Raw genomic sequence first — 54,209 nt, forward strand, 5'->3', positions numbered from 1 at the left:
GGTATGAGATAACTACCCGGAATAGACAACGATGGGATAGACAACCGATCACACGTGATTATAAATTTGAATCACTTAAAAAACTTGATCTTGGTTCCGATCATTCGACAAAGTATCTTAAAGTTTAAAGTACCAAGCATGTTCAAGTGTCAGGCAATTAGGGAGAATGATCTCTCTGGGAACGATTTTCATATATTATTTCCCTTACACAAATTAGCAGGAATAGATTTCCAATAGGTATAAAGAGATACACGTAGTTCTACGGCGTACAGCTTTAAAGCACTGATAAATTTTAAATTTCTATAATTCCTTCAAGATATCTTTATCTTGCGCTCTGAACAGCAACAGCCACAACGCATTGAACCTTTCCAGAGAATGAAGTTTGAGTACTTTTATATCCGGTTGGAGGTATCTAGGCAATGAATCAAATCTCAGTGTGTGATTTTGTTGGTTGTCATGGTAACAATGTCAGGGGCACTCAGTTCAAACATAACAGTTTCTTTTTAATTCGTTACCTTTATTAGTTTATTAGTGTACGATCTAGATAAAATTATTCTTCCTCAAGTTTGCACTGTTCTTGATTTGATTCCTGTTATCAGACCATGTTTACAGTGTTCTCGTTAAAGTCAAGGATACTTTATATTTTAAAGCTTAATAGGACATTTATTTATCGATACTAATTGTTGTGTTTCTTAGTTTTGCAAAATAGTATACGTTGATTTTTTCCATATGTCAACGAAGGATACTGATAAACCTCAAGATAGCTAGCGTATTATAAATCATTGAAGATCCTGCTGTATCATAGTCGGAATAACTGTAAACACCGTAAAGGTCACCTTAATTCTTCATAGTCATCCAAGTTGCTGTCTGTTTAAATTCTCGTTGCTGCACGCTTCCAGTTACAGCTGTTTATGTATCCAATTTTTGGCTTCACTACCACTCTGCATGCTGTCCGTACGTAGGTCCACCAATCGGTTAGTAACCTGTTATTACTTCTGGCATAAGTGGGAAGGTCATTATGCGGTTTACGATCGTTTCGGTTAATCGGTGCGATCAGAATCAATTCGTCAACACGATCAGCATGCAGAACGGGGACAAAAAAGTCAGTGCCTATGGGTGCTGTAAAAAGTACCTATGGGTGAACAGTAATTTTCAAACATGTTTTAGTGGGACTTTTTTTTTGCTTGCTGTGGTTGCTAGTAAGAATAGCAGTGCTATGAATGTACCAACTGTGGATGAACGGAGTTTTAAAACTAGTTTCACAATTAAGTGATAACGTTTATGATGAAGTATTTACGATCTGTTAAAGTCTTAATTTAGCTAGGTTTTTCCCAGACTTTCTCAAGCCAGTGCACAATGGGAACAAAAATCATTCATTAATCTAGCCTAATCCTTACCCAAGTGCAGAAAAACGTCGTTCTGCATAATAAAAGAGCAAGTTGTAAATTATCACACCGAGCGCAATACGTCAAATGCAGGCGGCCGAACCATTACTGAACCAATGAGCGCGCGGAAGGATACACACATTAATCGCATCGCCATTATCGCCAAAATTCAGCACTTTTACGTCAATAAAGCCAACGTTTGCACACGCTGTTCATTGATAGACCGCGTTCAGTGCAATATCTTACCGATTGTCAAGGTTCCCCGTAGACTAAGAGGCCGTACAGTTTATATGACTTTTTAATCAAGACGATAATGAGTCCCACGAAGTGTTTCCAGATGATTTCAACATTTCCCACCACCATTTCCCATTTCTCACCAAAACATGTTAAGACCAATGTGTGATAGTTATCTGTTGCCCAAATTGCTCACCAATCACAACAAAGCGTACCAATAAAACGTTTATTGTGTTTTATAATGGTAAAAGCATTATGAATTCCCATCGCAGCACGATTGGTCAAGTTATCTGGGATGATTAGTTTTAAAAAATATGAAAATGTGGAAAGAATGAATTACTGAATGAAATAATATTATTAGGAGTGTTTTTTGGAGCAGCAAAAGATCGCTAAGATCATGAAATGTCGAGTAAGTAAGTAAGTCACTTAAATGGAAATTTGTATCATGCTTTGTAATTTAGGTAAGACAGTTACTAAACACTTGCTTATCGAAATAAGAATACGAATAAAGTAGCAAGTGAACCAATCGATCGATCATTCCCACCACAATTATTACGCTAAATACGCTTCACACCAAATGTATTACACATTGCATACTCTTTAGGCGTTACACAACTTTATATTGATGTATATTCAAATTAATGATAATTTATTGATCCAAATTGTACGACAACTGTAAACAATAGTATTGATGATCAGTCCAAATAACAAAAGAAAATCGTGTATCAAATATTGTTTAAATTATCGGGAAATATCACAAACAGAGCTTGATCTGAATGATATTGATATCTCGTAATAATACTCTTCGTTAAGGTCGGTGTATGGCTTGAATGGTACGTAAATTTCACTTGGTAAACGAACAGCAATTGGATATAGAAATGCTTTATTAAAACAAACCTCCTGCAGAGGTCCGAAAAAACAGGGGGTCAACCAGAGGTCACTTCGTCTGATGTGTATTCAATTATTTATTATTTAATTTATTATTATTTATGTCAATTGTATTTTATATCATATCAAATTTCTAATTACTTACTTATTACTTTTACTTATACTTGTTAAAATACTTATTATAGTACTGCAAAAAAAGCCCCAAAATTTGTCAACTTAATTAAAATTTCCATTAGTTAAAATGTCCTCATTGTTCCACATGTGGTGAAAAAATTAAGCGTATTGCATGCATACCTTTAGGCGCAATTCGCTCGATGCGCAACAATGTTTCACGTGGGAAAAATCAGCACAAAAGCACAATTTACTGCCCATGGTGATTTTAATGATTTCGATTAATTGCTTTCTATTCTTTTCACTTCATTTTATTACATTCTTCGAATTACATTTGTCATTAGTATAATAGTTTATCGGTTATTATTGCTAGTCTTATCCGTACATCGCTACATCGCTACCCCAATTATCACAATGCGTGGCTTACACACTTAAATGCACGGTAATAGCACCCACCGCACTACAGATCCAGATACTGGACCTGGGTGGCACATATCGACGCCAGGAGACTGCATACGCTGGCCGTGTAAATGACCGATGCCGTCGTTCCGGTTAGTGTTACCAGTGGACCCATCGTAAGGGAGAGAATAATTTGCGCTACAAACAGCATGCTGCCGATGATTGAAATGTCCGATGCCAACCCACGCCGTGGTTGCATTGGGTTCGTTTCATTGCACGAATCGAGCTGAGGTGGGTAATGGTAAAGGAATGTATATGTTATCCGATATTACAAAGCCATAAACTGATTTAATAATCTAAACATGCGCTTGTACTGCATTTCAAACAACTTACCAATCCTTTTGCATGATACTTCGCTAATATGATGTACGGCATTGTGAAGAGCAATGCGCCAACAATGCCACCAGTAACGCTGAACACATACACCGTCACTTTGTTTGGAAACATGGCCATACATAGCATGCCGACAAAATCAATCAACAAGCCACCACTGTATACGGTCCGCGCTCGAAACAGCCTTATCATACGTTCGATCGTGCACGAGTACGTGGAGCATGCAATCGAGTAAATGGCCATTCCGAAGCACCCGTACCGTACGCCTTCAATGTACAGTGCGTACTCATCCGAGTCAGAATGTGCCATCGGATCACCGCCGAATACGTTCTCGCCAACGAAATCCGTAAAGTACAGCGAATAGCTGATGTGGCTCATCCAGCAGAACAGATTTGTCACACACAGCACGCCAAGGGTGGACGGTATTCGAAACGTAGTCTTCAGGAACTCTTTTGCCGAACGTTGTTTGCTGCTTTGTTGCTCTTCCTCGAGAAATTCATTCAGCAGTGGTTTTTTATCTTCTGAAGAAAAAGAAACATCTTCATCCGGAGGCTCGTGTTCGCTGTCGAGCTGAAGTAACAGCGTGTCTGCAATGTCTTTCATCGGAAGCAGCTTCTTTTCGGTGGTGAAGCGCTCTCGCTCGCTAGCAATGATGCGCTCCGTTAATGGTTGCAGTAGCTCATTACGCTCCATCAGTGGAAGTGGAATTTCTCGAAAACTTGATACGGTTACACCAAGACAGAGGGCAAATACCACCGTAACCAGGATGAAGACCGTGTTTATATTACCTCCAAGGAACTCTCCCAGAACTGTACCATCCCAATCGATGGCCCCGATTAGGTAGCCAATGCATCCACCGACACCGGACAGCAGTGAGTACGTGCTGCAGGCTTGTCCGTGGTCCTCTAGAAAAGGAGGAAAAGTGTATATTAATAGGTTTACAGTTGTTCAAACGACTATAATACTATAACATACCTGGAAGACTCACATCCAGCAGATAGGCCATGGATGGTGCTTGTGAAGAATCTGCGCAAAAGTCTAACAGAATCGTACCGAGTATAGTCACTACTATGGCCCATTTGTAATGGTCCGTGGTGGCTGCGGATGCTGACGATGACTGGTATGGGTTGAAGTTTCGGTCGATCGTAACTGTGTTATTTATCACAGGCTCGCCGGACTCCCCTATGTCACCTAGCCAGTGCCCGATCGTTTCTCCAAACGGCAACAACAGACATCCTGCAGGATAGTTATTGAAAAATGAGGAATTTGTTACTAAATCGATGAGCAATAGTTTTGTAAAAGAGATTTTATTTTGATTTAAACTTTTCAAATTTATTGCTACATTTTTAAGATATTTATTGCATCGTAAAACCAAAAGCCGTGTCCGCGATTTGAAATGTGACGTGATATACATTTTACAACTTTCTACCACATATCCTCCTGCTTTAGCTAAATTAATTTACTAATAATATTTCTCCTTCGTAAGGAAGTGCAACATTGTTACACATGCAACGAACTGTATAAGATTAACTCGATATCGTACAAAGAATTATACTTTTCACAGGATCCAGTGGATTGGGTTTTCGACTTTTGGGTTTCGACGATTCATGCCCTTTTCAATCAGTATTATTTTTGTAAGATAGTGAGGGAATCATTTTAGGGTACTACCATTTTCAGTTAATTTTCATTTCGTCATTCATTAAAGATTTATTACATATTTAAAACATATTAATGCAATGCGCAAAAGGATCTGTTCAAATAAAGAAGCACATGCTTTACTCTGACTTGACACCAAATAGCATAAACCAGATATGCCAATATTTTCAACAGTGAACAGTAATCGAATGTGTACAGGACCATCCCCATCCCTCGCTCCCCATTATTCTAAGACAACTGTGGGGCAAGCAACCACGCTTTTTGCTGCGTCTCATTTGCGGGGACTCGCAGCTCTCCCTAACCCTCCACATTGGTGCAAATTTGCAAAATTTTGTTTTGCCTTTGCCCTTTTTTGCCAAAACAAGTTATCGAACTTTGTTAATTCTTGAAACTTTGTGGGGTTTCGGACAGCGATGAGCATACTCTTAAATACGGTTTTCATCGGTATATTGAATTGAAATGTTTACCAGTGGTCCGTGAAACCACAAGCTGTGCAAAAATGCATTTTTTTCAAAGTTTTCAGCATACTGGTTGTATGTACTGTGCGCTCATATATAATGTTGTATTATATCAAACTATCTTTATCTTTCGTACGGAAAAAGTTTGAAAAATAAACTTCAATTTAATAAATCAAATCATCTCTAATCAGCTCTAATCATTTCATCTACAAAATTAAGAAAAATAGTATTTTAATCATATTAGAAACAATTTCAATAGAGAATATTGATGTTAGTTGTGCAGTCTAAAAGTTAATTGAAATTTCTAATAGTACAAAGTACTAAGCATAAAACTGAACATCACTTTATGGTATTACAGCATCAGGGTTTCGAGCTTGTTATTTCTAGCATTGCTTGCCAATTATTTATCAATTTATATAAAGTTATGAAAAGATTTGGTCGTATTTATCTTAATAACGAACAAACAATTTAATTAAAATTGTTAAAAGGAAAGTAAAGTAAACAGCGCTTCACAAATAAAATGGATTACAAAGATATCGATATGGTAATACGAGTTAAATTCAAATCAGCTTTTATTTTATTCATTTATGAAACTGATTGTTAATGTAACCGAAAGAGATGAAATGATAATTGGCGAGTTTGGGTGATATGCTGCAAACTGTTACAAAATTTGATATTGCTGTTTTTTTTAAATAAGTGAATGGAGAATATAACCACATTTAATAATGGGTTGGATTAAAGCAGGAGATATATACGCCTGGTTGTATTTTGCCAATAAAAACCATATGTTAATAGGTTGTTTTTCCCATAAAATAAAACATACGCGAATTCGTACACGAGTTACTTAACAAAAAGCACACATTTCATAAGAAATGTATGATGACTGCCATTTCTTAACACATATTACTGATTCATGTGTTTCCTTACGTTTATGTTTGTGAAACCTAAAAAACAAACAAAAACGAAACGACTCCCATCTTCCCGCACCAAAGCAACGTTTGCTCACATAAGGTCAACAAAGAGAACACGTTTCTAGCGCAAAATTGTTTTACAGTCCTTATAGATTAAAGATTATCAGCGCACATGCATTATGCACCGCTCATTAACTGAATGAGCAACAAAAGTCATCCTGCATCGATGTAAATACAGCAAACCGCACTTGTCATCGCGCAGTGGGAGCAACCCGAAAGAATACCAAAAACACTCACATGCGATCGGTAATCGAATGGTAAAAAATTAAATTAAATCAAAGTACACTGTGTGATAACTCAGGCAATCATATTAGCGTGCCGGTGTGAGCTGAACGAAGTAATAAACTGTAAAGCATGATAAGCTTATTGAGTCATCGAATAATCGATCGCCCGAGTAATTCAAGCTCGAGTTCGGTCAAGTAGTAGCGCACAAAGGGCGGTTTTTTAGCGATATCGGCGATATAAAGCCGGCCGATAAGTGGCTGGTAATTCGTTTTACTACCGCCCAAAACGATTATATTTGGCAAGTAGACTTTATGTTTGGATTGTATCTCAACGCAATGATTGATGCTTAACTCCTGGTTTGCTTGTAAAACGAACGCTCCATGCATGTGAACACAGGCAGCTGGTGATGGGGAGCGATAAACAAATAGCTGCGAGCTCGTGATGAATGAGCAACATACAAAGCACACAGGGGAATGATATTTTACAACCACTGCTGCGTGATTAAATACGACGCCATTCACAGTTGTGGTTGTATCTAGTGCCCATATGTATTAAGCAAAGTATCTAAACGTTATGTCTGGCATTACATGGAATAAGTGCACTGGTTCCATCATACGGTATCTTTATTTTCTCCTACCCTTTGTGCAATAACCCAACATCAAAACAACTGCCGTACATGCATCTCATCTACCTCACTCTCTCGCTGCCATTAAACACACAGCAGAATCACAGCGTACTGCAAACGGGTTTCCGACACGTGCCGGAGTTTAAGGGCCACTCACCTAGTACGAGTCCCATCCCGAGCACCAGCAGCAGAGGCCGGCGTCGACCTAGTCGGGACCGGCACCGATCGCTGAACGTGCCAAGAAACGGTGACACGATGAAGCCGATGAGCGGTGAAATTCCCCAGACGATCGTCATCAGCTGATGTTCGATGCCGATGCCCAGCAGAATCGGTGTCACGAAGGCCGTCTCGGCTGAGTAGACAATCTCGATGCCCATGATAACGAACGACAGCCGGACAAAGTCGAGCAGCGATTTTTTCCTGCCAAACAAGTACGCAAAACGAAGAATGAAAAACTGTTTTCCACTGTGCAGTGCTGTTTGGGCACGAGCATAAAAGTCCCAACGCTGGATGTGGCGATCCGTAAAATGGTATCTTTACAGCTCTACGTGTGGATGTTTTTTTTTATGCCGGTCATTCTCATCGCAAAAAAAAACTTCTACGATTTCTACGCTTGTACCTTCTATTTCTTTTAAATGTTTGGAGCAATTTACTTTATTAAATATGCTTTATCACAACACATTATCACTAGAGCCTCACATTAATATACTTTGTCGGAACATTTGTAAGGTTCCTGCAGAGCTGTCAGTAAACGGTAGTAATGGTGAAGTTTCAAGGTATCGTATTTTGTATCATGATTAATTTAATCTGTGATTAATCTTATCGTAAAGAACTCTAGTCTAGGAGACTTCCCACTGGTCACTAAATCAACTCCACTACTGTCACTGTCAAGTACACTGGCAGCACTGATTTTCTCACGAGATCAACGATCGCCGATATCATTGCACGTCCTTGCATTCATTCGTAAAAAAAATCACTGTTCAATAATGCACACTGCACACACGATGTCCTACATAATGCGTTTTATAAGCATAAGTTAAACACGCACACGTAGGTGCCATTAGCGTACACACTCCACTCAAGCACCGCGCCTCATGCCTACCTGAACACGTGCGAATAGTCGTACTGTTGGTGGCGTGCGTTTTCCTCCCGTACACGCCGCAGCTCCTCCACCACCGGATCGATCCCGATGTGGGACTTTCGGCCTAGCACCACCCGCCCGGAAGCGGCCGATGAACCACCACCCGAGCCCGTCTTTACCATTGTCGCGTCTACCCCGGAAACGGAACAGGTCCGGTACCGTCTGGTGCACTGTAACGCCCGTATCGGTCTGGAAGCGCTCAGCGCCCGCGTGCCACTGATCGCAAACGACGCGAGCCAATTGTAGATGCCCTTTATCTCCCGGTACATGATAGGCGGAGGCTGTGCCTGAGCAAGGCGCGTGTGAACTGCACTCCGCGCTACACCAGCGCCAAGGGGCGCACGGTCACGTCACCTTTCCGAAGAGAAGCAACACACTCGGTTGCGTCACCTGCGTCACACACCGCACCGTCACAATCACCCGTACCCGATGGACGGTGTCACTATTCTAGATGCGCGGTAGATTGCCGTACCTGATAAAAACAGCCGGCTCAAGCGCCACCGATAAGGAATGTTTGGGATTTGGTAATGGGCGTCCCTAGACGGTGTACGCGGTTACCGAAATCATCGCCAAACAAAATCTGTTCTCCCGTCCGGCAAGCTAATCGATCGGGTGGCAAGTCACTACTGAAACGTTCGGCAGGTATCGCACCCGTACGTCGATTACAGCGTTGAATCATTCACATCTAATGCCCATTTGACATGACGTTGCGCACCGAACGATGTTAATCCGACCACCGGGAGGCACGTTCATGGCTTACAGTTACAGTTGGGACGGATGCAAGCGGCATCTGCCGACGGCAGGTGAAATGGTAGCAGGCTGCTCTAGCTGCCACTGAAAGCTTATCGGCATCAGATCTGGAGCTGCTAAATGGGAGGGAACACAAATATGCTGACTAGCATCAGATCAGCGCAGCTACCAGTGGTCGTGGATGCGCTGGTTGTGACGTGGCTTATTAGTGCCATTTTTAATTGAAGTCACTGAGAAACACTATTCACGTTGATTCGCTTATAAAAAATCTCTAATTAGGTAAATTACATTCATATAGTTCATTCGGAGATCCTTCAGTAACACGATGCTTTGACATGAATTCAATGATGGTGACAACATTTCTTTTAGTATAGTACACAACCATTGCTTATATTGTCCATTTGATTTTCTGTGGAATGAAGGTCAGCAATCTATTTCCTTCATAATATCCGGGATATTAAGATAACTCAGATCACGTCTGTGGCTCTATTTACTCGTGTTTTTAGATCGTATCATACTAGCACTATGATAAGGATTAATCACAGTTAATGGTATGGTAGTACTTTTCCTACACTTAAGCTCTCTAGTAAGATGATCGTTAACAATATTTACACTCACACAATAAAAGCCACATCTTTGTGTTTCAATAAAGTAACACAGTCTACCGTTTGATGGCTTTGTAATTGTTCTATTTTCGTCTTCAGTGTTTATCACTACCTGTGCAGATGTCAGCATTATCGCGCGTTTTGTAGCATACTCCTTATCAGTAGCTTTGAAACGTGGCTGTTACTTAAAGCCTACATTTAGGCGCATTTAGGCGCTGTGTTGTTTACATTAAAGGGTTAAAATAAACTTGAATCACGTTTAATATTCAAGAAGTTCGGCCAAGCCGTATTGCTTATAGTACTTTGATAACTTAATCTATGGTCAAATTCACATTAATTTGGAGACATTTTTTTCTCCAAAACACTGAAAGTGCAGCTTATTCCAGGTATACTCGACCAAGTCAAAACATCTCATGCCAGGCAATCGGCGAATTAACCACATGTCATTGAAAGACCTGGTTAACAGTGATTATATAGATTCGATCAATGATGGCCCTAGGCATAGCCAGAACGAACAAGTACGCCCTTGGCAAAAATATAATTGAGCGCCGAAGCCGAGTTAAAATATATTCACTTATCATCAAAATCATCTTCACGCCTTTAATTCGCCGTTGGCCGTTTTAGTCCCTGATTCATCTACCATATGGGTCCGGCTGTGATATGTTCCTGCAACACTCGATGTACTGAATTTATTGCTGACATGATTCTACTTCGCTGTTAAAAAGAACAACTAGTTTGATATTTATTTGCTTCATGGTGAAGATCATTGATCCGAAGACAGTTGTCCTCATTCGCGTAACATTTGCTCGTAGACAATTCACTAAGTTGAGACTATGTGCAGAATACCGTAAAAATAATAATAGCTTGTTAATTCCCAAAACCACGTCAACTCAGCTGTGTTTTCTAGCTTTTCTAGTTTCTAGTTATCGCTTCGGTTTTTGATCACAATTTCCGTTCGTCTCTGTCTTTTAGCTTGTACGCATAGAAGCGGCTATATGTACATCAACTTCACGAGTTTATCCGTAACTTCCACAAATCGGTTTATTTACTCCTTTTGATAATTGAAACTTTTACCGGAAGAATGAACAGACCGTTGAACTAACTGAAGATGTTAGTTCCAAAAACAATCTAATCAACAAACCACAAATATTTTACGAATCTAGATCAAGACGACAATGAAGGTGTGTGAGGTGTACATCAGACTCAAACGCGAAGCAGCAAGAATTGGATTGAGAATCAATGCGACGAAGTCGAAATACCTGATTGCCGGAGGATCAGCCCATGATAGGGCCCATTTGGGAGACAGCGTATCAGTCGACGGCGACAACCTCAAGGTGGTAAAGGAATTCTGCCATCTTGGGACGGTAGTTACTTCCGGCAACATCACCAGCGAAATCCGAAGATGCATTGTACAGGGGAAAGTCTTCACCATCTGCTGAGATCCAGAAGGCTTCGAGACCGCACGAAGTGTGAGATATATCGCACATTGATTCGCTTGGATCCTCTATGGACATAAGTCTTGGACCATCTGAGCGGAGGGTGTGTTCTTTGGCGGTGTGTTCGAGCATGAAGTGTGGAGTAGGAGAATGAGCCACCATGAACCGCTTGCTGAGCTGTACGACGAACCGGACATCTTGACGGTGGCGAATGCCGGCATCGGCGGACTAACGACCCACCAAGAAGGTGTTCGTTAGCGACCTCCAGTTCGGCATGAGACGCAGGGGGGCGTAACGTGCTCGTTGGCTGAATCAGGTGAAGCAGAACCTGTCGGAATTCGGGAGTCTCCATTGATGACAAGCTGCACCCAAGTATCCTAGAGAATAATTATTGACCGGGTCATGTCACGACGACATGCTTCATCGTGAGCTGTCCTACGCACGAGAGGGAGAGAGAGAGAGATCAAGCACTAAACATGAAAAATGAATTTCAAACTTGCTCCTTTTTAACAATTCTATTACTTAGTTTATAAATCCAATTTATAATTTTTGCCGTACAACATCCGACTTGCCACTAAAAGATACCCAAATAGGTTCTTTCAACTTGTGATAAAATTATTACTTACTCTCAATTTGGTCTCCCAAAAGCCTCCTCTGGCAATATCTATCGGGACAATTCCTCCCTACAGCTTCGGAACTGAACTGGGTTAAATGACCAGAATGCATACAGGGAAATTCATCATAGTGTGCCAGATAAGAATTAAAAAACCCATCATACCTTTCAAAAATTCATTCAAATTTATATTGGTTACTGAACAAATCTAAAGAAATCGGAGTAAATGCATTTAATCAATGTGACTTTATTGTACATATTTAAATATATATATATATATATATATATATATATATATATATATATAAATCATTCATCCTGGCCAGGAACAACATGTAAGCGTAAGCATCGAAGATGTTTATTGTGTCAAATTAAAACAAAACAATACACTAAAAAGTATCGGTCGCATTCGTCCGCAACATGTACACGATTTAAATAAGCTGCTAGTAGTAACGCTTTCGGCACAAAGTAGTAGAAGCAACACTGCTTAAGGTTGGTTGGTATCACAATGGTCCCCACCATACCACGGTGCGTGGGGTTCGTGCTGTCCGTCTGTATCCGACATGCGGTTCTGACAACCATCAATTACAAATCCATGTAGACTACTTGAGATGCACACACCGAGGCTAGCAGACTGCAAAGGCTCGCACTGAACACGACGACGGAGGTCGTGCCGAAGACAGAGATAAGCGACCCCATACCGAGGGCAACGATGATTTGTGCGACGAAGATCATTCCACCGACGACGGCAATGTCCGTGGCCAGACCACGCTTCCGTTCCTGGGTCGGTTCGGCACCCGGTTTCGTTACTTTAAACTGTGGAACAGGAGAGCAGTTGCTTAAATGTGACCAACTAAAGAAAATATTATGGTGTACCTACCGTTCCCTTCGCATGATACTGTCCGATCAGTAAGAATGGCATGGTGAAGAGCAGCGCGTAAACGATTCCACCGGTTGCACTGAGCACATATACGGTCACCTTGTTCGGGAAGAACGCCATACAGGCCATACCGATAGCGTCTATGATCAAGCCGCCACAGTACACCGTGCGGGCACGCAACACCTTGATCAGTTTCTCGATCGTGAACGAACAGGTAGAGCATGAGATGGAGTAGATGGCCATACCGAAGCAGGCATACCGGACGCCCTCCAGGAACAGTTTATACTCGTCCGAATAGGACGGTGCGGCCGGATTACCCTTAAATACTTCCTCGCCCACAAAGTCCGTAAAGTACAGCGCGTAACTGAGATGGCTCATCCAGCAGAACAGATTCGTCAGGCAGAGGATCGCGATCGATTTCGGCATCATGACAATGCTCTTGATGAAATCCATCGGACCCATCGGAACATGCTCGTCCTCTTCCTCCAGCTCGGCATCAGCTTTCGCCTGCGGTGCCCTCTCCACATCGACCAGTGCGTTGTTAATCTTCTGCGGTACGGCATCCTCCGGTGATTGGATCGACTGCAGTTGAGCCGTGAGCGCCTTGCTTACATCCTTAACCACGAAAATTTGGTTCTGTCGACGGGCTTTCTCCTTCTTGATCACTGTTTCCGTCAGTGGACGTAACAGCTCGTCCGATTCGAGCAGTGGAAGCGGTATCTCACGGAAGCTGGTTAGGCTGATCGTTAGGCAAATGGTGAAGATGATCACCACCAATGTGAAGACGGTTTTGATACTACCACCCAGAAACTCGCCAAATGACGTCTCGTCCCAGTTGATGCCGCCCATCGCGTAACCCACCGACCCACCGAGCCCGGCCAGTATCGAGAATGTACTGCAAGCACGGGCATGATCCTCTGGAATAAGAATAAGAACATTACTTCGCGTTACAGAACCTACACTCAGCAACAGCAAAATATCTGTCTGTTCCCACCTGGTAGCGAAACATCCAACAGGAATGCACGGGACGGTGTCATGCAGTTGTCCGCGTTAAAGTCGGTGAGGATCGTACCGATGATGGTGATGACGATCGCCCACCGATAGTCCGTCCGATGTTCGGCAATTTGCTCATCAACCCGGTAGAAGTTGTACGAGTGGAACGCATCGGACACGATCGTCCCGTTGAGATCTATCAGCGCGGCTGCACCGCCGAATGTGTTTGCCGGATCGTCTACGATTTCGCCCAAGTCCCCGAACCAGGCACCGATATTCTTGCCAAACGGTACCAGTATGCAACCGATTATGAGACCTACGCCCAGGGCGAACAGCACCGGTCGTCTTCGACCGAACCGCGAGCGACACCGATCGCTGATGGAACCGATAACGGGCGATAGGAAAAATCCTATCAGTGGCGAGATGCCCCAAACCATCGTCATTAGCTGATGTTCGATGCCAATGCTGAGCAAGATCGGTGATACGAAGGCCGTCTCGGCTGAGTACACGAACTCCATGCCCATTATTACCGCTGAGATTCTAATGAAATCGAACCTGGATTTATTTCTGCGGAGCGAAAAAAAAAAAACAAATGAAAAACACAGTTACAAATGATTGCTGACGTCATGGCGTGCAAGGTGAAGTACAAACCTAAACACGTGTGAGTAGTCGTGTTTTTGACGGCGTGCATTTTCTTCCCGGATTTGTCTCATCTCCTTCATCACCGGATCGTTGCGGAACTCCGAGTGGAAATTGGTACCGCTGCCCGCGACCATTGTGAAGCTGCTCTGTAGAGAGGCGCTGAGATGTGCTCTTCTTGTTGCTGTAGGCTTGTTGCTGCTTGTACCCGGCTGCAATTGTCCTGACGTGCCTACGCTACCACCCTTGTTTGGATCCGCGTTTGTGTCTACGGTGAGAAACATTAAGTGTAATTAGAGTTTAATGGAAATAATTGGAAAATGTACATTTCAACACGATCACAACCATTCATGCTCAAACTTTCAACAGCCAAGGAGAGTTGTAAAATGGGGCTGCCTATCTGCTCTGCCTAGAACGTATGCTAACTGGTCAAAACGGCGCTCAGCAACAACTGAACCAACAAACCATTAATCCATCTTGGGTAACGAACGCTAACTAAACACGACATTCCGTTCCGATGACCCATTGGGCATAAACGGTTCACCGTCGGAGTGGCATCACTGTCCAATCGTGGAGTCTTGGTTCACTTTTTTGTTTACACCCTCCGCGCATACGACATGGTTTCACATCGACGAAAAAACGCATCGCTGTGTGATACGTTATCAACAATTTCATTCTCTGTGAAATGATTTTCGGCTTGTTGTTACTCCTTCCGTTCGATTATACGGTTAGTTTTATGCTGCATCAACAACCAGCCAGAGCGATGGCGATAGAGGACTGTATCTCCATTTTCGTGCCCACTATTTGTTCCCGTTGATTTACTCACTTGTCATGGTGGCTTCAGGAATGGGAAATAAATCCAACCATTAAAACCGTAAAGTTTAGAACATTTCTTTAAGCAACAACACCCTCACACACAACAGCACCCTCACAAGCGCTACTCATTGTGAGCAACCAAAGCCTACTAGGTGTTTTGCAATTTGTGGATGTTTCTTGGTGATAAGGGTGCTCAGAGAGGTAAGTCATTGAACTGTTTTTCTTTGTTTTTTTTTTTAATGTAAAGCACTTACTAAATAAAACCCTTCTTTCCTAGAGGAGAAAGCCTTGAGTTAAGAAAAAATTAATAGACGAAAGAAAGACTTGAGGGAGTCGACATTACTGCGTCCTTACACCCCAATAACCATCATGAGTTTTTTTTTAATTGAAATCCTTTTGCACTATTAAAAAGATATAATTTTATGAAGATTTATTTATTTACGATTATGTAGTAGATTACAAATTTATTTATTGGACTTGTTATGTATTTCCTGCTTTATCTACTATAAAATGTAACGACAATGGTTGCCTCTCATAGTTTCACGGCTTTAGGTTGATTGTTTCCATAGTTACCGCGCAAACCGGCACTTCAAATACCCGAGCATTATCAACGTAATCATTTTATTGTGATCCCTATTATCTGCTCTAGTTCAAACCATTCAAACCATCAAACCATAAATTAATTGCCATTTTTGTCATTCCAGCAGTGCATTTAACATTCCAGTGGTCCATTGGTGTATTGGTAGCGGAGCCGGTCTTCACATGACAGAACCGAGACAATATCCCATCCAATATCCTTTCCCCCAGAACTAGATAGCCAGAACTGATTATCCGGCTAAATGGTAGAAAAATTCAATACCTGGCCTGACCGTTCTAACGAAAATAAACTTGTTTACTTGTTTAAGACGTCTAAACTAATGTTAAAAAATAGGCTTTGACATATTTTTGCTTTTTTCACCCCGATATTTTGCGTGTTTAGACTTTATGTATTTATTTTTTCGCATCAATTGGTTCCATTTCATTTTGTTTTTACAATGCTCGCGAGCAATAATGTTTTCCAATTATGCCTAAACATCGCTGATACAAGACCTTAAAATTAAAAGTGATATAAAAGGTATTCGGTATACGATGTGCTTCAAATGTGTCTAGAGCAGCCGAGAATAAGCCGAAATCAAAACATTTTTCGCATCTGTTTTGATTGCTTTATCATTTTTCCACATTCAACATAGAGCATGAGGGAAGCAAGTTAAACCGCTTTGAAATCAATAGATCTTTGCGCTCGCCGTAGTGAAACGACTAGATTTTCACTCACACATGAAGAAAACATGGTTAGAACGTAAGATGTTACGTTCGTAGCCCGGCAACAGAAAGCATCATTTACCTTTTCCACCTCTCCACAAACCCTTTGCGAACAAAATCCAACCGCATTATCAATGGAGTTATGTTAGGTCATGGCTTTACTTCTTCCTTTGACGCTTGGCAAGTACCAGTACTACATGTTTGTTTTCGTCTAATTAATGAATAAACACAACCGAAAAGTCGCAAAACTAATCACATTGCTAGACTATTATGTCATCGATCCTAAGAAAGCGCTTTCTGCTTTCAACTTCTCATTAAGATCATTAATCCAACTTTGCTTTGATGAAACAAGATGTCTAGTGTAAAAGATTGAAAGCTTCCAATTAATACTGGAGCGGTCTGTTTGTTAACACATTTGCAAAGTGATTTGAGGTACAAACAGGAGAGACCATGCAAAAAATCTCACAGCGTAAAATAACCGACACTGATAAGCGGTCTTATGCTTCTGTCTACAGGAAGAAACTACCATCATCAAACATCCACAACCATCTTGAGAGTTTGAGACAATTTGTAACGCGTTGAAGAAATTTATTCAACCTCGTTGAACGACTAAATCGGGCATGGTTGAAGTGGTGTACTGCCTGAGGTACACGGAGAAAAAGAATTTGTCCCCAACCAATCTCAAGTGCATACTTGATGCTCTACATATCGGAACAGGTATTTTGTAGGGGTTTGTTAAAAGCAAAGCTCATCCACACATTACTACTGCTGAACTGTACAAGTGATCAGATGATAGTGAAATTACACATCAAAAGTAAACAAATGATGTTCACACCCAGTGCTTCAAATGCTATTTTCCCACACAGTTCAAGTTCACCACGGTGCATTCATTCCGCATGTTTGCACGCCTCCAGCAAGCATAATGCTTTCCAGCGCTCTTTTGTTGGCATAACTGAACGCATGTAAATTAATGCTGCGCATATAGGAACGTGCTGCGGCAATCTAAACGGACGAATGTTGATTAGCCTTTTTGCCCGTCTGTGAATGAAAAACATTTGTGTCAATGGCAGTGATAATAATGGAGCTCAAAATTGAAACGGTTCGAATTACAGTAAATAGAAGGACTTGTATTATTCGTATGAAATTTAAATGCAAACTTTGGAAAAATGCAAAATGCGAAAGAAAAACAATGCAGCCATGTCTACCAATGAATCTAACCAAATTAATCTTTTAAATATTATTAGATCATGCAGTAAGTTTCAACTATTACAAAATGGAAATTATTCAACATAGTTTCTTTCAGTACAGCTTCTACGTGAAATATGAGCAGTATTGCTATAGAATTAGCATAATTGTGTTTGATTAATCTGAAAATAATTTACATACTTCTGACTTTAACTTCAAACAATGAAAAGTTTCAAAGGAACTGAAAAAATGGGTAAAAATGTAAAAAAATGCAACAAACCTCAAAAAGTGCAGTATTGTTTTTACGTACAAGGAATTGAATAATGTCATTCGTTTAAATTTTAAAATACTGTTTTTATAATATTTTAATGTCACATAATTAAGTGGCGCCCTGAAAACAATTAGCAAACACCAGTTCACGTAAAAGAAAAGACAATATTTAGTCGTACTTTGTTTGAAGATTAACGTTCACATTTAAACGACAGCTGAAACAATGGTATCACAATGATGGAAAATTGTCTAAAAACCAAATTTATCACCATCATTAACTTGAATCCATAGTAGTCATTAAAATTAATGCAAAAATTCAAACTACGATCGTAAATTGTACCTGTGTAAAGTATCATAAAAGCAAGCTTCAAACTATTGTAACGCCACATTTAATATGATGTCAGCTGCAACAACCAACAATGTCACATTAACAATAGGGTATAAAAATAATTTCCTTCGTGACAGTACAAAGTGAGCGAACAATATAATTTGCACCCTGTACAACACAACCTGTTAAATGTAGTATATTGTTTGATGATGTTGTTATATTTGTTAAACTGTTGTGAGTAGCTGTGTACGTTAATGAAAATGTCAAACTGCAACAATGCAACTACCCATCATTTATTAAATCGTATTACTCCCTTATTAGACTGAGTACAGTTCAGTTCAAACGAATCCAAGTTGGCTAATCCTTAACCTCAACAGCTTTTTTATTCCGCATCATAATTGTTATACGTACTAGGTCTGCAATCGAGTTAAAGCTTAAGCTCCGATGCTAAGCTACATGATAAATTCCTAAGAAATATGGATTGCAAGTGCAAAAGCTAACAATGGCAACTGCAGAATAAGTATCCTTCCCTTAATCAGAATCACAACCAGGCAGTTCTTGGATTATGCGATTGTGCTAAGTTTTAAGGATACTGGCGATACGGATACGATTCAACGAACAAAATCGATGCCAGTTAGATAAAAAGCTACAGATTGATTGTACAATTAAATTCCGAAAAATTTACTCAACAATTGTGAAATGCATCGCATGGTATTAAACAACAGTATATCACACCTTCCAATCGGTACAATCGCCTTGAAATGCTATCGCATCTCACACATCATCAATCAAACTGAAAGCTTGGCATCGGCTTGCCTGCCTCTCCATAGCAACGACTTTCTTGCACATCCTCGTGACCGGATTATAATAGGCCATCCGTCCATATATTTTTCCACTTACACTCAAACCCTCAAGTACTCACCCAACTAATCTGCAGGAGAGATCGGATTTTCTTCACTCAACACCGCACAGAACGAACCCAATTCACAGTTCACGAGTGTAAAACTATTAATGTTCTACTTTGCTGACGACCTAATGCCTTCAGACGTCGTGTCTTGTAGTCGATGAATGTGTACGGCTTGCACATAACTTTCACTCACTAACAAGGGGCTCACACTTGCTCGGTGTTTCACCTTTGATGCGGTAAGTCCCACTACGTCACGAGTCCTTAACTGGTGTCGCTCGGCCTGGGAACACTTGTCCCATTCAGGAATTTATACAATCTATCACCAACACACTGTTTGTTGCACAGCACAAAAGAGACACGCTCGCTTTTCAATGTACTAATGACACTTTTTCACGCTAGAAACTATTCCGCGATAGGTAGATTCTCGACACGAGATGAATGTTTCTAGACAGATCGATCACACACATACGCGTTCACCCATTCGGACAATTCGACAAGAATCCGAGAACCCGTGCTACACCAGCCGGTTATCTACCGCACACTGAACGTTCCGACGGTGGTTGCAGATTAATTTATACAAAGCTTCTCACTATCGCCCGCCGGCCGCCTATTTGAAAGACGCTGCACTTCAGCCCATCGTCACGCAGTGAACCACCAATCTTGTAGAGATAATGGAATGGTGGGTATGAATCTGATCAACCGCCTCCACATTCGAATTCTCTCCCGAAGCTTATCGATGATAATGCGTATCACTGAAGGTGCATCTCATTGGGGTAACACTTTACGAGCACGCGATGCTGTTCCATCGTACGGTACAGTTCCTGGTATTTCTATGTTGTTGCTTTTTTTTAACTCATTTCTTCACACCCAACTGGACGATTGGCGACATTTTTCTCAACCGTGCTAATGAGGGTGGTTTCGCAGCTGCAGAAAACAATCGACATCCTTGGCTGTCAATTTTCTCCCCTGTCAGTAGCGCACCATTATCTTTCACTCATGCCAGTTCCGGGATATAGCAACGGTTGGAGATGGTGATTTCTTTCGGTTGAGAAAAATGTAGCGAATCATCCAAGAGTAAAATTTGGAGGTCAAATTGGGTGGACTACTTCTTGCAGCACATTGACATAATGTACAAGACGAATAAAAAAGATTTGCCCTGCAAAGATAACTTTAAGATAGGTGCCAAAGAAGAGAGATTGTTTTTAAATGGAGTTACACACAGTATCTCAAATCAGGAAGTCAACTGCAAGTAATACCCTCATTTGGCATACTTAATTTAAAGGAGAAAACTAGTACCAGACAGGCGGGTGCGTCTGAGACGTCTTTAAAAATCATGCATCTTTCTTACAGACATTATTTTAACCCCTGAAGACATATTAGTTTTGAAGTTAATTTAAAAAATCAGCATCTCAGGAGTCTTAATTGTGTTTCCTTACAGTACATGGTATGTAATATCAATTCTATGATCATTTCATACCAATGAAACCCGTTTTAAAATTAACATTAAGCTTGATTTATTAAAGCATATTGGAATATCTGAATCCAGGATTTTGGTCAAACATACGGGAACATATGTGTTTCCTTCCCAGGAAACTTCACCTGATTCAAAATTAACTCATTCCTAATATAGGACTCGCCAATGAGTAATAATTACGAATCTTTCCATCATCCCTTCTGGAACATTCTTTCCCACGCAATCCCGGTCGTGTCTCTCGTCGTGTCTATTTGCCATTCTATGTACACCCTGGAATTTCTCTGCCAAGTTCATAATCAGTCAGTAAACATTAACCCAAACCTACGACAAAGCTTTCCGGCATGCCGCCTGGTGCGTTCGTTGCCTATGTCCGCAACGGTTGGTTATCCAGTAAAAAAGACACATAGAAACACGATCAGAAAACGGTTGAAACATTCATTACACCGATTGACAATCGTTCGGAATCAGTTACGACCGGTTTCTTATCAACTGTTCGATAATGAACAATTCGGTATTCTTTGCACCGACCACAAACCAGAAACCGAACAGACAAGATGCTGCAACCAACCACGCACTGAGCACCAGTTATTATCCGTGTCTATACTGCGCGTCAGCGTTTGAGCGCTTTTTGGAAGATTTTGGCAATTGCTTCGATGGGATAAAAGATGCACCTGTATCCTCTAGCTTATACCGGCCAGCATGTAATGAACTGTCAATGGCGCTTCACATCATCCATCACGGAGGCTGACTGTTGGAGATCAGTGCGAAGTACACCGCTCGGTGGGTGGATCGTTGTCGTATGTGTTATCTGTGCCGGTTCGGACTATTAAATTGAGATAGGAATTTTCCTTTAGCCCCCTTTCGCTGCTGCCGCATGTCGTGTGGCGGTTTATCAGTGCCATCGCTCAGTCAACATCTCTCTCTATGACACCTTTCTAGAAATTGGTCATTTAATAACGTCTAGTGCAGCACGATCGTGTGGTGAAGCTACTACCGGGTAGCTGTAAGAAACTGAGAGCAAATATAGAAAATCCACAGCAAAACAATACTAAGCCTTTAGGAGAATAACGTGCCTTGGATATGTATTCCAGTTTTCATCATTTCCAAGCTGCGGTGCATTTCTCTCAAATTGAAAAGTTTCTATTTTTCATGCTTAAAGTTTAAGAACTTTGCCTAGGAACAAAATCGGAAATTGGTACCAATAGGGATTGAATCACAATAATTTCATGAAATTTGAAACAATTGATTTCGAAGAATTTCATTTTCATAGAAATGCATGCACCTTATTTACCAAGTAATATACATATGTCCGTGGACTGGTTCTAAGAACTAGACAATTATTATGACTTCCAAATACTAATTGCGAATATTTAGCAATCTCCATGTATAATGTATCGCATTTGTACTTCAAGTATTCACTAGTACAGTTCAAAGAGAGAATATTGTTAGGATGCACAAACTGGGTAAGTTGGGATAATATGTAAGCTGTTCCATTAGGCGTAAGTTCGTTATAAGAAAGTTTTAATAAATGATAATAATAGTAACTACTTTATACACGTGCTTTACAGGTGCTAATTAGTAGAATAAATAGCATAAAGCTATCAAATTTCCTTTATGGCTAACAAATCCTACATTTTCTCTACTGGAGCGTTCTCGATCGATACTTTCAATGATTTCCACCATAATTGCATATTTTAAAAGCGCGTGATAGGTAACAAGAGGTGAGATTTCATGTTGATTGCTAGCTCCAATACCTCTAACCTACCTAAACGTCTACTCGGCAACCCTGTAATTATATAGTAACTGTAATAGCGCTAGGAAAACTACTGTACAGGCACTCTCCGAGATACGCTATTATAGCGGACCGCTGTAACCCGGGAAAAATCCGTTTATCGCGAATTTCTGCGTAAGTCGAATCCGGGAGTCGAAATAGTTTATACTTCAAAGGTAGATAGTTGAGTTTCCTCGCTGTACTTAATTTATTCAGCAAATCCGGCTACTTTTTGATAGAATACATTAAAATAAGCTAGAAACAAATGTTTTATATGACAAAGGACAAAGGTATTTTCGGCCCATTTTTAACATTATTGCTTAGATTTTGTGCTATAAACTAACTCAGCTGTCAAATTTCCAAAATCCACGCAACTCCGAATCCGCGTATAAGAGGAACCGCGTATCTCGGGAACTGCCTGTACAATGTTATTGCTCGACTGCTGGCAACACTGCTGGAGACGCCACAGGCTTTGAGCTTGTAGTGCTCGATTCCTCTCCTCGTCAGCTTTCGTACGACTCAGTTCAACTTCATTCGGATTCTTTATTCATGATCAGGTTGTTTAAAGTTAGGCTTCAGTTAGTTTAGTTATAATGTTTTAATGATTAGTTAACAACCCTAAGAAGTCTGGGCCTGCCAAATCTGGCTTTTTTTACCAAACTTGCTCATAGTCAGATAGTCAGTCTTGCGTACGAGGGATTGGTCCGAATGGGATTTTGGATCAGTGCTGTCGTGTTAAGACCATAACAGCCACTGAGCCGCCCGAGTGTTAAGTTAGGGTTAAATGTATTATCATGATATGTTAAAACCTGACAATGTTAACGCCACATAACTAACCGGAACAAGGAACGAAGTAATCATAACTGTTGGTTTAGTATAAAGTAATGTTTACACTTCATTCCCTATGCTAACAAAATCTTTACCTTTTGAAAGCGATTTAGGTGCGCATGGGTGTGCCTTCGTCGAAACACGCACAAACGGGTTATAAATATGCGGTAGGAAATTAACGCGTTGGCAGCCAAACATCATTTCACGATAATGTGAGTTATATGTGGGTAAGAATCGGGAAGGAATTAATAATGAATCTTACAGAGGTTTATTTAGGTATTTTCATTGCGTGGAAGGGACCTAAGCTTCATTTTACGATATAATTATTAGTCAACCGTACAGTAAAGTGGTGAAGGTATACTTTTACGCCTAAAAGTATGCAATTGAACGCTTAATTTCAAAGTGACTGTTGCTATAAAAAATTATTTGTATGAACCCTTACGCCGGTTAATTTTACACCAATTTGTACTGTTTTCCAATGATCCGTTCGTCCTATATTATTGCTAAATTGTTGTTTTTTTTTGTCTTTTCTTTAGAACGGCCTGGCCGTATCGACTTATTTTACCACGCAGCTGGATATTCAGTCCTGCACATGGGATTTTGTTCCGGTTCGTTCGTGTGAAGACCGGCACCGTTACCGTCATGTCACCGTCCCGCCGCTAAATTGTTGTTAATAATTATAAATTCCGCTCCTGTCGTAAACAAGTTCAATCAATGTATTTGATTTCAATTATGTGTTTGTACCCTGTTCAACATGTTTTGAATATCAAATATTGATTCATGATCATGTTGTCTTCCTGCATTAACCCGCTGTTAATGTTTTCCCCATTTCTAACCTCTTCTCCCGCTCCCTGTTAACTAAACCAGTCCATTAAAACCACTATGCTCCTGTATGTTTTTAAAGCGTAATCTATCCCCCTGTAGTGGACCGCCCGACCAACAAAAACAATGCCTAATGATGTTTTCTATATTTATGAGCAACGGGTACGGTCGGGATCCATCCTTCGCCTACGACAAAATGAATCCAAAATCTCCTGCGACTTCTGACCAGGAGCATGGTTTCATTGCGAAAAAAGAAGAAAAATAATCTGACACCTCGATTTGAACAAGAGCTGACAGCTTCGTCAATCAATCGAAACGAAACGAATCGACGGATGTGTGTGTGTGTGTGTGTGTGTGTGTGTGTTTTTCTTTCTTTTTTGTTTCGACCTGAAACTAATTTCATTCCCCCTTTCCGGTCGAAAGTGATGGACGTCGGGTAGCTACCACTGTAACGCACAACGGAAAAATCTACCGACACGCTTTCTACAGCATTGGCCAGATCCGTTGATGCGCGTTGGTCTTCCGTTATACGAAGGGAAGTGACAGAATGTTTACCAGCGCAAATGCTACGCTGTCCTTCGCTTTGCTTGCTACACCCTCACCCGACGTAAAGCATTGATTTCCGTACGGCTATTCCTAAAATTTGGTGGTCCACCAAATTTTGTCAATCGGCAAATCGATGTCACACGACAGTCCGAGAAGAACTGGGCGGGATAATGGATGCGGACTTATTTTTAAGCATAGATCACCATCATCGGTGCTTCGCGTCACATAACCTGCCGGTGGTCTGGATCATGTCGGTGGCGGAAACGGAGGAGCGTTGTGGCTTATCCGATTCGTTCAATTGGTTTTCAAACCAATCGTTCAAACAACTGGCTCAATTTTCCATCGATTTTCCCACCCGCTTGTGCCGATGGGCGAGGGTGATTAGCTCAGAGGGTTTATCTGCCACTTCAAATTGACCACATGTTCCCCATTGCCGGTGGTGAACTATTTTTAACCTTCCATGTGCGTGTGTGGACGGGGCGCACTCACTGCACCGTTCCGTTGCGATGCGGTTCCACAAAACCATTATTCATTCCTTATTCTTACGTATTTGGCAATGAAAACAGCCCATCATACCTGGATGAAACTCGTGTTTTGTCAGTCCTCAGCAAAAATCCGTCAAGCACAAGTTTTCAGTGTACAAAACAAAAACATGACATTGAAACGAAATGAAAGTAATGCGACTACCACCTTGAAAATAATGCTCATTTTTATCCATTACGTACAGACAGCATTTATCAATCACGATATTATGCTTTGCAAAAATGAAAAAGTGAATATATCTTACAAATTGACAGCCACATTAAGAACTTTTGTCCTTAAAAGCAAAATGGATTAGATGAATAAATGAAAGTTTGTTTTCTTTTCATACTCTTTTGGGGATGAACCTAACAAAACAATAGGAAACCCTTTAAATAGTTATACAATGTTTGGTATATGTGAGCTTTGGACTGGCTTTGACTCAAGCAGGAACGATATATAGCAATGTCTAAGGATTAAGTTCGTAATTCAATTAAAACTCACATCAAATATACATGTATGCAATTGAATGTTTAACACTGTCAACGACCCAACTAGATGCTAATGAGATGCAAATCTGAATCTCATCCTGTGACAGGTGTATGGTAAAATATGGTTTACGTTCATATTAAATTCATTCGTTCATTTCGAGTGTGCATTCAGCTTTAAAATCCATCAAATATATTTTTATTTAGGTAGATCAATACATATTGATCACAATAACATACAACAGACCGATCTGGCCGATCTTCAAGAATGAAACTTCAAACACTTCATAAACAATTATATATATTTTCAATTTAACAGTAAAATGAACTTAAATTCAATAATTGTCCTAAGATAAAAACCCTGTGAGTACTAAACAATATTTCAGTTTTTTTGGCGGAATTTTATAGATTTTGAAGAAGAAATGAAAAAAGTATTTATCAAACGTTCATTATCTACTAAAATACACCGTAGAACAAAACGCTCGTCCCTGTAATCACTGCCCTTACAATGCTTATCACTCGTGTAAAGAGGAAGTCTTCGTTTAACGATAGCGCGAATTACGCTTGTACATCGGATCGTATATCTAGCCGAGTTACCCGAAGTCACTCTCACGCTCACGACACGGTACACCAAGCGCCGGGATGTTCGGGAGAGCATCTTCGCCCGACAACGATCCGGATAGCGCCGGGGCGAGAAAAGCGCGTTACTGCTGGCCGTTCTGCAGATCGACGCACAACATCAGTTGCGTTACAACCGTCGGTGAACGACGAGCACAACTCGGAAAATCGGAACCTCACCTGGTTGCAGGAAAATCTATAGCGGGAAACTGCGCCAACTCGTGTATTTGTGTTCTAGGGCGATTTTGAAAAAGCGTGCCGACATCGGTTGCTTCCATGTGAAGTGTCTGAGACACTTAAAGGCGAAATACGATCGAGTGTAGTTTGCTTTAAAAAAACATCTTGGATGAATAAGTGATCCACCAGAAGATTAGTTGAAGTGAAAAAAAAAAATCCCCCCAAAACGGAAAGGTGAAAAATCCATCTGCGTGACGTGATTACAAACACATTCCACCTTGATTTATTGCCTGTCGAAGCGCGGTGGAAAGTAAAAATTTAAAAGTGAACAAAAAAGTTTAACCCAAACCAAAAGGCGTTCCGTGTCGTCTGGTCAGTGTTTGAATTCCATTCGTTCGTACGACATTGGTATGAAATGTGTGCTGTCACGAAAGTTTCAGATTGATTAAAATACGCTTCGGTGAGAAGTAATGAGATGAATAGTGAAAAAATAATTTAATTCCAAATTGGATGTTTTACGATCCGCTTTTTTACGGCAAAAGGCATTCGCCCACAAAGTGGCACTCAAAGCGGATCAACAGAATGTCCTTCCCGGAATGTTGCCCTTTTTCGTTCTACGCATCGATGGCTAGTGATCCGGGGCGAGGATAAACGGATGTGAAAGCTTTATTAATTAACTCACCGAACGGTAGAACATGAAGCGAAAGGATTACTAATTAGCCTTCAAAACATACCCAGCTAAACATACATTCATTCCTCCCGAGAATCGACTAAGACAAGAAGGTAAGCATTCGGACTATATACGATTTTTTTGGGATAATTTTTTTGTCTCTTCGTTTGAGTATCGGAAGAGATCAATCATCGTGTCGCAGAGGCGTTAAAAGGGTCGAACCACACGGTACTATAGCTTAGGAAAAGTTTTACGGGTCAATATTACCATTTACCCATGGTTTCAATTCATTAGCATAATTTCTGGCAAAGCCCTTTCACTACCATTATGCAGAAAAAGAAAAAGCTACATAGATTTTACGGCAGACGAAATATTTCATAGCAAATCGCTACTGTAGTGAGAATCCACCGGGCCAAATAAAATAATCTCTTTTTTTAAGTAAAAGGATCTACATATTTTCAACTTAATCCATCAGTAGGAATGGTTGAAAGCCATCCAGCAGTACCGTACGAAAATTTTCAACTTTATTTTACCTTGTACCTTTATTACTTTATTTTACCCGGCTTCATGGGTTCAAATAACATCCATTTAGGCTAACATAAGTCAACTCTCGTAACGTAAAATTTAAACATATATTTGCCTTTATTTTGTTGTTAAAATTACAATCTAGGATAGATGGCTACTGTGGGACAATAGAAACTGGTTATCATATATTAATTACGCTTTCCCTAGTTTTGTAACTAGTTTTGTTTTGTTTTGTTTTGTGTTTTTTTATGGGAAGTTGTTTGTCCTATAGTATTTACAGATTTTTGTTCAGTCGGTTTGTTTTTGTGGCGTCTCGGATGCAGGTTGTTGGTACTGGCAGGTTCCACTCGTTGGATGTAGTTCACTCGTCGATCGATCCACCCGAACCTTTTTGATGACGTTACCATGCATACTGAGATTTAGTGTTGAGTTAGTTAGTAGTTAGTACGCTCCTCCCATCCAGTGGCTACTAGAAGTTAGAGACGTACAATTAAACAAGACACAACTAAACGTTAACGTAGAACACACTTCACTTACTATTCTAAAAAACGACAGTGCGTATGAATAAAGAAGAAGGAAAGCGACAAAATCCGCGAATAGTCGTAGTCCTTCTGACACAGCATGTCGTGCATCGTCACAGCAGGAGTCTTTTCTGAACGGTTGATAAAATTCTGGGTCTTCGTCGCAACGTATTCCACTCATGACCAGAGGATGTGATGGGTGTAATGAAACCAGAGGCAACAAAACTTGGAGTCGGACCTAGAAGGCACGAATTCATTGCATAACGATTCGACTAGGTTTAGACATCACACGAATGAACGCCCGACCCTATGAAACCAGGGACTCAAACAGTTATTGAACAAACATCGTTTGGTAACATTAATGTTAGCTTCAAATAGTCATTCGCAACAGAATAACCTCTATTTGTGTATTAGTAATCAATTTACTAAACTGCACCGGATATGGTTGACCACAGCCGGTATAAGTTGGACAGCCGTATTGGTAAACATACACAGCGCAACAGAACGACTGAAATTGTTTTTGCCTCGTAGTAATTTAAAATAAAGAGAAAATGCAGTCGGGCAAATGCAATCTATTTAATTGAAATTGGTATTTTTTCCAACAACGATATTGCTCTTAAGCACATTGAAGATGCGCATTGGTAGTTATTTTAATTAATTATTTTTTTGCGTTGAAACTTCATTCTCCATTGAGCAATCCATTTATTTTTAATTATTTTTGCTTGGTTCATTTTGACAGCTTCTTTTGCAGGAGGTGATTCTTATTCGGAATAATGTAAAACATGGATTAAGAGGGAATTTATAAAATGCTTGTAGCTTATCTATCTGATATCCATTATTTTGAACATTTAAGAATTACAAAAAAAAATGTTATGAAAATTATTTTTCTTATCCATACAAATTTACGTATGTCATGTATTAGCCATGTGCAAAAAGGACACCTGTTGAATATTGTAAATCATTCAATTAAGGATCATTCCGACCGTATATCTTCCGTTAAACGGGTATACCGACCAGTCTAAATGCATAGTCTATTACAGTGTACCGTATCAACGATAACAAATATGATTATAATTTTGCAGTGACAGTGATCCTTTACCATGTGTCAGCGACCTATCTTTAAACACTCCAAAATACCAACTAATGATCAGTCAGGTGATTGCAGTGGGTAGAAGAGAACGTTACTATAATAAACCTGCTCACATTTCAACTCTTTTCGTATGTTTCACGCATACTAATTGAATTATGAGACAAAGAAATTCCTTCCAAACAACGTCCTTAAAAGGATGTTAATACATCAACGAACCTCAATTACACATTTCACGGTATTAACCCACGCATGGAACGTTCTCACGTAATTAATCCGAAGATGTGTGTGAATTCGATAGCCCCGTTCCCGGAGCACAGACGGCGTGACAGTGCGTGTCATTGTACGGAGGTGTGTCCTCCGGCGAATGGCGTCCTTAAGTCGGCAGGGAACGGGAACGTTCTCTCGCAGACACACATTGCCAATCCGGCGACAATCGAGTTTGTGAGCTGGGCGAAAATTTGCGGTCCGGACCCATCTCATATTATGACAGGTGCTCTTGGGTCCCCCCGGAAAATACGCATATCATTTATTATTTTTCCATTTTGTTCTCACACTGGAAAAAGGTTGCATATGGTCCAGTGAGATTTGGATTAATATGTTTGTAACAAATTTTGACCAGGATTTACCCAGTGAACAATCGTCTTACACTGGACATTGTCAGAAAAAAAACGGTTCGGCTTCCTACTTTCGTACAAACTGTATTGTGTTGTTAATAATTTATAACAGCATGTCAACTGTAATAATTTAACCATAACGCATGACACCGGAACATTATTTTCCTTTGAGATGGCTTTTACATGTTTCACCATTTGGCACAACCCATTGGTCACATGGGTTTAAGATCGTATATATTCGTATCCGAATTCGCCTGCTCGTGCGTATGGGCACATTTATTACATTCAGGAAAAAATCATATCTTTCACCTTCCGAACCTGCACTCGCCGTAACGGCAAAGTAACTTCGCCTGGAACAAAGGAATATTTCCGCACACACACATTTCCGCAGGATGTCATAAAGAAAAAAGCTGCTTGCGGGAAGATTCGCTTGGCACGGAGAATACTTCTCCTGGGACACGCTGCAAAAGATATATGACCATACACGTAGATTGAACGTTTGTTGTACCTTTTTTCTTGCGCGGCCAAGTGGTTTTTTTTCTCGTCAATGACATACCGGAAGAATGATCCTGACGGGATCCTGACTATGTTTGTCACATCGAAGCAGCGAAAATACATTGGGAACAACGCAAACAGCAAACCCAAAACTAATTTGCCATTTCGGTTGATTGTATAGTGGTGATAAAAATATGGTTTCCTAATTGATTTTCTTCTCCTAGCTTTTACGTACGATAAATCACGACACGGCACGGAAGAATGGAGAAGGAGAAAAAATCTTACAATGCATAATCGAAGTCAAACACAATACGTTTCGTGGATCGATTTCGAAAACCACTTGACCGTGTAAGCGAACGACGAAAAGCATCGTCGTTGGGACGGTACAAACAGCGGGGAAAAAAGATACAGAAATCGAAGTTTCTATACACATTTTGTCAGGAATCGCATTAGCACAGCCGGAGATTTAATTACTGACTGAGTATCCCTAGCGCCACAGGAAAAGGAACAGCCTTTGAACTATTTCAGCATCAATAAACGAAGAGCCTTCGGACAAAAGGGCAAAGAATATCAACGTTAATAAAATACAGACGAATGATAAAAACTGATGGCAGTTAAAGTGTTTCGTACCATCAACTTTACCAACCATAGTATTAACGATCGCCCACAAATTCTACACGAGAGTATCGTTCGGGTTTGAACAGTTGTCGTTACAACATTTTGATCCGACAATGTTTTGCTGATCAGTATGTTTTCTTTGGTCGATGCTCTGTTGAGACACAAAATTCAAGATCCATCTGGAACAGTGACAATTCCCCACGAAATACTCCCCGAAACCCTCATATTACTTCCGCTTTGCTTTACTATGGCTTAGATGTTAGACACTTATCATGGTCTTACTGTTTGTCATTCGTCCAAAGAATCGTTTTCCAGTATCGCTGGAATTGTAATTCATACTGGCCATATCAGTATGCTGCTCATTCAACTAAAATCGTTTGGCTTTCTTAACCTACCTGAAATTTGGATATATTAGCCCTGTGCCGCAAGACGGTAACGAATAGTTTGATCGGAACTATCCACTGAAAGGGTTCCTAGATCTCACTGACAGTTACCACAAGAATACGTTATTTGGCGTCCATTTTAAAACCGTTTGGCGTTTCTGTGTTCTGCCAGGTAAATCTACTGCTGATCCGATTCCACAGATGTTTTTAGCCGCTTCACTACTCTTGCAACACTAAATCGCCCGCACAAGAAAAACGGGAATATCAATATTGACACAAATACAACTTTACTGAATCGTAATAACTGGTCAATTCCGTAAAATATAGAATTAATAAATGTATTCCTTACATATAGGATCCAAAAGGAGAGATACACGGCTTAACAGGGTTCAACAATAGACAGGATATGACGAACCCAACTTCCCGTTTATTCGCTTTCTTTGTCCGATTTATTTCGTTATGCTCACCATGTCCTGTATATTGCAAAACCCTGCAAAAAATACAATATTTTTGAACATTATGTACATTATGCTCGTACTTAGCTTGTACTTAATTTCCAATAAAATTTAACCAACAAAAATATGCTTTTTTATATCAAGTCTTTAACCCGCTGATATGTAAACCAACGGGCGTTAGTGGATTCACTAAATTGTGCACGCAATACCATATTTAGCTTTCCGATTCAGAGAAGTGTTTTGTGTATCTCCATCCATCGACCCGTCTATTTTATTCGTTTGCGCGTCTCAGGAGAGCGGAACAGCGGATGGGAACGAACCAACCTCTCGGATCACTTTCATCTCTTAAGAAAAATAGTAATTGTAAGGGATAATAGGGAGGGGATTACTACGGACAAGGATTTGAGGTGTGTGAGTTAATTGAAGGTAACTCAAACCTTAGGGCCTCCGGTACATCAAACCAAGCAAGAGAGGAAAGAAGAATACTCTCTCTTGGTCCGTTGGTAAATGCATTTGCAAGCGCACCGAATCCAGTTTAAAGTTAGTTTAAACGCTCCATATAAACACTTCAATGCTCTTTAAGTTGTGGCACCGGTTAAAGTATTTTCCAATCGCTTCATTCACGATGAACGATTGCAACACTGGCTGCGCACCCATAAACTGCCTTATGGTGAGCGATAACTACGTGTTGAGCAGATGATTCAATTTAAAAGCAACATGTTGCAGTTTTACATTTCTAACACTTTCCCTTGCCCGTTCGTGCCACCTTCGCCGTAGGTTAACACCTTTGCCGTACATTGAAACTGTCCAAACAAATCGTTAAAACTGATCTGCTTGAACACGCTTTCGATTTACGCCATTTCTTTTCTCTTTTTTTTTGTTGGTTTTGTTCATCCAGACAGTCCAAGCACCTTACAATGTGCGGCTATGGGTAAGACTTTACCACAAGTACAATATTCTAACGTTTTCTAGCCCTTAGAGAGAGCGAGAGGAAGAGATATGGAAATGGAAGGTGTAACACATTGCAAAATGGAGCATCATATAAACATTCCAACTTTTTCGTTTGCAATCAACCCATAGTAATGGAAATGGAAATTTATAATAACATGCTCCACCGGAAGCGCGAGTTGTTACGGCCTGGATTCACAATGAAGGTAAAAACGATCAGGTCTCTAAAAAAGGAATAGATTGGAATACCCATTACAACAAACGCCACCATACCCGTTTCGATAGTTAGCGGTACCATATTAATCTTCAGCAAGCAGTACGGCTTTACTATTGGTTGTTGTTAAAAGAAGTATTAATGCCACTGTTTAAATGCCCCGTCCCACGTCATCCGGTTTCCTCCCGCTTCCGGTTCTGTGATCCGGCACCACGCAAATACATAAACAAAGGGATTAGCACCACGCGCGCTTTCCGAAGCCAACGAGTATACTCAGCGGTTTCGTGCACCCGGCGTCATCGCAAACTACACGCTAATATCGGAACCGACGCATGCGATGAATTAAGAGACATTCGGTGCGTTCGACTTCCTTCGTGACTGTTTGCACGTCTCGTTTGCACTAGCAATTTAATTAGACCAATTACGGGCGAGACGGCAGCTGATAAACATTGGCACCCAGCGCTACCCGTACACCCGGGATGCCACGATTCACAACTCAACCGCTTCCCGATTGGGTTGCCGCAAAAGCAACGTGCGAAATGGAGAAGATTACGGTGTGCTTGGGTACATATTTATATTATGCTAAAAGATTTGGATACCTTCCGCATTTTCTTGATTGCGTGTTTTGTGCGTCAACCAGCGGATTTGCTTTAATTTTTCGTACAGTATCAACCATTCAAGGCCTTGATCTGTTTGGCTTAGTTATTATTAATCAATTTAAAATGCTGTAAAAGTGTAAAAATATGTGCAATTATATATAAAATTCAGTTTCTAATGAAGGATAGTTGAAACTGCAGTTAAAGTTACACGCAAATCTTGTTTTATGATGGTTTTATTCATTGCTGATGGGAAGTTTATGTCATCTTTAGAGACCTCCTTATTACTATCCACTTGCCATATGATAATTGTGTTATATATATAAATAGTATTATGCGAATATTTAGATACAATTCTTTGAACATAATAGATGAATTTTAGCTAATAGAATATTTCTGTCAACTGTAGAGCTGTATAATGAAAACCTACACCGCTAAAGAAATCAACGAGCTACTAAAACATGGATAAGGATAAAACTCTAATATATTTCTTCGTCTTGCTCATTAAAATGTGATTCAATTAATTTCATTAATATAAAAGCCATGATAAATCAACAACAACAACAAACATTTTCTCCAAATATATTGCACAAAAACACTTTTGTAACATCACAATCTTGTCCATGGCTGGTAGAAAGGGTGATCTAGTACAACACTTCTCTATTAGCACGTGAAGAAACGTTTCCTATGGACACGAGGCATTGGTCAACAATTGGTCGTCGTGCTAGATACTATAAAGTCATATCAATAGCCAACGAGGCCGATATTGTAACTGTCATATTGCTCAGTACAATGGCCTAAGCTAAGAGCGTTCGACTTATTGCTCATGAACGATGAGGCAGCAGTTGTAGTGAAAAGCATTCAGTGTACTGTTGCCCGAATGGAATGTTTAATTCATTCAGAAGCATTATCCTGTTGATGTTTTGAAATATTTCTTGGAGTTCACATAACTTTGTAATAAATTAAAAGTTCTAACGAAAGCAAACAGAACTCTTGAACTCGTCTTTCGTGTTACGTCTAATTTCCGGAACCGTATCTGTTTATGAACTCTATGTAGTAGTATGGTTCGCTCCATTTTGCAGCATGCTTGCGTTGTTTGGAGTCTCTGAAGCGGCGTGTGTTAAACCATAAATGAGAATCCTTTACAAACAAATGTTTCGGTGTTCTCCCTTGCCTTCTTATGATGTTCGTTGTGTTCTTTTCGGATCTGAGACGTCACTAGGCCAAAGCGTGCTTCTGTGGCGGTTTGCTTCAGCGGTTCCTGTTACAGATGGTTCAATCGGGTTTACGATCATTTTGACATAAACTTTTAACTCGGCTTCTTTCATGTCATTTAGTGTAACCTGTTGTTGTCTGTTTTATTGTCTTCCTGTAATCTTGATTTGAACGTTTTTGAGCAATTTGTTTTATTCTCATTACTATTTGTATATTTTATTAGGTTAGTGTATTAAGTTCCACTGTTCATTCATTAAATTCATTAAGTTCATTAAAGCCTGATTCATTCATGGTTTAGTCTGATTGCCAGATTGGTGGTATTATAATAAACTAATATTTAACATCAGAAATGAATGATTATATTTAAAAAAATAATAATAAATTAAAGTCATAGCATATCTTGAATAACACGCATAGCGGTATTATTCGTGCCAAAGTTCCACACAAAATTACATCCGCACATGATGGAGGCGCCTAATTATTCACCACGAAATAGGCCATTCAAACCGACAGACCATACACCGAAGAAAATGTATGTGCTTTTCCACCACCATGCAGGATTATTAAGATATTCTTCAATTTGAAAGACGCTTGCCAGTGAAAGTATGTTGATTCAACTTCCTGGCGCGGAAATTCAATTGAACGACGGTTATATTTAAAATGCGTCTTGCGTATATTTATTTGTCCCTAGTGTGTACACAACAGTACGTACCGAACATGAGACAAAACAACGGATTCCGACACGTACGCTATGAGCCAACAAAAATCAATTTCATTGTATCAGCACCAGCAACAAAGTTGATTTAATATGGAAATGTTTCGCGTAAGATCTATTCCATCAAGTAATATTTCCCCCGCATTCCCACCACCCCCCCCCCCCCTCCCCCCTCCACCACCACCGACACACCCCTACTGTTCGGAAAAGTTTCCTCTCTCACATTGTTCTATACTGACAGTTGTAATGGATGCGGTGAAAAGTTTGTACAAGCTTCTGCATCTATGTATTCCGTACATGGAGATGCCAACGAGAGAAGTAATTTCCAATTGGCCGCTTACTTTTGTCTTTAGCGTTTGTTTTGCTGTTCTAGCTACATTTGTTTTCCATCAAATATTCATCATGCTTTTTAAAACCATATTGCTTCCAGTGTAGTTCTTCAGTACGATAAGATTCTCAAAAATAATCGCTAGAAATGGTTGTCCCGAGCTCAAAAAAGAATTATATCGCGTTATCAAATACACACTCAACACTCACGCAAAAACATAAATAACAAAGCAAAGAGATAAATCAATGTCGTTTGCTGTGCCATTTGTGGGGAACTTTCCTACTTTGCAACACTGTAAAAGTATTTGTTATTTATATTTCGTTTCATGAATATCAAATTAAAAAGTTCTATAATAGTTTAGTGGGTGAAATTTGGAGCTTTGGATGACCTTATGATGTTGCAATACTGTTGGCACTTCTATCAATATTCATGCCTCATCAGATTTCAACTTCACTAGCCGTGGGGAGGTTCAGAGAATAAAACGAAGTTCCGTCGTTCAGAACATAGTTCCACGCACAGCAAAATTCCATGCCGAGCTTCATTTTGTAATAGATCTTGACAATAAATGAATGCTTACAATCGATAGAAAGCGTGCTTTATCAAACGTCAATACTACTTAAATGCGGAACAAAGCAAACTGTGCGAAAATTCTAAAAATTTTACTTATTATTTCATCGAAAACGTTTCGCATCAGCTAAGAATTTATTCTTTAGTGTGTAATGACCAGTTAGGTCATGGTTGCCATTTCCGGTTCACTAGAATTATTTTCCCACACATTCGAATAGTCTTTCCTTGACTCGGGGAAACATTCTGGAGGGGTTTTTGAACCGGTCATGTTGTGTAAGGCAGGCGCCAGTACCAAATACATTACCAAGACGCTGGTCCTGTGTCGTTTTTAATAAGAATATGTCTTAAATCCCTCGTAAAAGAGATCGTTGTTTATATTTCGTTTCATGAATAACAAATTAAAAAAGTTCTTTAACAGTTTACTAGATGAGTGGGAAGCGAGATGGTTTAACGAAATTCTCAAAACTGTTAGAACCGAACGCGTATCAATGTTCATGCCTCGTCACATTCCATCGCAACATTCCGAAGAGTTTTTCAAGGAAATAAACAATTTTCATCTGCTCGGAACACAATTTTATGCGTCGAAATATGGAAAGCTTTTTCGTTTGCTGTGCCATTTGTGGGGAACTTTCCTACTTTGCAACACTGTAAAAGTATTTGTTATTTATATTTCGTTTCATGAATATCAAATTAAAAAGTTCTATAATAGTTTAGTGGGTGAAATTTGGAGCTTTGGATGACCTTATGATGTTGCAATACTGTTGGCACTTCTATCAATATTCATGCCTCATCAGATTTCAACTTCACTAGCCGTGGGGAGGTTCAGAGAATAAAACGAAGTTCCGTCGTTCAGAACATAGTTCCACGCACAGCAAAATTCCATGCCGAGCTTCATTTTGTAATAGATCTTGACAATAAATGAATGCTTACAATCGATAGAAAGCGTGCTTTATCAAACGTCAATACTACTTAAATGCGGAACAAAGCAAACTGTGCGAAAATTCTAAAAATTTTACTTATTATTTCATCGAAAACGTTTCGCATCAGCTAAGAATTTATTCTTTAGTGTGTAATGACCAGTTAGGTCATGGTTGCCATTTCCGGTTCACTAGAATTATTTTCCCACACATTCGAATAGTCTTTCCTTGACTCGGGGAAACATTCTGGAGGGGTTTTTGAACCGGTCATGTTGTGTAAGGCAGGCGCCAGTACCAAATACATTACCAAGACGCTGGTCCTGTGTCGTTTTTAATAAGAATATGTCTTAAATCCCTCGTAAAAGAGATCGTTGTTTATATTTCGTTTCATGAATAACAAATTAAAAAAGTTCTTTAACAGTTTACTAGATGAGTGGGAAGCGAGATGGTTTAACGAAATTCTCAAAACTGTTAGAACCGAACGCGTATCAATGTTCATGCCTCGTCACATTCCATCGCAACATTCCGAAGAGTTTTTCAAGGAAATAAACAATTTTCATCTGCTCGGAACACAATTTTATGCGTCGAAATATGGAAAGCTTTATACAGTAGCATATTTACATCGCCTATGAATCAGTGAATGTGTAGCAATTAGAGGGATGCCAGTTTATAAAGATAAGAACAAAACTTTCCGTGAATGCGCATTTTCCTAAGAGTCGATGTTACTTAAGTTTCGCGATGTCGATGTTACAAAATATCACGAATTTGACAGAAATTGTTACTTAGAAATTTTCTTATTCTAGCATTTAAAACAATCTGCTAAAGCTGGGAATTTTATTGATTAAAATTGCTACTTCCAATTATAATATATAGTTAAGGTTTTGGAACCACAGCTTTATTGTCGAGGTTATTCTCGGGTGGGTGCTGATACCGATCTGATTTCGTTTGCGAGCCCGATTACAGATCAGGCCGTCGTGTCAGCATCCATCGCACGCACACCAGTGTAACGCAGGGTTCGGCAAGACGTACAGGACATAACTTCTCGGGGGGGTATAAAAGTGTCGTCCTCGGCACTTTCGTTTTCGCCTTTGCAATCGATCCAGCATGTCCGCGTCATGATCGTATGATGAATGTGCATGTGTATGATGTTGTTTCGTCTTTCAAAGTTCAACTCGTGGTTCTTTACGCCTTACATATTTTCTTAAAACGTTATAATCAATTTCTTAAGAATATTACAATTAGGTTAATTTTTTTTTTAAATCTATCTAACTCTAGCTACACTGCCGCGCAATGGTAATGATTATGGTATTTTTAGTGCATAGTTCTTCTTTTCAGTTTTTCTTTATGGTACTTTCTACCACAAATATCTATGAAATTCACATCTTTATCTTCAAATATTTCAATTTCCTTGTATCGCTCTTGATGTTTTAAATTATTCCTTTTTCGTAGAAACATGATTTCTCCTTCTGAGAGGCCAATTGGTTCTTCTCGCTTTTCGTTCATCTTTGTAATTTTCTTAACTTTATAGTCGTGCATCTTGTTATGAACTTCTGCATACATTTTCTCCTTTAGTTTGATACGTTCGTCCAAATTCGATGGCATTGTTTGGTCGTTTCTAATCCCATGGAATAATTCATTTGGTGTAAGTTTTGTTTCAGAATGGATAGAATCATTATACGTAGCGATTGCTAGATTTATTTTTGTTGATTCTGATAAATCTCTTGTATTTTCCTTCTGAGATAGAATATTATGAATTTCCCTTATTGTTCTGTGGACAATTTCAACTGTGCCATTAGACGATGACTGCGCTACAGAGGTGTAGTGATATTTTATCAAATTGTCGTTCAAAAACGATTGAACGGCAATTGATTTGAAGCTACATTCCTGGTCCATTATTAGAAGTATAGGCTTGCCTACGGTAGCGATAAATGTGGATATACCATTCAAGATATGCACAGTATTGCGTGTTCTTATAGGTACTGCAAATGCTAATCTTGAGAATCTGTCACAAAAAGTGAGGTAATATTTATCCTTCATGATGAATATATCGGTATGAACAATTTCAAGTGGTCTTTTGGGTGTTTCTGTTAGTTTGAATTTTATCTTATACGGGTGTCTTTCATACTTCGATTTTTTACATAGAGCGCACAAGTTTATGTACTTGGCTACTTTTGACTTTATGTTCGGGAAAAAATATTTTCTCTGAAGATGTTTTGTACTCTCTGTTATACCTCTATGGTTGGCATCATGATACGTTTGAATAATTTGGTCTTGTTCTAATTCTTCGGGTACATCTATCAGCATTTTTTGAGTCCAACGGAATTTCAATGATTTGGCCCTTGAATAATATTGTTTGTATACTTCGTGCAATAACTTCAAAATCTTTGTATCACAATATACTCCATTTATACAATTAGATGCGGCATATTTTCGTATAATTTGAACTAAACTATCTTTTGAGAAAAATGGTTTTTTGATTATTATTCTGGAATATTTGGGAAATTGTTTTAAAGTTTCAAAACTGTTTTCGTTAGATTGTTCCAAAATAATTTGATTTCTGAATTCGTTAATTGGTCTTTCGGTACTTGGAATATAATCGTTATCGTCGGTGTCAGATGAATGTTGTGTCATTAAGCTCTCAGATAGATTTATATTTATTGCTGGCTCTATTCGCGAAAGTGAGTCAGCATTACTATTTGTAGTTCCTTTTTTGTACTTTATTTCGAATTCAAATTCTTCAAGCTCTAGCTTCCATCTTAATAATTTTCTATTCAAATCATTTTTCTGTCTTAGCCACAATAAAGGTTTATGGTCCGTACGTATTTCGAACTTATTACCATAAATGTACGGCCTGAAATGTTTTATAGCGTAAATTATAGCGAGTAGTTCTTTCTCTGTGGCAGAATATCTACACTCTGTTTCATTAAGAGTTCTAGAAGCATAAGCTATGGGGTGCTCTTTTAGATCTTCGAATCGTTGAGAAAGAACGGCTCCCAATGCAAAATCACTTGCATCTGTTTCGAGAATAAATTTTTTAGAAAAATCAGGATATTTGAGGAGAGGGTCCATAACTAGCAGTTGTTTACAGTCCTTAAAGCAATTTATGAATGTTTCATCGTGTATAATTTTTGAATCTTTTTTTAGACATTTTGTCAATGGCTTGGTTAATTTAGCAAAATCCTTAATAAATTTACGATAATATCCTAAGATTCCAAGAAATGCTTTAATTTGTGAAACTGTTTTTGGCAGAGGCCAAGAAAGAATTTTTTCAATTTTATTTGGGTTTGGCTTGATACCCTCTTGTGTTACAATATGCCCTAGAAACTCGCATTCTTTCTGGAGAAATTCGCATTTATCAATTTTAATTTTTAAATTTGCCTGTTTCAATTTGTAAAGAACCTTTTGTAAATTTTCAATGTGCTGTTGTAGTGAACTTCCGAACACGATGATATCATCCAAATAAACTAAGCAACATGTACCGATTAATTCGTTAAGGATGTTATTCATTGCTCTCTGAAACGTAGATGGAGCGTTCTTCAAGCCAAAAGGCATACGAATAAATTCGAAATGTCCTTTTTCGGTACTAAAAGCCGTTTTTGTCCTGTCCCTAGGTTCTACCTCTATTTGGTGAAAACCTGATTTAAGGTCCAATGTAGTGAAGTACATACTTCGACCAAGCTTATCTAATATTTCTTCTATATTAGGGATCGGGTATTTATCGTCAATAGTCTTCTCATTCAGTTTGCGATAATCAACGACGATTCGCCATTGTTTTGTACCGTTTGAATTAGGCTTCTTCGGCACGATCCAAATTGGTGAAGTCCAAGGAGATATCGAGTGTTGGATAATGCCATCAGCAAGCATTTCATTGATTTGTTTTTGTATTTCGTCTTTGTGTATATACGGGTATCTGTAAGTTTTGCTGTGGACTGGTATCTCATCTACTGTGTTAATACTATGTTTAACCGATGTAACACAAGAAAGTTTTTCGTTGTCCCTGGGAATGATTGATATGTTTTCGTAAAGCACTTTTAAGAGATATTCTTTTTCTTCCTGGTTTAAATGATCTGTTTTGATAATTTTATCAATTTCAATTTTAGAGTCAAAACAAGGCTCTTGTATCGTATTATTTACTTCGGCAATTTCATCAACTTTGTACGTTGCTACTGGTTTGGTCCAAAAGAAAACCATCTTTCTTCCGAAATTACTTGCAAGAGCGTTAATATGTCCATTTTTTGCAACGTAAAGACCAGATGGAATAACGATATCGTTAACGCGAACATCATTGTCTAAAAACACATTGCCATGATCGTGTGAAACGGGTACCTTGATTCGTGTTACAGAATTTGCTTCCACTGTATGCGTTTCTGGATCGAGTTTTCGTATACTCAAGTCTATGCTTGTATAGGGAAAAATTAGTTTATTTTTACCCATATCCAATACAGCTTGAAGTTCAGAAAGGCTTTCGTATTCTAGAATGCCGTCGAAATAATTGTGAAATTTGAACAGAAAAAATGTAACATTCAAATTCCAAAGTTGTGTAACGACCTTTTTATTCGTGTAATGTTTACCGTTAGTATTTGCTATCGATATTGGTTTACAGTTTATTTCCATTGATTTGGGAAAAACATTAGGCGAGATGAAGTTTTTGTTCGATCCGCTATCGATTAAAATTTTTGCGCATCTTTTATCGATGTGTAACAATATGTATGGCATACCATTTACTGCGTTCAACTCTGCGGCAGGGGTGCAAAGACCTCTTGAAAATTTGATGGATTGTCATAGTGCTGTTCGTTGTCTTTGCTAGTATGCGAGTACACTTTCAAGCCTGTTCTTGTCGTATCATCGACTTCCATCGGTGCGTACTTTAACCTGTTACTGTTAAGTTTCTGAGTACTATTTGGATTTCTATTGGTGTTAGTAAATGAGTGCGTATTTCGATTTTTTGATGAGGGGTCAAACTCTCTCTGAAATAAGCCTTTTGTATTGCCACGAGGTGATAGAATCTTGTTTGTATGTTCCAGGTTTTGGAATTTGCAAAGGAAGGAATATGCAGCTTCTAAATCTTCGGGCTTAGCAGCTTGTACATATCCAAAATATTCTTTGTTTAGTCCTTTTACAAATGCAGCTAAACATTCTTGATCTATAAAATCATTTATAGCTTGCCAATGGTTACAATATAATTCTTTTTTTCTTGCCAAACATTTCATGTTATGGGCAATTTCTTTTGTGCGCTTATAGTACAAATGGATTGACTCATCCATTTTCATGGACCATAACATCGTTTGGTACGTAGCCATGTCTTTTTTGTCACCAAACGTAGCTTGTAATACTTCAATAGCCTCAACAAATGACGTGGGATTTCCGTTCGTACACAAACTATCACGAGCTTTACCTTCCACTTTGTTAATAACTACTTGTTCGTACATAGCGTACACTGCGCTAGAGACAATTGGCTGATACATGTGCAATGTTTTCTGTGCTGTGGCAATCCATGATGCCAAATGAGTTTTATTTCCATCGAATGATGGTATACTTTTCAAAGGATCTGGGATCTTGAAAAGATCGTTTTGGTAACCACTCGATGGTCCGGGAGAAGCCAAAACGTTTTGTTGTTCAAGTTGTCGCAGTAATTCGCCATTTTGTAATTGGAGAGCATTCATACGCTGCTCCATGACAGAAAAATTTGCCATGAACGTTTGGAGATCGGCTGGTTCCATTTCTTTCACAAATGATAATGCTTTCACTTTTGGAAAGGGTCGAAATCTAGGCATAAGCTTTAAACACAATGCTTACCTCAGTGGGAGTAGGTACGGTACCTATTCTCTGGATTGAAATCCTCTAAGGTGCTTTAATTTACCTGGATATCACCGCAAATCGTCCACGGATCGGGAGATGGTTAACACCGGATGATACCACAAATAAAACGCAGGTCACTGCACTTATCACATGGGATATTAAAACACTCTTAGGAAAGGCCCGAACGGCTGCGCCAGTTAAGGTTTTGGAACCACAGCTTTATTGTCGAGGTTATTCTCGGGTGGGTGCTGATACCGATCTGATTTCGTTTGCGAGCCCGATTACAGATCAGGCCGTCGTGTCAGCATCCATCGCACGCACACCAGTGTAACGCAGGGTTCGGCAAGACGTACAGGACATAACTATATATTTCACGGTCTACAGGGGTCAAAAAGCAGTCACAGAGATTAACAATGAGAGTACCATAGGGGTGTGGAACAAAAAATTATAATCGGTAGATAATTAACATTGGGACGACCCGGTAGTATATTGGTTGCAGCGCCGGTGTTCACAAGAGAGAACCGGTCCAAAATCCTATCATCAGGCTATCCAGCTATGGAAAAGTTTTTTTTCTGAAGAACGACCGGGCCGTATATCTACTAGCTATGGTCAAGTAAAGTTAAAAAATAGCTGGCCTAATATAATTTACATCTCCGTACGCTCAAACCCGTAAACTAAACAAAAAGTGCTGGTTGTAGTGTTTTTTTTATCTAATTCTATCTATTCATATCACGTTTGCATGTAATAGTTCTCTAATTAGGTGATGTTACTGTACTCATTTCAATATATTTGCATGCGCCGTATGTACGTATTTTGAATAGGATGTTGCAAAGAATCATAACGATGCATACGGAAAATGTAAAAAAAAATGAAATTCTATACCTTTCTATTTACATATAAAATCTCAAAAAGTAAAAAACAGAACAAATCAAAACAAATTTCTTCATGAAATGTAAAAAATCATTTCAAAAGCGTAAAAATCGCCAAAATATTTTTTTCTCGTTTTAATGAATTCAATTTAGCCTATAATATTGTTCGGTCATTTCCAAATCCGCAATAACCTGCTGCAGTTGTTTTCAACATTCAAAAATACTTTTTACATTTTTAGAAGAATTTTCAAACCTCTATTTATTGCTGAAAAGTAGTCGCGTAAAGTGTCGGGGTATTCTTATAGATAAAAAATGGCCCTAATATAACTCACATATAATATAATATAATATAATATAACATATAATAACTCACACAGTTAAGGCTGGAAAGATTTGAAAACTGTGTGGAAAATGTGAAATTTTATACAATTTATACAAACACTGTATTTACATAAGAAGAAAAGCTAAGAAAAAGCTGCTCTACTTCAAATCCGCGAAATAATGGAATAAAGTGTAGATAGGAAACAAAAAAACGACATATTTTTTATTTCATTTGATTATAAATTCCACCATGTATCCCTCATTTTTTCAAATATTTTCCACAAATGGAATACATTATAATTTAAACTTTAACAATTTTTGAATATGCTATTACATTGTTATGAAAAGTAAACGAAATAGGTACTGAAGATAACAACAGGCAGTGTACTTTTCTTATGGCTTATACTACTGTGTCCAAAAACTAAGCTGACATTTCTATTTAAACTTATTGCGAATCTATCAAGCATCTAATTATAGAGCAAACTCAATCACGTGTCTACATAGAAATACATATTCTATCACAAGTATCTTCTCTCCCGCCAGTCTTCTATACATCAATCCAACCGCTCTTCTGTTAGTGGGCTATTCGCTTTCATCATCTTAGCATCTTACATCGTACGAAAAACTTTATCATTTAATTACGACAGACCTATGCACAATCAATCATTGGTATGACGGTGTGCCCCACGTCTTAGGTTTATCCCGTAATTGATGTCACATTTCCATGACTGCCAGCTGCCGCACGACGCTCACACGCTGTTGCTCGATTGTAGACAACTTGATTAACTCGTCGCGGAACGCGGTGGATGTGGGGCGATGGGACCGTCAATTAAATTGCTATCTTGCGCTCCTTCTTTCCAGCACCCAACCACTAACGGGTTGTGCACATGTGTCAGTAAACAAACGCACGACGCGGATTGAAGATTCATCCACCGTTGCGAAACACACACAAAACGAGCGGAATCAATTAAAACCAGACCAGACCAGACCGTACTAAAACTGGCCGTTTGCTCAATTAGATTCCTCGGTTTAGAGCTAAAGTTAAACAAAATGATGATGAAAATTGAAGTGGTTTAGATGGATCCCGGGGGTGATAATATGTATTCACAGCCCCATGTACAGTACCGCCATCGCGGACAAGGCAGCTAAAAAGGCGCATCCACCGGCAACGAATGTGATCACGACCGTCGTTCCGGCTGCATCGATTAGAACGCCCATCACCAGTGAAACAATTAGCTGTAAATGATGCACAAAGCGATAATCGTCAGCGCCAAGGGAAACATTGTGATTGAATCACGAGGACAAGGGTAGTATTACCTGGGCAAGGCACAGGACGCTGCTCATCATCGACACGTCTGCTCCGAAACCTCGTGGCTCGTCACTTTCCACACACTTGCCATCTTTCATGTGGAACTACAATGGAGAATGGAGATGCGATTTTTAGTGCACGTGTGACACAATCGATTGTCAAAAGATTAGTACTGTAATTGGGTGGATAGATATTTTGCCACCAGGACCTCATTTTCGGAGTACCTTAAAGTAGGCAATCATTACTTTTAGGAAATAATTTCCGTATGTTACGGCACATTTTGGGCATGCTTCCCAAATTGTCACCCTAATTGCATACTTTCAGGCGGACACGTAAGTGCAACACGTTCAACAACTTACCGAGTTTTTCGAATGATAGTGGGAGATCAGCAGGAACGGAATGGAGTAAATGGTGGCGTACATGATACCGGTAAGCGAACAGCACAGCATCACCATGGCTCGGTTGCGCAGAAAACCCATCGCCAACATGCCGACACAGTGTGCCATCAAGCCACAAACGTACACGGGTCTTGCACCGACCCGATCAATCAACTTTTCTATCACCAACGAGTACAGTGAGGCACAGCCGGCGAACAGTGCCATCCCCCAACAGGCAAAGCGCAGTCCTTCCTCGTATCGCACAAATGCTGGCGAATGCTCCAGAGCCTACAAGCAGTAGGTGACCGAAAAATTATAATCATTTGCTGCCATCGATTTATCATCATTCTCACCTGTACATCGCCGTGAAACACTTCCGCGCCTACAAAGTCGGTAAAGTACAGACAGTACGGTAGATAACCCATGTGGGACAGGAACTGCGTCAGGCATAGGATCTTCATCGAGCGTGGCATCTGCAATGTGTTGCGTACAAACTGTCGGAAGCCAATGCTTTCGGTAAGGTTTGTTTGGGCCGCATATTCGTCGCCCCGCATGCGCTTCACCTCGTTCTGTAGCATCCAGTGCGTGACCGGTCGTAGCAGCTCATCCTCTTCCTGCACCGGCAGTGGTATCTCCGCGAAGCTGGTCAGCGTGCTTACCAATCCTATCAGCAGCACGATCCAGTTGGCCGTGAAGACGGCGGCTTCGTTGCTTTCAAAGTACTGGCCAATCGGGAGGGCGCTCCAGTCTATCGCACCGAACAGATACCCAAGCATTCCGCCCATACCACCGATCAGCATCATTGTGCTGAGAACGCGGGCCTGGTCCTGTATCGTGCACACTTCCATGGCGTACGTCCGACACAGCCCGTTGGACGCTTCCGCCGAGAAGTCGGTCGTCGTTAGTCCGATAGTGGTGATAGTGGCAATCCACGCGACACTTCGCAATCCAATCATTTCGCCAATCAGACGCCCGTGCGGAAGTAGCATCATACCGAGCAGCATCGCAATGCCAAGAATCAGCAGGACAGGCCTTCGTCGGCCCCAAGCAAACCGTAGCTGATCGCTGACGGACGCTACAACCGGCACAAACAGCACGCCAACAATTGGTGGCATTGCCCACATCATCGTCATCACTGTGTGGGGCAGTCCGATGGCCAGCAGAATTGGCGCAACGAAGGCCGTCTCAGTCGCGTACGTACACTCGATGCCGACGATTAGCAGTGACAGCCGTACCAGCTCCCATCGTGTTTTCGTTCTAAAATTACACCCAAAACAACCGACCACACACGTGCGTGTCCGTTTGACGTTCAACTCACTCCACAGTAGCGTGCATGATGACGCGATTCCAATAGCGCTTGAAAACTATCACCAGTACACTTTGACTTACCGAAAGGTGTGATGATAAGTACTGCTCCGGTGTGCTTTGGCATAATGAAAACGCCGGCTCAACATACCCTTCAGCACCTCGTCGTCCGTTTGCTCCTTACCTTCCATCGGTATATTCGCGCTCTAATCTAATCCACGAACGAAACTCCGATTTCGCGCACGTATGAATGCAACAGGTACGGGATGGCCGGAAAGGAACGCGACCTACAACACACCCGAATCGTCTTATCTAACTTCGGTGGCCTACAGTGTTTTGTCACTTGCTACTTGTTTGCCCGCTGACAGGCAACAAACTTCGGGTGCGTTTGATCGCGCAAACGCGAAACTTCGGACTGCGACCAAACGCAACCGCCGTGAACCGATGAAGCATGCGCAATGAGTTCTGGAACAGAAGGGGCGAGATGGTTTGCGATATCGTAGAGAAAACTTGTCTCGCTGAGAGTAGGAAACGAGCGACCGTCAGAGTCAGTATATAAGACGACAAGAAGTTCGTTCAACAAAGCTACAAGCGGCATCTAGAACACGAATCAAAAACAAATACACCCAGCACGAAACCACCATTCCACGTCATTAAAAAAAACGTTCATAAACAGACGTTAAGTTTTGAGAAGAGTGGAATGAGAGTACACTCCCCATTGTCGTCCCCAAACACCCTGGTTCGCACAACGATTTGGCAATTTCGATGTCAACCCTGCTCGGTCACACGGAGTCGTTTCAATCCGTTTTGTCTATTACAGTGATCGGCAAAGTTCGGACGGCGAGCTGCATGCGATTCTTTGACACTCAAATTAAGGCTCTTTGTTAACAACGATCCATCCCAAGCTAGCCTTGCTAGAATTCCATCATTAATTATTGTTTCAATCGAATCATACAGCAGATTCTTGGGAATAATCTAAATTATCCTACACGTTGATGCTGAGTTCTTATATGGGGTTTTTCTGTCTCGGGTACCTTAGACATCCGTCGAGCTGTAAGCTTAATTCTTAAAACGGCTTTTGAACAATTATTCGGATTGCTATCGGAATGTTTACTTATTCATTTTCATTTAAGTGTTTTTGAAACAATCTTTGGAAATCTTGACTAGCAATTGCAACAAGGCTTAGTTTTAATTATTATTTAGTAACACCTTGGTTTAACTGCTTGAAAACCATTATCAACATGTGCACACAAATAAATTGAAGATAAGGTGCATTTTTCATAATGTACAATCTTCATATAACATATACCACTCATAGGGTAAGTGTACCAATAGCGATGCTAACACCAACAGTGGTGGTGGTGGAATAAAATACCGTCCCTAAACTTAACGCAATGAAGATATTTCTAGTAATACGAAATATGCTTTGGTTTTCTACAAAACGTTTAAAACACAAAGGGTCTCGTTTTGTGCTAAAATCATTTAAATATTCAACTTTTTCTAACAGGCTGCAACTGTTTAATGAATTATTACGCTATTTTCCTCATTACGAAGAATATTTTTAGATTTCATAAGGAAAATCAAATTTAAGGCTATAAATGACAGGTAAATCATTAAAATCATATCAAAATTAAAATGTCTCTTTTAAAAATGTGCTAAAAAAAAGGCGTGTATTTTGTTGATGTTGGCCAGGAACCAACAACATGCATATTTCTATAGTGGTCGTAGTAGCATTTGTATAGAAAATTTCTATGAAGCGACAATTCTATGAAACGACAACCGAACGAGCCGAGCTTTGCGAGATGAAACAGTCGCCCGTTTCTTCCCATTTGAGGGGCAAATTGACTTGCAAAGTTCGAAAAAATGTGTACTCAGGTCGTACGGAAGATGTAGAACGACACTGGATCATTGCTAAGGAAAACGTGTTAGTGATAAAGCTATGAACAAAAACTAGCCCAATTATTGGTACACGATATCACCGCAACAGGAACCATACCACCATTATAGGTACAACAGAACCTGACAAAACAATGATTTCTTCATTAAATTCGCTATGTTTAATGATGGATATCGTTTTTTTTTTTTTTTTCAAAGAGAGAACTGTATTTTATATGATATCTCATTGAAACAACGAAATTTGATCTTTCCAAATACCTTCAACAAGTTCCAATTGTATGGATGCATTCTAGTTGTACCGCTTTTGGTACCCTAATGTAGATTTATACAATAAAATTTACGCTTTGGTTCAGCTTAACTTTTTCCCTAAGTATTTTTATGGAATTTTTCCTTTGCGTCGAGAAGTTTGTCGACCACTGGTCAATTGCAATTCGAGTTGCCTTGAAATAAATAACCATCAACCCCCGCCTACTCACACAATGATGCGGATGATTGTTTCGAATTTATTGGATGGCGCCATTAGTTAGTATCAGTGAAATTGAAAAGTGTTATATACCGGTAAATGACAACCAGTGGGGATGATTTGTGTAACAATTTAATAACATTTAAACATTACTTTGAATCACTTTGTGGTACTAAAGAACGTTATTGTAATGATCAGCATTAATATTTATCTTTTCGCGTTTTAGTGTACTACATAAGCAACACAAACACTTGACCTAAGACTTCAATGTATTGACTTAGTTGTTCACGTGAAAGACTGCTGTAAGTTATCAATGAATGGAGCATTTTCAATTATGGATCAATGTTGCAAATACTGTTACACAGCTGGCATTCGTTATGCGCTATAAAATTTATTTTTGTTAGGAAGTATTTGCCTCTCAGTAAGAGGAATGTGATTAAGGGAGAAAATCAATGGATGCCTCCGTAAAGATTCCTTCATTAGAACATCCATTTGTTGACTTAAATGATTAGTGTTATTCATAGAATGCAGAGTTTCCGGGTTCATGATCTCAATTCACCTTAGTACAATTTAACTACCACAAACGACTAAACGGATCGAATTTTGTAATAAAGCCCTTACAGTTTTGTTACCATTTTGTTACGATTTTGTTGCTTAATATGTTGACTAAGGAAATGTACAATATGATTAATATTCCAGTGCATAAATTTGCAAAGATTCAGCATGACATTTATTGTCTCGCTAGTTAGTACAAACTGCTTTCCACTAATTGGACACAATACAACCACCAACGCTTGTTTAGGTTCTTAACAGCTCAGCAGCTGTAATGATGGCGATAAACAGTGGCCTGAAAGATAATGGCCACATTTTAACACCCTGTATTAGGTGCGTTACATAGTACGCACAGTATTTTAATGTATATTTAATATAATATATTTGATACAATAGCACTATTTTAATTTGTCTGTTTCTGCAAGATTTTATAAGTTATTTAAGTTATTCTCATTTATTTATTTATACTAACGGACTGATTTAAAATATTAGGAAACTCCGATTATTGTTTCATTGTTTTCAATGGCTTATAGCGAAATCCATAATATCTAGTCGAAAATATTAATCTTTGCAAGCAATCAAACAATTTTTCGAGTTCTCTTATTTCAGAAACTGCTGATCTAAATCTTCTACAGAAAACAGCGAAGAGTTTCATGAGAGGACAACTCCTAAAGCTTTTCTCACAAAATTTAACACTTCCCGCAAATTACGATTCGCGATTATTTACGATTTCATTCATATATTGAAGTATATATAGGCAGTCGAATATTTATGCAATAAGAAATTAGCAAATAAGTTAAGCCAGTTTGTTTGATTTACGCCTTTAGAATATGTTTAGTTATTACTTGTATGTCCTAAATTGTGATATGATGTTTTGGATAATTAAAACTCGAACGCCAATTTCTTCCAACTTAATCAATCTAAGAACGGTTGTTACTTCTTTTTGGACCTAATAGAATCAAGAATGTTACAACCAGAACTTGCACAAGAATCACAAAACTTCTAGCAACTCATCGTTAATGATTTTACCCCGTTGAGGAATAACTTGCCATTCTCTTTACAGATAAAACTGCTTTGTAAACTTCCCCCTCGTGCAGACCGGCGCTACTTTCACTTCACCTCCAATTCATCATCTGCTTCCAGCTGTAACCTTAGCGAATTTATACTTTAGCTACTTCTAAGTGAAGGTGAACTGTGATGAATTCCGCTTCGCGAAACGGAATCCGAAATGATTCGCTAAATGCTCGACTGTACATATCAACGTTGGCTATGCTGAGAAAAGCCATGAAGTCTTTTGATCGCACTTTTGCTTGTAACTTGAAAGTGTATGCTCCGAGCGACATCGTTCCGTTCCGTTACGAACAAGAAACGCTTGTGGCTCTTTAGCTCTTGTTTTTGCGTAAACTTGAAACTTCTGCAAGCAAACAATAAGCTTCCGTTTGCAGCTTCCGCTTCGTAGCGATAGAAGTTGAAGGGTTGGGAAATGTATAAAAGCTCAAGTTCATTAATTGATTATTGTGCACTAGAAACTATGCCAAGGTGACAAAAAGTATCCATCCATAATGTTTGTCGGTTTATTGTTTCTTTTTGGATTTAAAGAGTCTTGAAAATTTTGCGAGCCCCGAGAAGTTTTGTACATCTTGTAAACGTAATAAAAAAAATACTGGCCGGAAGATAATTGTATGACTAAAACGTTGTTATACGTTCTACATGAAACTGACGATTATACGAGATACTACATCGTACCACAAACATTCTAAGATTGATTACTAACATTTCAAATGATGTCCTTGCATATCCTAATGTTATCATCTTATTATTACATTTGTGCTATCAAGTGCACTTCTGGAGTTGTGTAGGAGCAAGCAAATTTTGAGTAGAAAATGCTTAATCATAGAAATCTCACGTATGCTATCGGTTCGTATTACGTAATCGCATTTTACACATAAGAAGTAATTACGGTTGTTTCTGAATATACATTCCTAAATATGCTTCTTTCAGCATCATCATGCAAACCTCGGATATCACGGCATATCACACGGCCTACAACTACACACTCAACCAGACGGACGTCAGGATTGTCCTGGAGGATGGTAAGCAAACAAATGGTACAAGGAAAACCACATCATCTAACCATTCCCGTCATTTCGTGCAGAAAACCTTTACCAGGTACCCATTGGACTGTTGGTGTTGTTGTCCATCTTTTACGGCACTATCAGCATCCTGGCAGTGATAGGGAACTCGCTGGTGATATGGATCGTCATCACAACCAAGCAGATGCAAACGATCACCAACATGTTTATCGCCAATCTGGCACTAGCGGACGTTACGATCGGTGTGTTCGCCATCCCATTCCAGTTCCAGGCGGCCCTGCTGCAACGCTGGAACCTGCCCGAGTTCATGTGCCCGTTCTGTCCGTTCGTGCAGCTTATCAGCGTTAACGTGTCCGTCTTTACGCTCACCGCCATTGCCGTCGATAGGCATCGGGCCATCATCAATCCGCTCAGGTGAGGCCAACCATCACAAAAACCGTTTTGATAAGCGTTTACCATGAATCGTCTGTTTGTTTTGTGCTTTGTCCCACTCTTAATAGGGCACGGACATCGAAAAACATATCCAAATTCGTCATCAGCGCCATCTGGATGCTATCGTTTGCATTGGCCGCACCGATTCTGTTCGCACTGCGAGTACGTCCAGTATCCTACATTGCGCTAGGTACGCTCCAAACACTTCTGCATCGTCTCCCGTACAGGACGGTCACTTATGAGTTTGCTGTTTCTCCCGTCCAGGTGGTATGAACGAAACGTACACCAACATTACCGTACCGTTCTGTAAGGTGGTCAACTTTGAGCATGGGGAAATTCTGCTCTATCGTTACATCCTCGTGCTGGTGCAGTACTTCATACCGCTGTTTGTCATCAGCTTCGTTTACATACAGATGGCCCTTCGATTGTGGGGCTCGAAGACACCGGGCAATGCGCAAGATTCACGAGACATTACCATGCTGAAGAACAAGAAGAAAGTGAGTCCTTGTTTGGAACAGGCGGATTGAAAGGATGAAGCATCTGAATGCTTCTCATCTGCAACGGAAGAGCTGACCGTATTCACTATTATTTTACTCTTAATGCTATTTTTTCCATCTGCAACATTTCCCACGGGAAGGTTATTAAAATGCTGATTATCGTTGTGGCACTGTTCGGCGTTTGCTGGTTTCCTTTGCAGCTCTACAACATCCTGCACGTGACGTTGCCGGAAATCAATGAGTAAGTGAACAGTGATTTTAAGACTTCCACTACTTATGTTATTCGCTATTACTCCTTATACAACAGCTAATACTAAACTTTCCGCCAGAGGGCTTTTGATAGTATCCATCGAGTAAATACGAGGTTTCTTATAGGATTCTTCGCCATAATAACACAACAACAACGTAACGAAATATTGAAAAACGATATTCAATAGAAGCCTTTGGCATTATTGAACAACGTGGAATTGCATACTTCTAGGCGTTTACGCAGTGCTTATCAACTGAGTAACCTACCGCTGGACTGAATCATTTTACATTTCATGTTTGACTATTTATGTAGAAATTTAATGAACCCTACATTAAAACAAATCGTTCCATGGACCTAACATCGAGCGTACCAATGGCACATTAAGGTTAAACACGTGTGATAGCTTATGGGGATTGCAGTTTTTATTTCCAATACAGTTGTGTATGCACGCAAATTTCTTCGTTTTCATTACATTGCACAGCAGAGTGCCTGACTGACGATAATGAGCTTACGGAAAGGTTTGTTAAATTTCGATTATCTTTCGCAGATATCGTTTTATCAACATCATTTGGTTCGTCTGTGATTGGTTGGCCATGAGCAACAGCTGTTACAATCCGTTTATCTATGGCATTTATAACGTAAGTACAGTGTCGCAATGTCCGATCGAATGGCACACCAAATTGAATTGAATTGTTGATTTTGGCTGACAACTAACGCGCTTGTAA

General features: G+C 39.8%; 4 protein-coding genes across 4 annotated transcripts in view; 1 reads left to right on the forward strand and 3 right to left on the reverse strand.

Annotated features, from left to right (window-relative positions):
* Positions 1-3,078: 3,078 nt before the first annotated feature.
* LOC128708743 (proton-associated sugar transporter A-like) lies at positions 3,079-9,165 on the reverse strand. The gene is made up of 5 exons (XM_053803724.1): positions 8,448-9,165; positions 7,503-7,765; positions 4,386-4,646; positions 3,411-4,315; positions 3,079-3,303 (listed from the first exon to the last, which is right to left on the reverse strand). Exons 1-5 carry the CDS (start codon positions 8,753-8,755, stop codon positions 3,079-3,081), a joined length of 1,962 nt encoding a protein of 653 aa, XP_053659699.1. The 5' UTR covers positions 8,756-9,165.
* A 3,310-nt stretch (positions 9,166-12,475) lies between these two features.
* On the reverse strand, positions 12,476-14,754 carry LOC128707869 (proton-associated sugar transporter A-like). Its single transcript, XM_053802828.1, has 5 exons — positions 14,745-14,754; positions 14,415-14,670; positions 13,765-14,330; positions 12,771-13,687; positions 12,476-12,706 (listed from the first exon to the last, which is right to left on the reverse strand). Exons 1-5 carry the CDS (start codon positions 14,752-14,754, stop codon positions 12,476-12,478), a joined length of 1,980 nt encoding a protein of 659 aa, XP_053658803.1.
* Positions 14,755-45,414: 30,660 nt separating this feature from the next.
* Positions 45,415-47,492, reverse strand: LOC128710346 (solute carrier family 45 member 4-like). The gene is made up of 5 exons (XM_053805400.1): positions 47,386-47,492; positions 46,350-47,253; positions 45,979-46,284; positions 45,628-45,723; positions 45,415-45,546 (listed from the first exon to the last, which is right to left on the reverse strand). The coding sequence occupies exons 1-5, from the start codon at positions 47,490-47,492 to the stop codon at positions 45,415-45,417; spliced, it is 1,545 nt and encodes a 514-aa protein (XP_053661375.1).
* Positions 47,493-52,220: 4,728 nt separating this feature from the next.
* LOC128710345 (neuromedin-K receptor-like) overlaps positions 52,221-54,209 on the forward strand; it is a 2,781-nt gene continuing 792 nt past the window's right edge. The window contains exons 1-6 of the mRNA XM_053805399.1: positions 52,221-52,305; positions 52,368-52,719; positions 52,806-52,927; positions 53,002-53,234; positions 53,375-53,475; positions 54,032-54,122. Of these exons, the coding sequence (XP_053661374.1) occupies positions 52,221-52,305; positions 52,368-52,719; positions 52,806-52,927; positions 53,002-53,234; positions 53,375-53,475; positions 54,032-54,122 (984 nt within the window). The remainder of the gene's footprint in view (positions 52,306-52,367; positions 52,720-52,805; positions 52,928-53,001; positions 53,235-53,374; positions 53,476-54,031; positions 54,123-54,209) is intronic.

Source organism: Anopheles marshallii, chromosome 2 (genome assembly GCF_943734725.1).
Source record: "Anopheles marshallii chromosome 2, idAnoMarsDA_429_01, whole genome shotgun sequence".
Lineage (NCBI taxonomy): Eukaryota > Metazoa > Arthropoda > Insecta > Diptera > Culicidae > Anopheles > Anopheles marshallii.

What these genes read in the sequence shown, in the direction of transcription:
- LOC128707869 (XM_053802828.1), bottom strand. An exon ending in GTTGGATGTTTCGCTACCAG is followed by an intron (nt 13,688 to 13,764) that starts GTGGGAACAGAC and finishes TTCTTATTCCAG; the next exon opens with AGGATCATGCCCGTGCTTGC. An exon ending in AGTATCATGCGAAGGGAACG is followed by an intron (nt 12,707 to 12,770) that starts GTAGGTACACCA and finishes CCTGTTCCACAG; the next exon opens with TTTAAAGTAACGAAACCGGG.
- LOC128710346 (XM_053805400.1), bottom strand. Translation starts at nt 47,492, where the DNA reads ATGGAAGGTAAGGAGCAAACGGACGACGAGGTGCTGAAGGGTATGTTG. An exon ending in ACTATCATTCGAAAAACTCG is followed by an intron (nt 45,724 to 45,978) that starts GTAAGTTGTTGA and finishes TCTCCATTGTAG; the next exon opens with TTCCACATGAAAGATGGCAA. An exon ending in GCGTCCTGTGCCTTGCCCAG is followed by an intron (nt 45,547 to 45,627) that starts GTAATACTACCC and finishes CATCATTTACAG; the next exon opens with CTAATTGTTTCACTGGTGAT.
- LOC128708743 (XM_053803724.1), bottom strand. Translation starts at nt 8,755, where the DNA reads ATGTACCGGGAGATAAAGGGCATCTACAATTGGCTCGCGTCGTTTGCG. An exon ending in GCTGGATGTGAGTCTTCCAG is followed by an intron (nt 4,316 to 4,385) that starts GTATGTTATAGT and finishes CTCCTTTTCTAG; the next exon opens with AGGACCACGGACAAGCCTGC. An exon ending in AGTATCATGCAAAAGGATTG is followed by an intron (nt 3,304 to 3,410) that starts GTAAGTTGTTTG and finishes TACCCACCTCAG; the next exon opens with CTCGATTCGTGCAATGAAAC.